The following is a 72089-nucleotide window of genomic DNA, read 5'->3' as shown; positions in this document are numbered from 1 at the left end:
CACAACAGGCCACCCAAGAAGACCACAGCTTCAACAGCTGAAGCAAGTTATTATCGCAGGTTTGTCCAATCACACCCAGGATTTTCACAAAAGTATCCAATCATTTTAGCACTGCAGAGATGAACTGGGCAACTCCAGAAGCATCATATTCAAAGGCAAGCAAGTCCTCAAACTTCAGGCAATGCATCAAACCATGTTAAGTCACCAACATGTCAGGCACATGGGCGCAGAATGAACAAAACACCTTGCCGGAGAATCGGTTTATTGGCCGGCTATTAACAAGGACATTGACATATTGACACAGCCATGCCATACCTAGCAGATGCACAAACCACAGCAGAGCAGACAACCATTGTTACCACATGAAATCCTCCCTGTCCCATGGTCAAAAACAGTCACTGATTTATTCCACTGAGGCGGTTAAGATTATATCTTGGTAACTGACCATTTTACCAAATTCCCTTTCATTCCCTGATCAAGGACATGACCAGCTTCACGGTTGCTGACACACTCACCGTGATTTTCAGCATGTTTGGTATGTCTGAAGCCATTGTCTCAGACAATTGTCCTCAATATACAGGACAACCTTTGCAGGACATGTGCACAAAATGGGGTGTGAATCACATCACATCTTCCCCGCACTACCCTCAGTTTAACAGGTTAGCAGAATGGACCATCCAGACAGTCAAAGTAGAGTACAAAGCAACCGAGCAAGATTCCCGAATCGTCATGCTCAATCTTCATGCCACACCACAGGGAGATGGTCTACCCTCACCCACCAATTTGATGTTTGGGAGGCAAGTCTGTATTACTCTCCCGTCCCATCTACCCTCGGTCCAGATGGAAGCTCGCGGGCCTGAATTTTTCAGCCGTTGGACGCGCACGATCAGCGGGGCGGAAGCAGGTGCGAAATGCGCTTCCGCCCATGATCGGCCCCCCCCAAACTCAATTGCGGCCCCCAATTAACAGCCTGCCAGCGTGAAACATGCGCTGAGGAAGCCTCAGAGTTGATGGCGGGTTGGGGGTGTTGGGGGAGGGCGGGGGGGGGGGGGGGGGGGGTGAGGGAGGGCGGGGGTGTGGGTGGGCAGGGGGGGTGGGTGCAGAAAGAGGATGGGCACTGACAAAAGTGCGGGTGGGTGCTTCTAGCAAACTCCCTGAAGACAGACAGTTACTGCTGAGCTGCCTCAGGGAGCTGGACAGGTTAAATAACAAGAATAAGATGCATCACAATGTGTCAATGCAACACATTCAAGCACCTGACAGCAGAACGCTAAAAACATCAGTCCCCCAGATGTCTTCTTTCATTATATTTCGCCCAGACATTTTGTCCCTCCCTGGATTGAGGTTTCAGCGAAAATGTAAAGTCTGCCTGGCTGATTGCCTGTCTGCCAACCATAAAAGTGGACGGGCCACATAAAATCGATCTCAATTTGATTCCTTAGTAGGCTAATTGCCCGTTTAATTGTCGGCGCTGAGGCTTCCAATTGCCGCGTGTGCCCGCCGAGTGAAATATCATGCATGTGCGCGATGATGTCAGGACACGCACCGACATCTTCCCACGTGATTTCATGTGCTCTCGGGTCAAACACGCGTCCGCACAACCAGCATAAAGTCCTGGCCTATGTAACTGTTAGGACCCAGGCTTGATCATGGCCTGTTGCAGAGCTGTATTTGGTTGTTGCTGGTAATAAACTTCAGTAATTGTGTTCAACCAGAACCCTTGTCCATTTCAATATCTTACTTAGCATAGGTAGCATAGAGACAGTTCCCTTGAGGTCTGTATCAAGACCCTCAACATCAATGGTGGCAGCAGACCATAAGAGACCATGACATTAGGGGTTAGAGTGAAGTACAGTTGCAAAATGCTACTGAGAAAAGTGGAGAGGTAAAGAGTCTTACGCACCCTTGCTGCTCTCATGGATTCATTGAACTTCTTTTGACATTGCCGTCATGTTCTGGGTGTGATGCTGGTAGCAGCAATCATGTCCACACCTAGACCACTTCTGCGTTTGAGATGTTATTGTGAGAGGTGGGGAAGAGGACCTCCCTCCATTCCTTCACCTTCTCAATAAAAATCTCCATGGAGGCATCTGAAAATTGAGAGGTAGCTTTTGAACCATCTCTTTCCCTTTCTCTCCATCTCTCTCTCTTTCTCTCTGCCAGGTACTTCAGTTTATGGAAATGTTTGCTCCCTGATCAGTCAAATATAGCAGTAACTGCAAGCAGGTGCATTAAGGGGTGCATCCCTGCTTTAAATACTGTTCAGGAAGTGTACCTGGAAGTGCCACATAGTGCATTGCCTGATTTACTCCAGGATCGGAAGGGTAGCCAACTTAAATGAGGTCCTGGAGTTCAACTGGCCTGAGCCTCACACTGACAAGCCAACATGAGATTGGTACTTACCCTGTCAGCCCCATGAATCCTTGCCACTTGCCCCGAGTTAAATTCAGGGCTAAAATTTCACTGGACTGTCACTAGATATAATTTGAAAGTAATTTCATCAGTGGAATGAGTGGATTTTAAAATTTGATTCCCTCTAAGGAAACCTTTCTTAGCCCCATTTTCAGACTCAAATGGAGAACTCTAAATGATGGCGCTATCTGTTTCCGGGAGCTGAAAATTATTTATGGGAGGCCCTACGACTTGCAATGTCAGTGAAGTTCTCCATGATTTACTCAATGAATACATTTCAGAATTCAGTGATAAATATGCAGACTGTCAATAACAATTAACGTTAACTGCACTAAATTAGTATTGACCAAGATAATATGATCACACTATTCTGTGATCATTGCACTAATTGGCGTACATCAGCCTTGAGAACAGGATATTATATTTAACTGGGAGGAATTTGCTTTTCATGTGGCCCTTATTTTTAAACTCAGTAATATAAGAACACATTTTTTTGTGGGAAAAAACCTTAAAATATAAGCAGCAACTGGAGACATGGAGAATGCCCTGGATAAAGGACAAAGAAGATGAGTTCCAAAGTTCTGCTTTAATTTATCCATTTACACTGTTAGTCTATAACAGCTATATTATTGCAATGCCTGTACCCTTGATGGGCCAAATGATCTTTCCCATATCATCATAATACTGTATGATTCAATGACCTCAAGGGGCATACTACAGCAGTGCTTACTGGAGTTAAAAAGAAGGCTGAGAAACATAAATCCAACTTCTGTGACAAGATTAAAATGTATAAATTGCATGAAAGAGAATATCTATGGCCTTTTACTAAATTGTTAAATCCAGGATCTTTTAAAATCCCACATGGCCCATTATAAACAAACCTTACCCAAATATTGATAGTGCCAAAAAAAAAGGTCAACAGGGGTTGGGGAGGGGGTGGACAGTGGGAGTTGGAGATGAGATTTCCTTTGTGCTCTGTGTGTGGTGCAGTCATAAGCATATTCACAAATAACTCTGGACTTTTTGTCACGGCTCTCTCTGTATCCCATCATGATGCCTGTGAGAGATTAGAGGAAACATTGGAAAAACAATATAAAAGGCAGCTTCTGCCTTTTCTGTAGGGTTCCCAATGATGTTACATTGAAGTTATGTCAGGAAACCTGGACAGTGCATGTGCCAAATCGAGGTGAACAGAGACAGTTTTTGTCTTTGACTGCGCAGGCCTACAATAATCAAACCTGCTTTTTGGAAACATCAACTTGTAGCCAAGACATTTGGAAGGGTGTCAGTTTATAAATTCAAGGAAAAAGGTACGCTGACCAATCCTTTCTAATGTAGGTGAAACCTACATGAGATGTAACTGATCACCAGAGAGTGTGGGTTATCACTGCCTGCATTTCCAGCAGTTTGACACTGTGCAACATCATTAAAAAAAAGAAAGACTTGCATTTATATAGTGCCTTTCACAACCATTGGACATCTCAATGCACTTTACACCAATGAAATACTTTTGAAATTTAGCCACTGTTGTAATGTAGGATAATATTGTAATGTCGGATAATTTTAATTATTCGCTCCCTTTCGGCTGTCCTGGCTTCAAATTTGCTTAGTCCTTTGCTGAATATTTCTTAAAAATGAGGTTGATTCTTTCAATAAATGAGAAACTGCTCAAAATATAGTCGATCAGTGATTTCTCCAGGCATTACCTGTCCTTGTTGCAGATTGTGATTCATACTGAGCCTCATTTTCATAAAGACCTTCAATTCTGGGGTTGATTATTTTAGACCTACTTCAATCAGGGAAAAAAATTCTTGGTACACTGTGTGTAGCAAAACAGTAAATGTATTCTTTGTTAATATATCTGTGCCTGCATTAGACATAGCACACAAAGGAAATTGTCCTTCAGGTGAATGTTGTCAAGCACTATCAAGAGTTTGGGATTTGTATTTATTTGTATTTAAATACATACTGCAAACTAAACATTGAACATCTATTCGGTACAACAATTATCTCCCATTTATACTACTTGTGTAGAGAAACAGATTGTCATATTTTTCACGGTTCAGTGGTCTCTCATTTGCATAATTTATTCCCGTGTTGAGACAGGGACTAATTTTTATTCTACTCAGTCCATAGAATTGCCTCAGTTAATATTCTGCAAATAGTATGTTCTAATAATCTGTCACAAACCTAGTTTAAATTTCTATCTGCCTAACTCATTGGCACTGTAAATATAAATATATTTAAAAATTAACAGTTCTCGAAGGAACTGGAGCAGGGAGTGTAGGTGGTAGTTTGCTTCAACGCTACGTGTCAACACTAATAAGTTATTTTTATTTGATCTCCCATGAGATTGCTGACATAACACATTTTAAACATAATTTTGAGATATTAGGCAAAATATTAAAAGTAACTTTGATGTTATTCCATCATTCCTTGTATTTGGTTTGCTCTCTGTGTCAATGTTTGATTTTTATTTCCCCTTCCATCTTCCTCCTAATACTTGGCTCGTTTTTCCTAAGTTTTCTTTTCTACTTAAGTTAATCATCCATATTTTGTGATTCTTTCCATTGCTTTAAAATATTCAATGCGAGGAATTACAGTTATCAGTGTATTTTAAAAAAATAGTGCTTTTTTCAATTAGTTACTTAAGATTAAACACTTCAAGATTTCCTTAAAGCAAGCAATTTATTCAATGAAAAACACAGGCAGCAAAATCTGGGACATGTATGGGGGGCCGGGAATGAGAGGACAAAAGACAGCAAAATCTGGAGCAGGACTGAGAGCTGAAGTAAGGCTTGAGATTGAAGGTAGAAGAGCATCTGCTCTAGTACAAAAAGTACTAGTTAAATACAAGTTCTTGGTTTCTTAATTTGCAATACTTCAGTAAACGATCACCCGTGCTTTCAGGAATCAAAACTATGAAAGCTAGAGGAAATAAATCCCAAAAGAGCCCATTTTAAGTGGATGAAAGAGAGATGAGATGAAAATTTGGCATGGCACTTGTTAGCATTCATTTACATTCACTTTAGGGCTTCAGTGAGGCTCTTGCATGCTCTGTGTAAGGTCTTCAAACTTAAACTAAATGTTAATGCTTCACAATTCAGCATCTCATAAATTGATAACTGAGACCCATTTGGTTGATTCAGTAAAGAATGTTCCTGGAATGTGAAGGTATGTCTGTGCACCATCCTGGAATCAGCCCAACAGAGATTGCACAACGCTGAATATAGACTTTATGCCAGTCTGCAAGTGTGTTGTCTCGTGCTAAATGCCCTTATCCAATAGTTTGCCATTAAGGTGTTGGGAAGGACACAAAGTACACTGATTGGCTCAAATAACACATTCATCAAAAGGCAGCGAAACATAAAAACATTTTCACAGACATCAATCATATTCTGACAAAACGTCCTTGCAACAGCCCTTTCGGTTCTCCACCCATCACACTACATACCCTAGAAATAAAATTTTATAACATCAATACATCAAAGTTACAAGTTCAAAGAGAAAAAAGACATAAACTTAATCTTACCTTATTTCCATTTCTCCAACAATTTCACGGGCACAGGCCTTGCCTTTAAGCTGCATCATCCTTGTCTTCCATTCTATTTCATTTTAAGGTATATTTCCAATTGCCCCAATAGTGCTGTTGGATGGCAAGGGACAGACAGAAGAAGCGCTCTCACACAACTGTCTCATGGTGATTATTATCATGGGTGTGAAGATGGAGCAGAAACCTACTGGAGATAGGCTAGGCCCTAGGTTCCAACCCCTCTGTTCTGGTACTGCTGGACTTCAACCCCAAAAAAGAATGTAAGCTTTAGGCTCAAAAATGATCCAGGTCTTCGATACCTGTTGCACACTCAGTATTGCTTAATACTAAATTTGCATTTATGTAACATCTTTCATACATGAAGGATGTTACAAAGTGTTTCACAGCCAATAGATTATCTTATCATGTGTAGCTGGTGTTGTTAGGTAGGCAAGTGCGGCAACATATTTGCACACAGCGTGGTCACACCAATATTAAATGTATGAACGCCAGGTAACCTGTCTTAGGTGGTGTTAATTAAGAAAGGAATATTGTCTTGGACCCTATATCACTGAGTAATAGTCTTGACAGGGGTGGATTTTATAGGGAGGGGTGGGGAGGAGTTTAGGTCAGCTCGCACACTGTTCTGCAGCATGCATCCTTATTTTTCAAGCAGGTTCCCCTTCTGAAAGTCAGCTTGATTGATAGGCTTGGTTTTTGGTCAGGATCAAAGCCCTGCACCAAAGGATGCCTGAAAATGACCCAATTTTGTTCAACCATTAGCCAGGGGTTAGAATTTCCCATCCGATTGTATGTAAGTGGAGATGGACCAGCATAAAAATGGCTATGACATCGCATGGCTGGAAGACCCACCTTAGTTTCTGCCCTCCCCCATTTTCCTGAGGTCTGGGGGAGGATGTGGGCCTTGGAATTAAATTCATTATGGGCTCATTAAAAACCCATCTCCAGGAACTTTTCCAATTTTCAGAGAGGGGGGCCAGACTTTCGCAGCTGTCTGGAATCAGACCCAAATTTTTGGTTTGATTATTATACCAATAAATCTGCATGCACCTGTTCCAAGCAGGAAATTTGGCATACAAAGCGAATATAAAAAAGCGAACCGCAAGTTTATTTGGTGAACAGAAGATAAAAGCTTAGAGTTTTCTGGCCACGCCTGCCACTGGGATCTTCCAGTCCTGACAAAGGTCAATGGACTTTTGGTTACTGATACCACCCTGCGGCGGGTCCCACCCTGAGAGGGCTGGAAAATCCCAGCCTTAATTTTTTACCTAGAATTTCTATGGGTCAATGATGTATCGCCCAATGATGCCCAAGTTGGCCTATTTAAATGACATCAAATGTCCTGAAATTCCCTTCCCTTTCTTTGGTTACATGTCATGGACATGAGGTACATGTGAATTAACAGGTGATCTGTAGTCGAACACACCACAGGGCAGAGCAAATGACAGATATAACCAAACCGGATTCCAGAGATCTCTCAACAACCCACCCAGACGTTTGTCACATTGTGAGCCTACCAATCTCACTGAAACTTTGCCATTCTCACCACTGAGGATCTCACCTTGGAATTCTCTACAAAAGTCGCTCCCACTTGGAAAGCTTCAACAATGACCCATCTCGTGGGGTTTCAATCTCGCCTTCCAAGATTCTTTTCCCCAGGATCTCCAAATGCTAAATGCAAACTTCACCTTCCCAACACGATCTCAGATCTTCTCCCATGCCAAGCAGAACGCCACTGCTACAAAGGGGTAACTGTGCCCTGCGGAGTCGCCAACCTTCCACTGTCTCCTCAGATCTCCAGGGCTTCTCTCGTGCCCACTTCAATTAAAGTTTGCCACCTGCAGCTCTTTCTTTAATTTGGAGCCTATTCCCTTGCCCACTTCTTTTAACTTAATTTAACAGGATCTATTTCTGTCCCCTGTCTTTAATCCCTTACCTGGGGCTTCTTTTTGGAACCTCTCCATGTCCTCCTCCTGATTTGGGACTTCTCCCTATCCCCCTCCGGCGTCCCACTCCCTGGGACACCTACTTGATAATGGCACTCCATGTCAGGTCACCTGACCTGCATTACTGAGCTGTCCTTTTCCTTCTCTTCTGCGCAGGCGTGCAGGGCTGATGCTCAGCCTGAAGAGGGTAAAAGAACTGTGCATGTGCGGCCAGCTCCCGACCAACGCCTGCGTGGAAGACTCGAGGTTCATCAGGAACTGGAGTTCCCGACCTCTGAACAGTAAACTTAGATTTCGTCACGTCCTGTACCCAGGTCTGCTAGGGTTGAAAATGGTCCTCGATGGGAGTACAAAACAGGCGATAATGGACCGGTACTTGCCTTGCCCAATTTTTTTACTATTGACTTCAATTTTTTGCTGATCAAGTTCAGCTCCACCATCTGATCAATTAATATTGGTTATCAACAACATCCCCCCCAAGCCTGCAGAATGAGTTTATTTTTTGCGGAGAGTAATCTGTTTCATACATGATAGACTTCCTTTCCAGGGCTTAATGAATGGCAATATCCAGTGTCTGGATTTCAAATCTAGCGAGTCTTCTCTCCTGGCCTCCATTATCAAGGAATATTTCATCATTAGCCCCTGGCCTGCTCCTCTCCATCCAAATGAGGGGATTAAATGCCTACTCAATTCATTTAACTGCTGCTCAGCGGTTTAATCAATTTTGATGCTTTATTCAACAGCAGGTAGGAGATTTCACAATTTGCACATGCTGCTAAAATTGGTGGAGATAACTGCCAGATGATAATTCTTCCTAAAAGGCCACTGTAACTCATAGTTAGCTCGCAGATTGCGTACTGTCTGCAGTTTTTATCGGACCAAAAATACTGGAAGTCGCCATAAGCTTGTATTTAGATCTGCATTGCTCTTCTTACTAATAATAATAGGAAATGCTGGAAAAACACAGTAGATCCATCGGTGTCTGAGAAGAGAGGAGACAAGTTTCTGTTTTCGGATTAACAGAAAAATTAAATGTAATAGGCTAGAAATTCAGTTTAACTTCAGTTGTGGGCAAGATTCTAGAAACAATTATTTGGGATAGAATTAGTAGTCACATGGGAAAATATGGGTTGATAAGAAAGAGCCAGCATGGATTTCTAAAAGGGAAATCATGATTCACTAACTTGCTGGAGTTTTTTTGCAGAGGTAACAGAAAAGGTCGATGAGGATAATGCTGTTGATGTGGTGTACATGGACTTTGAAAAGTCATTTGACTCAGTGCCACACAACCGACTGTGAGAAAAGTTATTGCTCATGGAATAAAAGAGACAGTAGTAACGTGGATACAAAACTGGCTGAAAAATAGGTAGCAGAGAGTAATGGTCAATTGATATTTTTCAGGCTGGAGAGGTTTGTAGTGGAGATCCCCAGGGTCAGTATTGGGATCCTTGCTTTTCCTGATATATATTAATGATCTAGATCTTGGTGTGAAGGGGGCAGTTTCAAAGTTTGTGGATGATACGAAGCTTGGGAGTGTTGTGAACTGTGAGGAGGAAGATGTGGAACTTCGAGGGGATGTAGACAAGATGTTGGAGTGGGCAGATAGGGGCAGATGAAGTTCAAAGTGGAGAACTGTGAGGTGATGCATTTTGGTTGGAAGAACATGGACAGTCAATATAAAATAAGGGGTGAAATGTTGAAGGGGGTGTAGGAGCAGAAAGACCTGTGTGTATATGTGCATAGATCATTGAAGGTGGCAGGACAGGTGGAGAGAGCAGTTGATAAAGCATATAGTATCCTGGACTTTATTAATAGGGGCATAGAGTACAAGAGCAGGGAGATTATACTGAATTTATGTAAGACACTTGTTAGATCTCAGCTGGAATATTGAATACAGTCCTGGGCACCATCATATAGGAAGGCCGTGAACACATTGGAAAAAGTGGAGAAGAGGTTTACAAGAATGGTTCCAGAGATGAGAAACTTCAACTATAAGGATAGATTGGAGAGGTTGGGACTATTCTCCCTGGAGAGAAGAAGGCTGAGAGGAGATTTGATGGAGACATTCAAAATCATGAAGGGGCTGGACGGAGTAGATAGGGAGAAGCTGTTTCCACTTGTAAAAGGATCAAGAATGAGAGGGCACAGATTTAAAGTGATTTGCAAAAGAAGCAAATGTGACATGAGAAAAAATATTTTCACACAACGGGTGGTTCAGGTCTGGAATGCACTGCCTGGAAGTGTGGTGGAGGCAGGTTCAATCCAGGCATTCAGGAGGGAATTAGATGATTATTTGAATGGAAACAATGTGCAAGGTTACGGGGGAAAGGCAGGTCAATGGCACTAGGTCATAATGCTCATTTGGAGAGCTGGAGCAGAAATGATGGGCTGAATGGCCTCCTGCTGTGCTGTTAAGATTCTGTGAATTCTAGTGGCACAGTGGCATGGTAAGAGGTGTAGCAGGTCTGCCCACTCCATGCCCTCATTCCAAACCCAGGAAACTGGATTATTTACATATTGGAATAAGACACCAACTCCAGGATCTATGCTACTGGGGTGCACACCCTTCAAAACTGGTGGGATATTGGGGCAGCTCATTGCTGCCCTGTTGAAAAGTTGATCTGGCCAACTTTACTGGATGCCAGAAGCTGATGAAAATATTCTCCCTCACTGATAAGCCTGTTTCCTCATGGCTGTTGATACTGCTCCAATTAACTTCCGTTAAAAATGGCATTAGGGGGTTTACTGATGGCCAGTATCACAGGTATTCTGGTCTCCTGCAGGCAGCACAGTTTACCTTCATTGGTGTTTTTTTAAAATTCTTTTCACTGGACGTGCGCATTGCTGTCTAGGCCAGCTTTTTTTATTGCCCATCCCTAATTGCCCTTGAGAAGGTGGTGGTGAGCCACCTTCTTGAACTGCTGCATTCAGTTTAGTGTAGGTACACCCACAGTGCTGTCAGAGAGGGAGTGCCAGAATTTTGACCCAGTGGCAGTGAAGGAATGGCGATGTTTTTCCAAGTGAGGATGATATGTGGTTTGGAGGGGGACTTATAGATGGTAGTTCTCCCTTGTGTCTGTTTCCCTTGTCCTCCTAGGTGGTAGAGGTTGCAGGTTTGGAAAGTGTTGTGGAAAGTGAAATTTGTAGGGGATTCAGGGATCCCAATAGACACACACCCTAAGGTATTGTTGACATAGGAGGAGCAGGTGGGAGAGATACGTACAGTTGTTTGCCCCAACACCCCATCAGAAGTAGCAGATATAGTGAAGGAGAGACAGAAACCCAGTGGTCAGGATTTCACCCCAATATCTAGCCATGCTGGTCTCTGGAAGACTGATAATATCACCTGTAAAAGGTATAGAAGTTTTGCGCTAATAGCATGTCTGAGTCATCAGCCAACAGAATTTCTGTGTACGTTTTGTGAAATGGAAATAGTTCAGCAAGATTCTACTGTATCCCAAACTGGTTTACAGGCAATCAGTCATAAAGCTAATCATGTTTAAATAGGTCACCCTAGACCGAAGAGTTAATTACAGCATATAAAAATTCTCATTCTGAATCTGCTTGACTATTCTCCCAATAAAATATGAAATTGGTACAGTTCAACAATATTTGGATGAAAACTTCTGACCTATAGTAATTTACATCTTTCAAATAGCACTTGTCTAAGTGATTTTTGCATGAATTTTTTTTAAATAAAAGCAGGAGAACTCCATAAACTGTAGACAGGAGGATAACTGACATTAAGCAGCAGGGTATTATAAAATCAGTGTTTGAATGAGTAAGGAACAATTTAGATCAATTTAGATGTGAGAAAAGGCATTGGACTGTGAAGTGATTAAAAAGAAATCTGTTCCAGCAAATGGTCACATATAATTATGAAACATATTTGTTATATTCCAAATTATATAAAAGTAAAACAAAGTTAATTTTGCTACTTTATGTTTTAAATTGAAATATGAACATATGAGAAATAAATGTCAGGATGTATGGTAAATTTTATTGGAATAAAAGTTGATTTGCTCACCACTCTATTAGTATAAACAAAATTTAAGTCACCAAACGTAAAGGGTAAAAACAATTTAAAACAAAATGGAAAATGCTGGCTCGAAGACAGACCATCTGGATCTATAAAAATAAAAATATGTGTTATTTAGTGTTTTATGTTGTAACTGAGAGCCAAGCGATAAGCAAGTCCCCTCATAGGAACAAGCAAAACAATGAGAGAAGGAAAATAATCAGGAAAAATTCGTACATAGGTGTAATTATTTTGAGGGAGGTGATGGCGTCGTGGTATTCTCATGTGGTACAAAATTAGTCATACTGGAGCTGGATGTTTCCCTGACAATCCTCCAGACAGTGCATCAAAATGTTCAAGAGATGTCTGTGAAGGACTACAAAGTGAATATATGCTGGTTTTGACCACTGTGATAATCAGGGTGACAACAGAGTTAACCTACACTGCCAAATGCGCTCAGCCAAGCTGCATTGTGGGATGTAATATTATCATGTCATAGTGATCTAAGTGAAAGCAGACAAGCAACTAAGATGATATTTTATATGCCCTGAGTACTGAGCCGATGTCTTCTTGCTGCACATTCTGGGTATGTGATAAAACTGATGAAGAGCTAGCTAATGTATCTGATGTATTGGTATGTCACTGGGTACTTCAGTTAATGTAATGCAATGCTAAAGTGTCGCTTTGGAAGATCCTGTCACAGGAAATTATTGTCTGGTTTTGGGCTGTCTTCTGGCAAGTGAGAATGAAAATCAAATGGAGGGTTCTTAAAATCTTAGTAAAGGCGTTAGCACATGCAGTTAATGTCCACTGAGACTAAGCAGAACATGATTCATTTAACTTGCAACACTGATTTAATGCCAGTGCTGGCATCTTGGAGTTCCACATTCTAGCCACAGCTAGAAGGTGCTTTAAGCAGTAGAAGAAATATCCTCCAACCCCAACCCCAACAATGCATTTAAAGCGATTTACATTCAGATTAGTTGCTGGTTGGTTTCTTCTGGTAACAATTCTTCAAGTGTTTGGTGCTTTTCTACAGTTGCTTCAAGTTTCAAAAGTCTACAGGGGGTGGCAGGTGCTCAGCATTTTTTTAGGGACTTCTGCACAAACCACTTGCTCCCAGACATTGGTGCACTTGTAGGCTTTCCTCTCGGACTTGTAGAATGACTAGTGGAGAATGTACAGAAGCCATGCAGAGCAGGACAAGCTACTGGAAGATGGGAGAGGAGGAAGAGGAGAAGGAGGAAGAAAAAGGTTCTCAGCTGGACTTCATGTTTGCGCAGGGAGCAATCCTCCTATCTGAATCTCAGCGAAGAACATTGATTGAGACATCTGCGCTTCAGTATGTCCTCACTGAAATGTACCACCTTCTGCAGTCCATCAGTACCACCTCACATTTATCTGTGTTGAACTTGATTTGCCAATCATTTGCCCACTCTGCAAAAGTATTAATGTCCTCCCATAATTTGGTGCAGTCCTCCTCAATATTGACTACACCCCCCTATTTGTTGTCATTTGCAAATTTAGAAATTGTGTTTTTGATTCCCAAGTCCAAATCGTTAATGTATATTGTGAACAGTAGTAGTCCCAGCACCAATCCTGTGGAATACCATTTGCCACATTCTGCCACTCTGAATAATGCACTGCTGGTAACTGCAACCCCAATTCCCTATTCATCAACACTACCACACTCCTTATCACTAACCATCACATTGTCCTCTCTGCCACAATGCAAAGATAAAAGCTACCACACTATAAACCTTCCAAACCAAGTTTATAAATTAAACCATGCCATATTGCATGTAATGTAAACTGATCATTCTCAGACATTCCCTTAGTCTCCAGTTATCTTGTGCCTTTGCACATCCTAGTGCTCCTGTACAGTGCTAACCCAGTCGCTGTGGAAGGCTGCTGACTTTCCATGGAGGAGACGGCAAATGGCTTTGGAGGACAACTTTGAACAGCTCTGGGTTTAGAAAACACAGCTTTAGACTGCACCATCTCAGCATGGGCTGCAGCAGTCTGGCTTGGCTGTCTGAGAGGCAATAGTGGAGTAGCAATGGTAGAAGGGTGAATGCTATCATCCTGAGAGAGTAAAACAGGCTTGTGCTCCATGGAGCCACTGCCACTCCCCTAACAATCCAAGTTACCATTGGAGGACAGATTGCTGGATGCCTGCAGGTACTTTGAACCAGGATTGGCTAAAGAGAAAAAGGGAGGCTTATGGCAGATACCAAGGGCTCAAAACAGCTGAAGCCCTAGAAGAGTATAGTATGTGTAGGGGGGAACTTAAAAAGGTAATTAGAAGAACAAAAAGGGAGCATGAAAAAACATTGGCAGATAAATAAAGGAAAATCCAAAGATATTTTACAAGTACATTAAGAGTAAGAGGATAACTAGGGAAAGAGTAGGGCCCACCAAGGACCATAGTGGCAATTTGTGTGTGGAGCCGGAAAACATAGGTAGGGTTCTAAACAAATACTTTGTGTCAGTTTTCACAAGTGAGAGGGACGGTGTGGATATGGAAATCAGGCAGAAGGATTGTGATATTATTAAAGAAATTAGCACAGAAAGGGAGGAGGTTCTAAGTGGCCTGGCAGGCTTATAAGTAGATAAATCTCCAGGCCTGGATGAAATGTACCCCAGGCTGTTGAGTGAGACAAGGGAGAAGATAGCAGGGGCACTGGCAATAATTTTCAATACCTCTCTGGTCCCAGGAGAGATGCCAGAGGACTAGAGGACAGCCAAAGTGGTACTATTATTCAAGAAGGGAGGAAGGGATAAACCAGGGAACTGCAGGTCAGTCAATCTAACCTCAGTGGTGGGAAAACTATTGGAAGCAATTTTGAGGGACAGAATTAATCTACACTTGGAGAGGCAGGGATTAATCAAAGACAGTCAGCATGGTTTTGTTAAGGAGAGGCCATGTCTGACCAACTTGATTGAATTTTTCGAAGAGGTGACCAGGTTTAAATGAGGGTAATGCATTTGACCTAGTATACTTGGACTTCAGCAAGGATTTTGATAAGGTCCTGCATGGGAGACTGATAATGAAGTTAAGAGCCCATGGGATCCAAGGCAATTTGACAAATTGGATCCAGAATTGGCTGAGTGGCAGGAAGGAGAGGTTGGTGGTCGAGGGGTGTTTCTGTGAGGATGCCTGTGTGCAGTAGGGTTCCACAGGGATCAGTGTTGGGTCCCTTGCTGTCTGTGGTATATATAAACGATTTAGACTTGAATGTAGGAGGGTTGATCAATAAGTTTGCGGATGACACGAAAATTGGTGGGGTGATAAATAATGAGGGGGTCATAGGTTTAAGGTAAGGGGCAGGAGGTTTAGAGGGGATGTGAGGAAGATTTTTTTCAACCAGAGGGTGGTGGGAATCTGGAACTCACTGCCTGAAAGGGTGGTAGAGGCAGAAACCCTCATAACATTTAAGAAATAGTTGGATGTGCACTTGTGGTGCCATGGCATACAAGGCTATGGGCCTAGTGCTGGAAAATGGGATTAGAATAGTTAGGCACTTGTTTGACCGTTGCAGACTCGATGGACTGAAGGGCCTTTTACTGTGCTGTAGACCTCTATGACTATATGACTGTATAACACTGATGGCAGCAGCCCAAGCCTTCATGAGGTCAGTCTGAGCTGACCTTGGCTGACGTCTGCAGCACTCTGGCTTTTGGTGGAAGCTGGCTTGTTCTGCAATGGAAGCTGAAACATGGCCACGCACAGCATCATGGTTGGGGCCACAAGTGTGCTGATAGAGTTGGCCACCATGTCCATGCTGGAAAAGATGAGCTCCATGTTCTGTGCAAAGCCCTGTGCCAAGTTGGTGCCAGACTTCTTTTTCCTTGACGTTGAATGTAACCTTTCTTTCACCAATGAAGCCAATGCAGGTATTTTGTTGTCCACGTCCACCAGCTTTCTTCTGTATTTTGCTCTATGAAAGGAGTCCTTCGCAGCAAAACTCTAATGACACCTCCACCCTCTGGTGAGCTGGCATCTGCACTATCTTTGTTCCCTGCCCTGGCTGCAGCCCACTACTGATGTCTCTCCATGCACAGATATCCAACTCAGATCCAACTTCACTCTTTTCCAGGTCAGACTCACTTGCAGAATGATTCCCAGCACATGCTCCAGCCACAAAGCACACCCCCCCCAACCCCCACCCCCACCACCCTCCCGACACTTTAATAGGTGCAGGCTGGCTTAAGAAGTTCAGGATCGTTTTAAGAAGTGCTAGCAAGTTTTTGATCTTGGGCTATCTGCTGATACATGCAGCTAATCAACACCATATGTATCACTGGCTGCACATAACAATCATGTAAATAAGCAGGTAGCAGGGAGATACTGTGCAGACTGCATGACATCCTGCAGGCATAGGCTAATCGAACATTGCAATCCCCACACGTGTGTATGGGGGCTATCCACTTGAGCCCTCTGTGGTTTTTTAAAAAAATGCTCTTAAGGGAGCCTATGATCATTTATGTAGAGGGAATTGATCCCCTCTCAAATTGCTTACCTTCCCCAAATGCAGCCATTCCTCGAGCTTCAGTGGAACTCAGCAGCCTCTGGGTTGACAAAAGCTAATTTTGTTTGTCTGAAGAGAGGTGTGATTGGAACAACCTCTGTTGGAAATCCCCTAAATTTGACCACCATTTGGGGACATAGGTGGAAGAGATACCTGATGCTCCTCAATGCTGGAAATTGGGCTGGAACAAAATTGGGTCAAAAGCCTCCTGGAATCTGGCTCCACCCCAAATTCTGGTTTCTCCCAGCAACCAATTCACCCATGTACCACTGCAGTTTCGACCATAATGTTGTGCTTTGTGCTCATCAATATATTTTCTATTATTATGACCATATGAGGTAGGGTGAAATGACCCCCTTATTCTATCATCCCAAGTCTGACCTGCTTCTCTGCATAACTCTGGTGGTTTTCTCCAACCGTTTCAGCCTCTCTGGACAGCCTTGTAGCTTTTGGGGATATTACGCTCCAGCCTGCCTCGGCTGCCTCTACTTCCCTACACACAATATATGTATTCTTATCTCCCTTTCTTGCTGTTTTCTTTGGAAAGCTTCATCTCTCTCTCCCTTTCCTTCCTCTCCCTTTCCTCTCTCTCCCTTCCTTCTGTTTCTTTTCACTTGTCTTTCTTCTCTCTCTCTTTCATCTCTCTTCCCACTTTATTTCTTTCTTCTCTCTTTCCCTGGATTCGAATTCTAGCTCGCACCATCTCTGTTCTAACTGTGATTTCGCTAAAGCTTTTTCTCTTTTTTGATTTTCTCAGGTTCACACTCCAATTCTCTGCCCACTAATTTTAAAATTTCAGGTTTCCTGGCTTTTGCATGAAACTCTAACTGCAACTCTTTATAGCGTTTTTGGACCCCTCGAGGGACAGAGCCTTTAAATTATCAAAAGTAATGTTCTAGCAAGGTGCTGGCTTCAAATATGGAAATGTTTGGATTGTAAACCCAAGAAAACCTGTATAGCAGTTTATTATTTTATTGCTTCTTGGGAGTAATTTATTTTCCCTGCTCCAATTCCCTCTGAGGTTTGTGGGATCAATCCCAGACTCCAACCCTCAAGTTTGTTACAACCATGTGTGGAAGGATGAAAATATTCCCCTATTCGACCACTTCAGGTTTGACTGTAACAGGGATTTTTGTGAATTGAGAGAGGATGTGCTTTCCAATGCTGCAGGAGTCCCACTATTTACACTTTCAGCTTGTAAAGAATTAGTCAGACAGTTTTTCTTAGGTTAAACAAAGAACAAGATAAGTTTATTGAAACAATTTCCCGAATTAAAAAAAACTCGATAACTTGCAGCCACCATTCACATGGCACACACACTCGCCTGGGTTCATACACACTCACACTCACACACATGCAGACACACACTCACACTCACTCACTCACACTCACACACACACACAGACACACACACACTTGCTTGGGTCCAAACACACTCACACAGACATGCACACACACTCACACACACACACACTCACACACACACAGACACACACTTGCTTGGGTCCACACACACTCACACACACACACACACACACACACACACTCACACGCACATACACACACTCACACACACACACTAGTATGGATGGCAGAATAAAAGGATACCTTAAGGATGTTTTAAAGTTTTGAAGAAGATAGAAGAAAGGAGTATACAGTTAGCTGTTCTTCGGCTGGTCTTGATGTGGTGCAGCCATTTTGTTTTGCTGTCTTCCTGGGGTTTGTTGTATTGAGCAGAAAAGATCTTCGTTTGCATTAAACCTCTCTTCTAAGGATGGTTACTTTGAAAATCCAGGCACAATACTTCTGAGAGAGAGAGAGAGAGAGAGAGAAAACAGCTTTTGCAGCCTTTTTCAGCACAGCATCCTGATCTGTCTCCTGCTTGGTAACACAGTCCCTTAAAGTACCCTGCTGGCTGTGTATTCCAGAGAAATTCAATTAGCCCATGTCTGCTGCAGTCATTATTTTACAACAAACAATTGCATTTTGATCTCTCAACTCAGAAACATGTTGAAAGTTTCAGGCAGTACAAAGCCAACAGGAGATGGAGTCTTTGATTCCCAGCGGGGGTTGAGTATCTTTTCTTTTCATCCCACTTGGTGGAATGCAAGCTGTATGTTACAGCCATCTGGCAGTCTCTGTTGTCTTTTAGAAGGCTTCAGCTTTGTTGGAACAATCCAACCAGAAAACAAACTAAGGATTTGTATTGTTTTTTAAAAAAACTCATCCTCATAACACTATATATACATATGAACATGCTATGGCTGATAAATACCATAGCCCTCTCTCTATATTAGGTTCAATTGCCTGAGACCTTCATGATTTTTGACAAGTCATGAGCAACTCAAATACTTATAAAGGATGAATACCATGTAGTTCCAGTGGGAAATGTTTCATGCCAGGTGTGGGAATTCAGAAGACTAGCCCTTTTCTGCAAGCCACATTCAACTTATTCTCCATACGATTATCAACTATGCATAATACGCAGTCATAATTATTCCATATGTTCAAAGCATTTTCCTTCTTCATAAATTTGATTATACATGAACTGATAAGAATTCCCCAATCACTAGTAAACAAATAATTATAAACAGTTTGTAGCCAACTAATTGTTTTATCCCCACCTATTAGCCAAACCTAATGTCTGATTAATGACTTCAATGTGCTTCTCTATACTTCATTCTTTTTCATGACTGTATCAGGCCCCTTTAGAAGGAAGGGCTCTCATTTAAGATAGTTTTTTCAAATGAAGCTGTATAGCACTGTTCAGTCAGCTCATTGATCCATTTTAATTTAGATCAAATCACAATTTTGAAGACTTACATATTAATGAAGGCATAGAATCATTATGCAATGATGAAGAATAGAGAGAAATGATAATAGAACAGCATTGCTCAACTTAACCCAAATGAATTACCTATTCCCTTGAGAGATCCAAAGGAGTCCATCAATTCCTGTCTTGAAAAGCACTGGATAGCAAGTTGGACATGGTGAAGCCAATGCATGTTGCCATCTTTGATTAAGATTGTAAGCTTTGTGGTAGCAGCTATGATGAAGAACTACCTTTATACTGTTACCTTATCAGTAATTTGTTGAGTCTCAAACAGAGAAATGACTGTGAATGCTGACTATGCCATTCCTTTGTCTATTATTTTAACGGAGATTGCAAAGATAAGTACAGATGAGGGAGTCTCTTTGCCTATACTAGCTCATTCTTCTACTGATATCTACAATTCCTCCATCACAGCATCTCATTAACTCTTGAATGTTACAGGAGCTGTTTGCCTTCACTACTTGATCTGAAAGTTCATTTGGGTTAACTATTTGAAATAAGGAGTAGGTAACGGTGTTTGTGCTTGTTAAAGTTGGTAAGGAAGAAGGAGGGTACAATGAATTTGCAGCCAAGTGATGTACTCTCTTCTTAAAATCCTGCTGCAGCCTTTAAATCCTTGCAGCAGCTCTGGAAATGCTGCCCAAAACACTGAGCTCCTAATCATTGGAATTCGCTATGCCTGGATGATGGAGTCCAAATCCAAAAGTTTTGATGGGGTCTGGTGTGTGTAACTTCAGTGGCATAATGTTCGTTCTTGCCAACTTCAGCTGATGCTGGGCCTTTTTCGTGAACTTGATATGCATGTCTTCTAGTTTTCCAGTGTCCAAGTCAAGCTGCATGCTCACTGTTACAGCAATTATACCACTCAACATTTTAAAGATCAGGGAGAAGAATTTCCATGGTGTTTCTCCATCTCTCATTCCAACTTCAGTGGAAGGCTGGTCAAACTTTCCAGAAAAGTGACATAATCGGCTGAAAACAATTTATTCTGCCATTTCCCCGGAGTTGATGCAAATCTTATGGCAAGAAATGAGAAGAACCCCTGCGGAACCACACTCAGAGGGGTCTCAGAGTTGAGGGGCCCAAAGCCTTGGAGCTGAAGCAGAACAGAATTACTTATTTTTGAACTTTCCCTCTGCTTCTGGGCCGAGATTTCTGTGCCCGTTGGCGTTGGGAGTGTTCAGTGGCATGAATGGACAACATGGCAAGAAGGCCAAAAATTGGTTTCACAATGTTGTGAAACCAGTTTGCCATCATCTGCTCTGGCCGCCGATTGCGAGCAGCATTCCCCACCATTGGACATTGGGAACCTTATTGAAATACATTAGCATATCACTATAAGGCCAGTCGGCCGGAATCATCCCACACTCCCCCACCCACCAACCTCCCCCACCGGCCCCCCCCCCCCCCCCCCCCCCCCAAACCACACCCCCCCCCCCCCCCCCCCCCCCCCACCCCCACCCCGCCCCCCAACTTGTTGGATCGTCCGCCCGCTTCAGCAGGAAAACATGCCGGTGCAATACATGTCTTGACAACTGTGACATGCAGAAATCGGGACTTACTGCCAGGGCCTTGCTCACATTGCGGACATCTGAGGAGCAGAAGATGCTGGAGTCCGACAGCAACAGGACCCTGGAGGAACGTCCATGGCATGCTGGGTGGATCCTCGTGGACATGGCTCCGCTGCAAAGCAGCTCATGGAAGCTGGAAAGTCACCGTTGATGCTCACAACGGATGATGATCAAGGCAGTGGGAGAGGAAGGTCTAGGATCGACTTGAAGCGGAAGAGGTGTCGGCGGTACGGTTGGGAGGGGGGCAATTAAGATGTTGAGGGAGTGAGGTTGGGGGAATGAAGGTGTTGGGGGTGAGGTTGGGAGGGGTGAATGAAGGTGTTGGGGGGGGTGAACTTGGGAGGGGGAAATGAAGGTGTCGGGGGTATGAGGTTAGGAGGGGAATGAAGGTGTCGGGGTTTGTCAGGGGGTGAGGTTGGGAGGTGGACAGAGTATGAGGGAGGAAGGGGTAAAGGGGGAGGAGATGGCAACTCGGGAGGTAGGTGTACAGGGGATGGAAAATGTAAGGGAGGGAGTTTGGAGGAGGGAAGGACTGAGAAGAAGGGAGGGGGTCCGGGGGAGGAAGGAGTGCAGAGAGAGGAGGGATTAAGGCTGGAGGAAGAAGTGAGACTGGAGGAGGAGGTAAGTCTGGAGGAAGGAGTTGGGTGGGGGGAAGGATGAACGATGGAGGAAGAGGTAAGGGTGACTGAGGAATGGGGAGGGACTAAGCGGCAGGGTGGTGAGGGGGGTGCGAAATCTGCAATGGAGGGTTTGATGGGTTCTAACGGCCTCCTGGGGAGCAAACTGAGGGTGGGCATGGTATGAGATAATAGTGAGAATGACCGAGGGCAGAGTGAGGTCGGGTGGGAGGGTGAGGGCTCAACGGTAGCGGTAGAAGGGACGACGAGGGTAGTTGTTGGGGAGTCGGAGTCAGACACGGACCCTGGGGGTGGGAAGGAGGAGGTCAGGAAGGTGAATGTGGATGGGGCGATTTTTGGGAAGGAAGGGAACGTGCATGTCCACTTGGACATCCCTGAAGGAAAAGGGTTGTGGCTGGTAGGTCACAGAGGGGAGGTAGAAGATGATGCCGGGAGGGGGGGTTTTAACAGAGATCGGGGAAAGGACAGGGATGACTGGGGGAAGGTAAAAAACAGGGGAGCTGATGAAAATCTGAGTCCGGACCATGTTGTCCAAATCGAAAATGAAATGAGAGTCGTGGTGGGTGAGATCAGGCGCTGCATGGGAGTGTGATCAGTGGGTGGGCGGAGATGGAGGTCAGCTCAGATGGACAACTGAAAGTGAACCCCAGCAGGCAGCATTGAAAATGTTCAGGACATTGTGTGAGTGAGATTGTGTGTGAGATACGGGAAGGATCCGTGTGTGTGGGAGAGTGCTTGCACGAGGCTCCGAAAGGCCCTGTCCCACACACACTTCTCCCTCACTCATTGGCCAACTGCTCCTCTACGGAGACAGAGGACAAGGTTGAGGGGCTCACAGGCAAAGGGGACTCGGAGGGGGAGGACAGCCTCTGAGATTCCTGATTGGATGACCCAGGGTGATCCTCCTCCCTTAAGGTGCCCAAGGACCCCGGCCTGTCTCCTTAAGGGGAAGGAGCACCTGGAGGGACATTGAGTTGCCACTGCAGGAACTCAGACATGGCTCCCAGGATGGAGCACATATCTCCATGTTTTGCTGGGCCAGGGTCTCCATTGCATCTGCCATTCTCCCCATGGAGACCTCCCTATGCGCACATGTGGGCACCACTTCATCAGAGAGCAGGTAGATGCACTTCTCCAACTCACATGCCACTCTGCTGAGGGCTTCCAACAGCTTTGCGTGATGTTCCCACACCTTCTGCTGACTCTCCAGGTTGAGTTGGAAGGCCAAACCTAGAGGCTTTTCATCTGAGACAGACCTCACAGATGCCTGATCCCCAGCAGTCCTCCGAGTGCCAGGGAACTCGCATGAACCTGCCTCCTGCTGCTGCAGACATATCTGTGCGGTGACCACCAGATTGTGAACCCGAGCCTGATCTAGATTTAAGTTCCACTGAGGTGTGTGTCTCTGTGCTGGTGCAGGGTGTGGGTAAGCGCTGTGATGGGTCTTCCAGGCTGCTTGTTTCCAGCTCTTCAATGGAGGAGATGTCCTCTCTGCTGGAGGTGAGGACATGGATGGAGCTGAGGGACTGGCTGGTTGAGGGTGTCGGCCACTTGGCAGCGCTCCCTGTGAACTGAAGTAGAGATAACTAATGCATGGCAGCAGAGTCAATAGCAGGAGAAAGAGCACTCACATTTGCGTTGAGAGAGGGATGATGATGCAGTGCAGGATCCTCACGAGGGTGTTCGCTGCTGACCTCACCATCATCAGTGGCATTGTCCATGTCCTCACCAGTCAGCGTGATGGCACACTCCTCGAAGTGAACGAGGAGCCTAACATGGGCTACTTCACTCCCCGGTGTGGGACCTCTCCTTGCTGATGTGAGCAGGCTTCTCCTGCATGGAAACAGATGGAGAGAGTGTGAGCAGGGCACATGGCACTGAGGGGAATGTCTGTGCGGTGAGCGGAGCCATGGACAGGATGAGGACACGAGCTCAAGGGGGTATGAGCCTGATGGAGATGTGAGGGTGTGTGTGAGAGTTAGTGATGTTTTTCCTTGAGGTGTGAGATCCCTGTGGATGCATGATGGGATTGTGAGTGTGTGAGTGGAGAGTGAGGAGGAGAGTGAATTACCTTGGTGGAACATTGGAGATCATTCATCCTGTAGTGGCACTGGGTGGCTGTCCTCTTTTGCAGGGCGTTGGTGCTGATCACTGCTGCCACTGCCTCCCAAGCTGGATCCTGTGGCCAGAATGGGGGTAGGGGACATCATAGCGAGCCTCCACTGTGTCCCAAAGGCGCTCGAAGGACACTTCTTTGAACCTGGGGCTGCAGTCTTTTTGCCTTTTGTGGCCATCCTATTTTCTTTGCAGCTGTTGTGGGCTGGAAGCACAGAGGTGCGCGCGTGGCTGGACTTTAAATATGGCACCTGGTGTGATGAAGCAGCGAGGTGATGGCATGGCGGGCAAAGGAGAGCCCACCCATCATCGAAACAGCGTGTTTCCCGGGAATGCATAATTAATGTGGTAACTTTGGGACGATATGGCATGGAAAGCCGCCATTGCGAGTACACGCCCGCTACCACACTTAGTGCAAATCTGGGACGATTCTGCCCATGGTGTTGCCAGGAACTAATTGTGGTTGTGAGGTTGGGTGGACCTGATGCAGCTAGGCTTCGATCTATACTAATCTGAATAGCGTTTCTGGGTATCTGAGAATGGCTTGGTGATGAACCTTGCTCAGATTTGCTTGTCCTTCCTTTAAGGAGTTACCTTAGGCTGAATTTTACGTGCCCCCGGTGGGCGTGTTTCCTGTCCGGTGGTTGGGGGGTGGTGGGGGGGGCACATAAAATGAGTCGGGTGCCCATCCCACCATCTTCCTGTCTCCCGAGCTCATCCCCATAATATGGGGGGACGAAGCAGAAGCTGAACTCAGCAGCCTGCCTGCCATATTTAAATCACCAATTTACGGTCAATTAAGCTTGTTATCAAGCCTATCGACCCTGATAATATGCTGTCCATGCCATTATACGTTTGGCATGGGCAGCAGGGTGGAAAGCGGTAAGCCCAATTTTTAACCTGAAATGGTTAAAGGATAGGAAAGAGAGGGGTTGTCGCTCTTTGGGGGCTGCCCTTTGCTGATCGTGGGACGCCCGTCCTTAGACTGAACACCCACTTCCTTCCTATCAGCTCCCTCCCTTAAACCCTCCCCCTCATGGCCCCCTCTCCCGAACACTCCCAGGTCAAGGCCCTGGAATTACCTGCTCTAGGGTTCCTAGGCCTTGGTGTCCGCTCCTCACCTGCAGTCCCAGCAACTGCCACTGATGCCTTCCCGGTGCTGCCAGGACCGATCGGATTGGCCAGCAGCTCCAGGAGGAGGAAGTCCCACTCGGCCCTCATTATTGAGGTCGGTGTGGAGCGTGTCAGCTCCATGCTGACGTGGTTTCTGGAGTTGGGGTCGGGGGAGGGGTAGGGTGGGCATGCTGTCTGCCTTCCTGTATTATTCCATCCCCTTGCCTCTGTCTGGCATTGCCCCATGCAGCATGGCGGTGATTACAAACCATAGCACCCAACAGAATTGGGGGACCAAAGGAATAATACCTATAACACACCCTTTTTATAACGCAGCACATTGGTGTTCCATTGTCCTGCATAACTGCATCACGCTGAGTTCAGTGTTGAATGCTCACCTGTAAATGGCCTCTTAAATACTTGTACTCTTCTAATCCAGTTCAGATTTTGAAGCAAGCGAGTTGAAAAGGGGAGCAAAGAAAGATTTACCTGGAACAAAAAAATAAGATGCTGGACTAGAATGCAGAAATTCTGTGGGTGAGTCATGCTAACCAGAACACGTCAAATAAACAAGTGTCTCTGCCAGTACTGACAGAGACACAGCAGAAATGTAGCCAAAAAAACAGCATGTCATCTCAGCTTGCTGGAGAGGATTTCATTTTTGGCTTGAAAAGAATGTTGTCAGGATCGTGCTGCAGACTTGGCAGAAGTCTTCCAGTAGAGAATTTACTACACTAACATACAAAGCACTAGGGATCCATGTACAGACAAACAGACTGCAGCTAAGTGGACTGTCTCAGTTGGAATGAGTTCAGCACTTCTGTTATTTAGCTGTCAACTGTGGGTTTACTTGATTTATATATTTTCAACATTCTGTTTAGAATGTTGGCAATGAGCGTTAGAGATTGCCTGCAGTGACAATCAATCTTGTGTATTACCTGTTCTCATATAGTTGTGTGTTAACCAACTATAATTTGCTTCTTTAATTAATTTCAATTAATCACATTCACGAATAGGGCAGTTTCTAAATATGCATTAAGCCAATTGTTGTCTCGTGCATTTCATGCAGCAGGGATCCTCTGATTCTGGTGGCCCATGTATACAATTGTCAGCATCGAAAATTGGTGTTTTGGTAAGATATCATTATTTTGTTTTAGATATGTAAAACACAAAGAATTTGAAAGCCATAACTAAAATGCATTCTGACTTTTGGGTGTTTTTTAAAATATTCTTTGTGTTGGATAGAAATAGAACCGATCATTTTCTTGTACAGCTACTTCTAAACAGCATGTTTGGCAGGTTACTATAGCATTTGGTAGGGTATTCCAATTTATTCCAATTACTAAAGGCAATTCATTGCTCAGAAGCTGAGTGTTGGAATTTGCAAAGTAAAAGCACTTGGAATATGTTTGATTTAAAACAAATGATTCTGTTTGAAAATATTTTAAATTCAAGTGGCATTTCTAGTTGTTAGAAAAACATAGTGCTATTCAGTACCAGTTGATTGTTCATTGTTCTCTATAAAAGAATGGTTTGACTATGGGCTCATGATCTTACTCACGTGCCAGTCATGCTGAGCCTTGCCAGGACAAATAGTTACAGGCTTTGCAAGCGGCATGATGGGCGAAACAATGTGTCAAATTTGCATTTTCTGAATTAACCAATTTCAATCAATCCATACTTCAGATAAGTGCAGGGACAGCTGCTGTGATAGATTACACCCTTTAAAACTGATTGTAGTACTCTGAAATCTTCTGGTGTATGGTTTCTTCATGAAAATATCCTTTAGCTGAGTACTATGAAATGAATTTTTTGTTTTACTGCAAATTTTAATATCAAGTGCTCCCAGATTAGATGAAGTACCAGTTACACTCAGTCTAGTGTTCCCTCTGAACTGCTTTAACAATGTACCTAAACCCTGAACCTCTGATTACTCCATTTCCTTCATTATGTCAGCATGACATTTCCATTCCTCCTACCATCATAATGATTCCTGTCACCCATTCACTATTGCATTATGCATGGTAGCATTCATGACCACTGGGAATTTAGTTGACATTGCCAACCTCATTTAACTCAGAACATTAACAGTAAGAAGTGTTTTTTTTTGGTTTGGACTGTGAATCAAAATTTCTTTATTTAAAACCTTGAGGCCAAAGTAGAATTCTGATTGCATGTGCACAAGTTTCCAGACCACTAAGAACCCTACATGATTCAGCCATAATTGAACTCTCACCACTAAATGTGGACTTCTCAACCACTTTACAGATAAAGGAGTCAGCCACAACCCTTCTGTTTCCTTCAGTAACAGGGATGAAATACGCAAATGTATAATTTGAAACTCATGTGTGCTGCCACTGACATTCTAATATGTCTCATTTGGTGGTTCTCTTTCCTCTGATTTAGAACCCCTGTGTGTTCACTCCATGGGCAGGATTTTCAGCTCGACGTGCAGGTGCATGCCCGACAAACACAAGCATGAAATAGCATGTGATGATGTCGGGTGAGCGTCCTGATGTCATCGCGCACTCATGCGATATTTCTTGAGGGGACATGTTTCCCTTATTTTTGAAATCTTTATTTTTAATGTTAAAAATCTTCAGCTCCCTGAGGCAGCCCTGTGCCTTCAGGGAATTTTAGGTGCACACCTCAGTGCTCGTGCTCCCCTCACCCCCACCCAGGCAGCACTGAGGTTATCAGCGCATGTTTCACGCTGGTTGGCCATTAGTTGGCCAGCCAGTGTGAAATTGCGGACAGGGTCCAATCATGGCTGGTGGGCCGTTTGTGCGCCACTCCCAGGCCCACCAGCCATGCCCGCCCAACGAGATAAAAATTCTGGCCGATGACGTGTACATGCATTCTAAATAGTATTGAGAGAGTACTGAATTGTCAAGACGCCTTATCTTTCAGGTGAGTTTTAAACTCAGGTTCTATCTGATTGGTTGAGCAGATAATAGACAACCAATGGAAATATCCAAGAGCATGAAGTTCGCCTGGTCTATTGATCTACAGTCTACTGTCAACCAACATGAGCAAGACAGATTATTAAGTTGTTCCTTTCATTTGCTATTTGTGGGACACTGCTATATGTAAAATGGCTGCCATATCTGGTGACCTAGCACCATGGCTACCTAAGATATCTCATATGTTAAATACTTTGTAACATTCTGGGGATGTGACAGACAATAAGAAAGAAAGTGAATTTGTGTAGCGACTTTCCTGTCCTTGGATATCCAATGTGTTTTACAGCCAATGAATTATTTTTAATTGTAGTCAATGTCTTGTAGGCAATATCTTGTGTGTGCTGCGAGATCCACAAACAGTAATGAGATAAATTACAAGTTATTATATTCCTGTACTGTTGGTCGAAGAATAGATGCTAGATAGGACACTGGGAATAGTGTATTTGTATTTTCTATGTCCATCTAAGCAGAAAAATATGCATTAGTTTAATATCTCAACCTATTGACAACACTACCTTCCCTGAAATCTATATTAAAGTATCAGCCTAGATTATGTGCTTAAGTTTTGGAGATGTTCTTGTGCCCACAATCTGCCAGTTGCCAAGATAAACAACTGCTAACAAATTTGACATGGATGCAAGCTCTTTCTTTCTGTACTTATGACCATTCACCTGGCATGTACATTCCTGCTAAGAAATTAATGGTGGGATAGGAATATGGCATTGTGTATATATAAAAAGATTGGTTTCTTCAATCTCTGAATGGCTAGATTTTTTGTAAACACGAATGGGCCTCCAAAGACGTTAGGTGGCACTTAATGGAGGGGACAGGGGTCTCGTCTTTTTTTTATTCATTCACGGGATGTGGACTTCGCTGGCTGGGCCAGCATTTATTGCCCATCCCTAGTTGCCCTTGGGAAGGTGGTTGTGAGGTGCCTTCTTGAACCACTGCATCCATGTGGTGTAGGTACACTCACAGTGCTGTTAGGGAGGGAGTTCCAGGATTTTGACCCAGTGACAGTGAAGGAACAGCAATATATTTCCAAGCCAGGATGGTAAGTGATTTGGTGGGGAACCTCCAGGCGGTGGTGTTCCCATCTATTTGCTGACACTGTTCTTCTAGGTGGTAGTGGTCGTGGGTTTGGAAGGTGCTGTCTAAGGAGCCTTGGTAAATCCCTGCAGTGCATCTTGTAGATGTTACACACTGCTGCTACTGTGCGTTGGTGGTGGAGGGAGTGAATGTTTGTATATGTTGTGCCAATCAAGCGGGCTGCATTATCCTGGATGGTGTCCAGCTTCTTCAGGGTTGTGGGAGCTGCACTCATCCAGGCAAGTGGGGAGTATTCCATCACACTTCTAACTTGTGCCTTGTAGATGGTTGACAGGCTTTGGGGAGTCAGGAGATGAGTTACTCGTTGCACGATTCCGAGTCTCTGACTGGTCTTGTAACCACAGTATTTATATGGTTAGTCCAGTTCAGTTTCTGGTCAATGGTAACCCCCAGGATGTTGATAGTGGGGGATTCAGTGATGGTAATGCCATTGAACATCAAGGGGCGATGGTTAGATTCTCTCTTAGAACCATAGAACCCATAGAATGTTGGAGATGGTCATTGCCTGACACTTGTGTGTGCTGTGAATGTTACTTGTCACTTGTCAGCCCAAGCCTGGATATTATCCAGGTCTTGCTGCATTTGGAAGTGGACTGCTTCAGTATCTGAGGAGTCGCGAATGATGCTGAACATTGTGCAATCATCAGCAAACATCCCCACTTCTGACCTCATGAAAGAAGGCGGGTCATTGATGAAGCAGCTGAAGATGGTTGATCCGAGGACACTACCCTGAGAAACTCCTGCAGTGATGTCCTAGAACTGAGATGACTGACCTCCAACAGCCACAACCGTCTTCCTTTGTGCTAGGTATGACTCCAATCAGTGGAGAGTTTTCCCCCTGATTCCCATTGACTCCAGTTTTGCCAAGAGTCCTTGATTCTACACTCAGTCAAATGCTGCTTTGATGTCAAGGGCAGTCACCCTCAACTCACCTCAGGAGTTCAGCTCTTTTGTCCATGTTTGAACCATGGCTGTAATGAGGTCAGGAGCTGAGTGGCCCTGGCAGAACCCAAACTGGGCGTCAGTGAGCAGGTTATTACTCAGCAAGTGCAGCTTGACAGCACTGTTGATGATCCCTATCATTACTTTATTGATGATCGAGAATAGACTAATGGGGCAGTAATTGTCCGGGTTGGATTTGTCCTGATTTTTGTGTACAGGACATACTTGGGCAAATTTTCCACATAGCTCGGTAGATGTCAGTGTTGTAGCTTAGTGGAACAGCTTGGCTAGGGGCGCAGCAAGTTCTGGAGCACAAGTCTTCAGTACTGTTGCTGGGATATTGTCAAGTCCAATAGCCTTTGCAGCATCCAGAGCCTTCAGCTGTTTCTTCATATAACGTGGAGTGAATCGAATTGGCTGAAGACTGGCATCTGTGATGCTGGGGACCTCTGGAGGAGGCTGAGATGGATCATCCACTCAGCACTTCTGGCTGAAGATTGTTGCAAATGCTTCAGCCTTATCTTTTGCACTGATGTGCTAGGCTCCTCCATCATTGAGGATAGGGATAGTTGTAGAGCCTCAACCTCCAGTGAGTTGTTTAATTGTCCAGCACTGGATATGGCAAGACTGCAGAGCTTAGACCTGATCCTTTGGTTGTGGGATTGCTTAGCTCTGCCTATCACTCGCTGCTTGTGCTGTTTGTCATGCAAGTAGTTACAGCTTCACCAGGTTGATACCTCATTTTTATATATGCCTGGTGCTGCTCCTGGCATGCCCTCCCGCACTCTTCATTGAACCAGGGTTAATCCCCCTAGCTTGATGGTAATGGCAGAGTGGGGGATAAGCCGGGCCCTGAGGTTACAGATTGTGTTTGGGTACAATTCTGCTGCTGCTAATGGCCCACAGCACCTTATGGATGCCCAGTCTTGAGTTGCTAGATCTGTTTGAAATCTATCCCATTTATCGCGGTGGTAGTGCCATACTACACGATGGAGGGCATCCTCAATGTGAAGGTGGGACTTCGTCTCCACAATGATTGTGCAGTGTCATTAAAGCCATACTGCCATGGACAGATGCAGCTGCAGCAGGCAGGTTGGTGAGGATGAGGTCAAGTATGTTTTTCCCTCTTGTTGGTTCCCTCCCAACCAGCCGCAGGCCCAGTCTAGCAGCCGTGTCATTTAAGACTCGGCCAGTTTGGTCAGTAGTGGTGCTACCAAGCCACTCTTGGTGATGGACATTGAAGTCCCCCACCCAGAATACATTCTGTGCTTCCTCCAAGTGATGTTCAACATGAAGGATCATTCATTCAGCTGAGGGAGGGCGGTACCTGGTAAGCAGCAGGAGGTTTCCTTGTCCATGTTTGCCCTGATGCTATGAGACTTCATGGGGTCTGGCGTCGATGTTGAGGACTCCCAAGGCAACTCCCTCCTGACTGTATACCACAGTGCTGCCACCTCTGCTGGGTCTGTCCTGAGGGTGGGACAGGACATACCCAGGGATGGTGATGGTGGAGTCTGGTACGTTATCCTTAAGGTATGATTCCGTGAGGATGACCATGTCAGGCTGTTGCTTGCCTAGTCTGTGAGACAGCTCTGCCAATTTTAGCACCAGCACCCAGATGTTAGTAAGGAGGACTTTGCACAGTCAACAGAATTGAGATTGCCATTGTTGTTTCCAATGCCTAGTTTGATGCCAGGATGTCCATCTGGTTTCATTCCTTTTTTGTGACTTTGTAGCAGCTTGTTACAACTGAATGGCTTGCTAGGCCATTTCAGAGGGCATTTAAGAGTCAACCGCATTGCTGTGGGCCTGGAATCACATGTAGGCCAGACCAGGTAAGGACAACAGATTTCCTTCCCTAAAGGACATTAGTGAACCAGAGGGGTTTCTTTTTTTTTTCCCAGCCCACTGGCTGGAGGGCCGCGAGAGCCCTCTGTTGCCAATTTTAGGGAAGGCCAACTGTATTAAGTCCCACCCAGACAATTAACTTGACAGCAGTGAGCTTGCCTCAGAATCAAGGACTCCAGAGGTGGATGTCCTGCCTGCCCAGAGCTGCTGGCCAATCGGAGGCAAAATGTGGTCAATATGATGTGTGTCTCTGCTTGTCACCCACCCTTTTCCCTTTCACTTTTTTTATTGTCCCTGTCTTGTTGGGTTTTGGTTCACTCTTTCTGTCTCCTGTGTCTCTCTTTGCCTTTCATTCACATTGGTCTGGTGTAAGTAACCTATTTTTATTTTTCTTGGACTGTGGCTTTAAAATTGGACTGTGGCCTTAAAAACTATTGTGGCTGCAGTTTGAAAGACATGTTCACTGGAATAGGATGAGGGATATCTACAATGTTGTTATCCTGGAATAAAGTGTGCCATAAAAGAACAGGATGGTGCCAGAAAGGTGACCTGTACTAAGAGGAACTGCCTGACGACAGCAATTTTATTGGCTCTTGATCAGGTGACCAAGGTTTTTGTGTGGTAACAGTGCAGGGAGAACAGCTCCTAACCTGTAAAGAAGGATGGCATAAAACCTCTCTCTCCTGTGTTTGTAAGATTCCAGTAATTCTGCCATAATGGCTAGCTGCTATTCCTCACTTCTCTGTAACCTGCTTTCTCTGAAAACCCCTGTCAAGGGGGAAAGGGGAAAAATCACCAGTCGAGATATTGAAAATCAAGATTTTCAACCAGTGAGCCACAGACTGAAAGTGTTGGGAGACCATCTCATGTCATCAACAGCAAACTGTGAGGAATTTGGAAGACATCAATCAAAATTAAGACACCTAATCCTGTGCTATTGGATTGTTTTATCTCACCCTTAAAATTCATGCTTTGTGTCTCTTACATGTGTGTGTGTGTGTGTGTGTATAGGGGTTTAAGAAGGGGGTAGAGTTTAAGTTATGGAGTTAGAAACTAGTAGTTCACATTTCTTTCTTTTGCCACTGGTTAAAGACAATTTGTTCAATAAACAGTTATTTACTTATTAAGTTTACAAACCTGGTGCTTGTATTCTGTTAACCTAAATTAAACAGTTAGATAGAATTGGGGCTGTTCGGTGGTCTGATAAAACTCCCCACATTTGTCTCGGCTCAGGCCTTGATGTCACAGCGCACTACCCCCAGTGAGTCGTGACACTTGATTTAACCTCCCACGATGGGTGGAATAGGATCAAGGGCGTAGCCCAACCCAACCCCATACATGCCTTTTCCTATTTTGATGTCAGGTTCAAAGTTGTGTAAGTGATCTATGTCGAGAAGTGAGGCACTTCCATAGTGCCACTGGGAACCAGATTTGAATTTATTATTCTGTACACAATTTTCAAAGGGCTTGGGAAGCATTGCAGTTAAGTGGCTGAAAGCTAATTCCTGGAAATTGTGCCTGTTTGTTCCTTTTCTCATGAACAAATTAACCTTGACTTTGAAGTGACTTGATGGCTCTGTGGATACATATAGCCAATTTTGATACTGAGCCACACGAAGGAGGAAATTTTAAGTTTGATTTCTGCCCCACAATGTTATTTTATCTTCACCAGACCGGTAGTTGGAATGTTATGGTTGGGTTCAGCAACCCAACTAAGGAATAGAAAAGTCAGCTGGGGGACTAACTCCTGCCTGCTACAAAGCGACAAAGGGAAGTGTGCATGTGTGAGCCTCAGAGAAGATCAGTGTTGGACTTGGGGAGTCCCATTATGATGAACAGCCACTTTACCATAATAATTAAGAGCTGCTGTCATCTGAAATCAGAGGTGCTGCTACCTATAGTAGGTATTTGAAGCAGGGAACTTAAAACATAATTCAGAAAAATTTGAGAAGACATGATGATTCCCTTACTCTCCCCCTCCCTCAGATTGTACCAAGAACAGAATTGTACCTCAGGAAGAGATAGAACCTTTAAGAAAAAATGGCAAGAAAAGAGCAGAAAATTACAAAGTACAATAAAAAAGAAACTTCCCATTGTTAGCTAAAGAGGGATCAAAGCTGCCAATTCCGGTGACAATCTTTAGAGGATTTAAAGGCTATTTCAGATTTCACAGTGCAAAACTCCCATTTCCTGTCAGATTAATTATTAGAAAAAATGTAGTGCCCCAGTGACATTTGATGATAACATACTTACTTCCTCCATTGAAAAAATGATCATGCCTTTCCAATGTAAACTTGTAAAATCTCTTTATGTAGGAAAAATGAAGTCATTGATAAACAGCACTTTAACAGAGGGCCAATATATCTCTTCAGACATAGAGGGTGTATTTTAAGCCATTTCAGTTCTTTTGTATATCAAGCTGTTAATTGGAATAGCCTTTTCAGTTATTACATATTGCTGCTTTATATTAGGGTCAGCCCAACTGAGAGATTCCTAAGCAAAACCGACTGTGCATTCATCAAATGTACTTTATTGGAATGTTGTTGCTCCAGGCAGTTAAGCTGTCGATAAGTTAACATCATCCATAGCAAGTAGCATGCATGATTTTAGTGCTTCAACCAATTTTTAGTTTGCCACATTGTAATAGTGTGGGCTTATTTAAGAATGTCTGAGAAGAAGAATTAAATTTATTCTACTGAGTTAAAAGATCAAGGTGACTTTTTATTGTGTAACATCAAGCCCGATCTACTATAATTTGAGCCTCAGGACGTGGAACATGTCTTCCATGGTAGCTGCCTGTTTGCACATCTGCTTTACAAGTACACTAAGCTTTATAGTCTGAGACTGGAAATTTTCCTGCAGGATTTTCAACAGCTTAGTCACATGTTCCAACACTGGCTATTAAAATGCTCCAATGTTGAGTGACATGTACAAACATATGATTCACACACTTAATTAGACAGTACTCAAAAAAAGCTTTCCTTTGCTTATTTGGCTTCCCATAACCAAACACTATCATTAAATGTTCTGTGGCTGCAGCAAATAAGCAATCTGTTTTAACTTAATGTTATTAACATTTTCCTTATGTGTATTCAATAACACCCTATAACTTAGAAAAATCTGTTGAATGGCTTACCCTAAACTATTTTAGTATAGAATTGAAAGTTGCTGAATGAGCAAAACCGAATTTAAGCATTGTCTATACTTTTATTCCCTTCACCACTCCCTCTGATTTATTTGAGATTATCCCAAGTCAGTACATGTACTGGGAAATATTAAATTACCTGACTGACACACATACCAAGTTTGTCATTTGACAGGGTTTCAACAGGAGATGCGCATCAGTATTTTCCTTTAATGCAGATGTAAACCCCACATCTTCCTGTCCCAGACATTTAGGGTACAACAATGAAAGTTTTCCAAAATGAAAGCTGTTTTTCTTGTAACATTTATATTCACCAGTTTCTACGATTTGGTCACAAAAAGTGTTATTGTATTATGGGCACAGATGGATAGGCTAGCGTAGTGCTCAGGGTAATGACTGCTACATTTTAACATTAGGGAGGCAGAATTGGACAGGGCTTGAGAATACGTGCAGGAATGGTAATGTGGGATTATCCCGCATTCACTGCTTCTGATACAGGCTGTATACAAACTTTGTGTTGCCTGCTAATTTAACTGATAGCAGTGTACAGCCAGCACTAAACACACTGTTGAGTGGCTGCCCACCTGAGCAGGGGTTGCAAACTTGTGAGAGGCTAGCATGTGGTAAAGCCTCTGAAAACTATCCTGCTCTTCTTAAAGGAGATGTACATTGTGGGTGGAGCAGAAGCTGGAGGTTGTTCTAAAAGGCACTCAATAATAGCGTGGTGTGGCAGGAAATAGCTGAAAGACTTTCCAAAGCTGCACTGGAGGCCTCGGCACATGAGGTGGAAAGGAGGAGAAATAGCATCTATCTATAAGGAACTCTGCAGGAGGCCCTCCAGGCAAACATTGCAAAGTCAGGGACACCAGAGAACTGTGGCAGTCAATGCCATGCATCTGGCCTCATGGGTCTGGGGGCAGGGCCGCCAAGAGAAAAACAACTTCACACGAGTGTTCAAGGTTAGCGAATGCATCTTCAAATACCAGATCCTACCAATTTCATCATTAAACTCACATGTTGCACAATGCACTTCACTCCCATTATTCATCTGCCAACAATCTCTGTCAACACCATCCCCAATTTACATCAGATCGTAGAGGCACATCGTAGATGCTATTTTGGAGACAAAATATCCCTCATTACACTGAAAATCTTAATGCTTTGTAGCTGAATTTTGTGGCCTGGGATTTCTTTTCCAGACTTTCTAACCCTCTAATCTATAAATTTGTTGCAGACTTGATATTTTCAGCAAGGACAAAAAGCATTGATTTTCTGATAGAGTGTGAACCCTGCTGCCAGTGGTGGGTTGGGAATGATATTGTCCCGAGGTCATGAGCACTGAACCAGCCTTGATTTCTGGACCAGTTCACTTCATTATCAATGGCAGATGTCCATGTCACCAGGTGTGCATCTCAGGTGCCGACAAGCCAAGGAAAATCCAGTGGAATGTGTCTGCTTCATGGGACTGTGCTGGGCCTCCTCGAAAGATGCTGTTGTGACCTCTACAAGGGGGCTGGACCTTGATGAATGCCAAGGCCCAGGCTGGACCTCCAGGTGGGTTTTACTTTTGTCAATCGGCAAGATTCCTAGACTGCGAAATCACCTGGCCAATTTTTAGTTGCTTCTCTTTTTTATGATGGTCATTGCCTTTGTCCTTCTAGCATTTATTTTCAATCCATATTCCAAATCAACTTCTCAAATATTTCTTTTCTCTGTATCCAAAATCAGTACTATCATTGGCACACCTCAAATTGTTTATCAATTTTACATTGATCTTAAATCCAACTCCTAACTCATCCTGACTGCTTCACATAAACAAATTCAGAGTATATGTTGAAACAAATAAAAAGGAGAAAGGTTGGAGGATGAAGGCAGAAATACCTTGCTTTGACAAAGAGGAAAGAAAAAGACTTGCATCTATTTAACACCTCTTTTGACCTCAGGATGCCCCCAGGCACTTTACAGTCAATTAAGTACTTTTTAAAATGTAGTCACTGTTATAATCTAGGGAATGCAGCAACCGATTTTGCACACAGCAAGGTCCCACAAATAGCCATGAAATAATGACCAGATAATTTGTTTCAGTTCAGGGAAAATATTGCCCAGGACAGCAGGAATACTCCTGTACTCTTCTTCTCATGTTTCACATGAGAAAACACATTCCTGGTGATATAACCGTCTCATCCAAAAGACAGAACCTCCTACAGTGCAGTACTTGGACTATATGGTCAAGTCTCTGGAGCGAATCTTGAACCCATCATATCCTCACTCAGAGGCAAGAATGCTACTACTGAGCCAAGCGTGACACCCAAAGGAGCATTCAGTTTGAGAATGAAATGTAAACAAGCAATAGAAATGAAGTGAGCAGTGTATCTACATTTCATAGATTGTGAGAAAGTATTTGACAGACCAAAGTTTGAAAGGTTGATAAGTATATGCTGCCGATAGATGAAATTGATGGCATGGCACGCAAGCTTTTGGGAATCTTTACTGGAAACAATAATATATATTAAAAGTTGTTTATGAACTCAGAAATGGACAATGATCAGAAGAGGAGTGAGACAAGGTATGTTATATATTACCCAATCTTTTTCAACATGTACTCTAGATTCATTGTGAGATACACCCCTGCACAGAGAATACTAACTAATCAAGGGGACAGGGTATCAGCCTTCGAGAAGTTATGGAGATAATGGGAAAGAACTCTTCAAAACACAGAAGAATCAGCAGCCAGGCAGCAGCCCCAGTACATATAAAAACAGCAGCAATTGCATATTCATTTCATGAAAACTATTCCTGCTTCATTAAATGTTTCCATCTTCTGATGAGCTGGAAGGCATTTAACTTTGCAGGGCTTGACGTTCCCAGGACATTTGACACCCAGGAAAAGCAAAAACTCTTCCATTTTTAGCTGTTGCTGTAGTATGTGGTCATGGGGCACATCTTTCTGTTGTTACTGTGAGTTTTGGTTGATTTTCTTTTATGTTTCCTATGGGTACCCAGAAATGAAAAGACTTCAGGGAAATCCATAGTGTTTCTCCTAGTTTCCCACTGTAACTTGAGGGGACAATTTTAACCAAGCCACTTGTTGGGAGGCTGATTCATTGGGCACTTTGCTGATTTCACATCCCATCTGATTTTACTCTTCAGTGAGTCAATGGGGAGTAATATTGGACAGGGTGTGAAATGAGCATTTCAGCTGATCCCATGGATTTCCCTCTGGACGAGTTAAGATACAATGACCTCCATCGTGCCAATGCCTGAAAATAGACATTGACATTCTTTCTCAAGAAATTCCACCAGAATCCTGCTGGAAACTTGTGATGTTTTCTAAGTAGGGATTACAACCTCTCCCCTTTATGATTCTGAAAAGAGAAAGCAGTCTTGTGAGATCAAACTCCCCCGCCAGAAAACAACAAAAGGCCAATAAGTCAAACATCAATTCTTTTGTTGTTTTTATTTAGATGGCCAGTATCTTTCCAATGTAAAAATATGGGGCAGAATTGCCCCAGATTTGCACTAAGTGCGGTAGTGGGTGGGAAAAAGGATGCCTTACCCACTGGCCGCAATGGCGGCTTATCATGCCATGTAGCTCTGTTCCTGGTATGTCCTGCCTCATTAATAATTCATTTCCAGGAAACACGCTGGGTCGCTGGAGGGTTGGCCTCTGATTCTCCAGCCCCGCCTCACCTCAGGCCTTCAGTAACCTGGGTGCCCATATTCAAAGGCGGCCCCTGCACAGAGCTGGCACTCTTCAAGAGATAGGAAACTGCTGCAAACTGATGGCTACCAAAGGGAGGAAACATGCTGTCCCCAAATTTAGCGACGCTGCCCTCGAGCGCCTACTGGATGCAGTAGAGGCCCACTGCCATGTCCTCTACCCCGGCTCCGGGTAAAGATTAGCAAGCAAGATCACCAATCCAGCATGGGAGGTGGTGGCTGTGGTTGTCAGTGCCAAAGCCCTGCAAAATAGGGCAGCCATCCGGTGCAGGAAGAGGATGAATGGTCTCATCCATTCTGCCTCGCTAAATCACTCTAAAGCAGTGGGGCCATTAACAGTGAAAGGAGCAGCAGGGCCTTAAACAGTGAGAGAGTGTGAGAAGAGTGAGAGACCATTAAAGGGCGGGGAGAGCAACTGATTGGTGAGTAGGATTGGTGAGTATTTCTAGTCTTTAAAGTAAAATTAAGGCCTTTGGTTTGCGTTTAGGTCCCTAGATTTTTTAAAACTTTTTTCTCTTTTCTTAAAAATAGTTTGTTAAGTATAAGATTGATACTGGTGTGTAAAAAAAAGTACAATAAAATGTAAAGAGCGGGGGATTCTTCAAGTGTAAAGAGCAGGGATACAAGAGTAATTAATTAAGTAATTAAATAAAATACGATAGTGATGGCAGGATGGGTGATGTGTTGCAGCTGCAGCATATGGGACTGCTGGACACCAAAGTGATCCAGAGTGAACATATCTGTAGTAAGTGTTTGCAGATCGGGTCTGAGTTAAGGAGCTGGAGTCCAAGCTGCAGACATTGTACCACATCAGGGAGGGGGAAAGTTACCTGGACACTTTGCTCTAGAGGGCAGTTACACCCATCAGATTAGGTAATTCAGATTTGGTCTATGATCAGCGACAGGAGGGTGTAACTGTAGGTGAAGCAGGTTTGGTGACCCTCTGGATAACATTCGAGGATCCTCAGCCCCTGCAATGGTCCAACAGTTATGAGGTTTGTGCAAACTGTGTAGATGAGAACAGGGAGTGCAGGGAGGATGAGCAAACTGATTACGACATTGTGGTACAGGGAGCCATTCAAGTTAGGGGAAGAAATAGGAACCTAGTAGTGGCAGGGGACAATATAATTACGGGGATAGATGCTGTTCTCTGCAGCCGTGAGTGTGAGTCCCGAAGGCTCTGTTGCCTGCCCAGTGCCAGGGTTAAGGACATCTCAGGGACGGAGAGGAAGTTGGAGTGGGAGAGGAGGGATCCAGTTGTTGTCATCCACATTGGTACCAACAACTTTAATAGGACGAGTAAGGAGGCTCTGCTGAAAGCATTTGAACACTTGAGAGCTAAATTAAAAAGCAGGATCTCCAAGGTAATAATCTCAGGATTATTACGTGAGCCACGGGCAAACTGGCATAGAATAAATAAAGTCAAGGAGTTAAATGTATGGCTCAAAGATTGGTGTGGGAGGAATGGGTTTCAGTTCATAGGTCACTGGCACCAGTACTGGGGTAGAAGGAAGCTTTTCTGGTGGGAAGGTCTTCATTTGAACCGTGCTGGGACCAGTGTCCTGGTGAATTGAATAACTAGGGCTGTAGAGAGGGCTTTAAACTAAATAGGTGGGGGGCACGGTTCTGGAGAGGGGATACGTAGGCTAACAAAGCAAAAGGATAAGGCAGCCTTGCAGGGCAACTATTTAGGTTGTCATGAATCACTGGTGCATTGTGCATTGTAACATCAAGCCCCACTGTTCCCCGAGCCACGATATATGTGAAAAGTTTGACCAAACCAACAGAATTCCCCAATTCTACCGAACTGTTTAATTTAACAGAATTTGAGCACCAGGTTTGTAAATTTAATAAGTAAATAACTGAATAAATTATTGAACAAACTGTTGTTGATCAGTGGCAAAAGAAAGACATATGAGCTGCAAACTTCTAACCCTATAGCTTAAACTCTACCCCTTTCTTAAAACCCTACAAACACACACACACACACACACAAACACAAGACACATAAAACACATAAAACATGGATTTTAAGGGTGGGTTAAAACAGGCCATTAGCACCAATCCAGCGTACAGGAGTCGAAGGGTTGATTTTGATCAATGTCTTCCAAAGTCCTTTCAGTCTTTAGTTCACTGGGTGCACACTTGCCTTTCAATGCCTCTAACAGTGATTTTCTCCTTTGCCTCTTGACAGGGGTTTTCAGGGAGAACAGGTTTTGAGATATGAGGAGAAAAAGCCAGCTAACTTATTGTAGAATTACTGGAATCTTCCGTACACAATAGAAACAAGTTTTAGGTCTTGTTCCTTTCAGGCTATTCAGCTGCACTGCTTCTTGCACAAAACCTGGTCACCTGGTCAGGACCCAATTAAATTTTTGTTGCCAGGCAGCTCCCTGGGTCCAGGACTCCTTTCTGGCACCATCCTATCTTTCATGGCACACTCTGTGCCAGGACGGAACATTGTATATATCAATCATCCTATTCCAGTGTACATGTCTTTCAAACTGCAGCCATTGTAATTTTAATCCACAATCCAACAGAAAATAAAAAGATATGCGACTGGATTTTCTTCGTCCACCCGCTGCTGCGATCATTGGACCGCAAGTCATTGGACTTCTGGCTAGGGCGCCGCCTCGCTCGTGGAGGGTCCTGTCCGTGATGGGGCTGTAAAATTCCAGCCTTGTTCTTTACAACAGTCTAACAGAAATAAAAAGATATGTTCCTTACAAGGTATTGATACCCAGAGTGTGACAAGAAGGGACAAAGCATCAGTTTTCACGATTGAAGACACTAATACCATTCCAAAAATACTAAATATTCAAAGGGCAAAAGGGGTGGAGGAAATAAATATAATAACTATCACTAGAGAAAAATTACTAAGGAAACTAATGGGGCTAAAGTCCAATAAGTCCCCTGCACCTGATGATATTGAAGGATATTAAAAGAAGTAGCTACACAAATAATGGATGCACTGAATCCTTCGATTCTGGAAAAGTCCCAGAAGATTGGAAAACTGCCAATGGAAAGCCCTTAATTCACAAAGGGAAGGAGGCAAAAAACAGGGAACTATAGGTCTGTTAGCTTAACATCCGTCATTGGGAAAATGTTAGAGTCTATTATAAAGGATGTAATAGCAGAGCATTTAGAATTACATAATCTAATCAAGCAGAGTCAGCATGGCTTCCTGAAGGGGAAATCATGCCTGACAAATTTATTAGAATTTTTTTAGGTGGTAACAGGCAGGATAGATAAAGGGGAACCAGTAGATGTAATATAACTTGATTTCCAAAAGGCATTTAATAAGGTACTGCACATAAAACTACTTAATAAGATAAAAGCCCATGTTGTTGGAGATGGTATATAAGCATGGATAGAGGATTGGCTAACTAAAAGAAGACAGAGTGTTGGGATAAAGGGGGCATTTTCAGGATGGCAACCTGTAACTAGTGGAGTGCTACAGGGATCAGTGCTGGGGCCACAATTATTTACAATATATATTCCCTTAGATGAGGGAAGTGAATATACTATTGCCAAGTTTGCAGATGGCACAAAAATAGGTGGGAAGGCAAGTGGTGAGGATGACACAAAGTCTACAGAGGGATATAGACAGGTTAAATGAGTGGACAAAAACTTGGCAGATGGAATATAATGCTGGAAAATGTGAGGTTATGCATTTTGGAAGGAAGAAATAGAGGAGCTGAATATTATGTAAATAGAAAAAGACTGTAGAAAGCTATAGCACCGAGGGATTTGGGAGTCCTTCTGCATGAATCCCAAAAAGCTAACATATAAGTTCAACAGGTAACAGGGAAGGCAAATGGAATGTTGGCCTTTATTTCAAAGGGAATGGAGTATATAAAAATAAGGAAGTCTTACTAAAACTGTACAAGGCACTAGTTAGACCACATCTAGAATACTATGAACTGTTTTGGTTCCCTTATCTAAGGAAAGATAAACTGGCAATGGAGGCAGTCCAGGGAAGGTTCACTAAGTTGATTATGGGTATGGAGGGATTTTCTTATGGGGAAAGGTTGAGTAGGCTGGGCCTGTACTCCTTGGAGTTTAGAAGAATGAGAGGCAACATTACTGAAACATATAAAATTCTTAGGGGGTTTGACATGATAGATGCTGACAGGTTGTTTCCCCTTGTGGGAGAGTCTAGGGTCAGAGGGCATAATCTCAGAGTAAGGGGTCACCCATTTAGAACAGAGATGAGGAGGAATTTCTTCTCTCAGAGGGTTGTTAATCTGTGGAATTCTTTACCGCAGAGACCTTAGAGGTTTTGTCGTTAAATATATTTAAGGCTGAGACAGACAGATTTTTAATCAGTCCTTGATGGGTTATGGGGAAAAGGCAGGAAAGTGGAGTTGAGGATTATCAGGTCAGCCATGATCCCATTGAATGGCGGAGCAGACTTGATGGGCTGAATGGCCTACTTGTGCTCTTACGTCTTATGGTTTTATGGTCTTCTTATCACTCTCAACTCACACACACAAACCCATCACACATCCACAAGGATCTCTCACTTCTCACACACACCCTGACATCTCTATCAGGCTCATATCTTCTGGAGTTCACATCCTCATGCTGTCCATGGCTCTGCTCACCACACAAACATTCCACGCAGTGTCATGCGTCCTGCTCAAACTCTCTCCGTCTCTTTTCACACAGGAGAAACTTGCTCACAACAGCAGGGAGAGGTTATAGGCCGCGGGTGGAGTGGCCCACATTAGACCCCTCACTCACTTTGAGGAGCGTGCCATCACGTTGACTGGTGAGGATGTGGACTATATCTGCGGTGACGGTGTGGTTGCTGCCGAACACCCACATGAGGATCCAGCACCACATCATCCCTCTCTCAACCCAACTGTGAGTGCTCCCTCAGCCAGCCAGTCCCTCAGCTCCATCCAGGTCCTCGGCTCCAGCCAGGGCACCTCCTCCATTGAATAGCTGGAAATGAGCAGCCTGGGAGACCCATCACAGCACTTACCCACACCCTGCACCAGTGCAGAGACACACACCTTGGTAGGACCTAGATCTAGAGCAGGCTTGGGTTCACAATCTGGTCGTCACCGCACTGACATGTGTCTGCAGCAGGAGGAGGCAGGTTCAGCTGAGCTCTCCAGCACTTGGAAGGCTGCTGGGGAAGTGGCATCTGGCAGGACCGTGTCAGATGATGAGCCACTGGATTTGGCCTTCCAGCTCATGGTGGAGAGTCAGCAGAAGGTGTGGGAACATGCAGAACTGTTGGAAGCCCTCATCAGAATGGCATGTGAATCGGAGGAGTGCATTTGCCTGGTCTCTGATGAAATATTGCCCACATGTGAGCGTATGGAGGTCTCCATGAGGAGGATGGGTGGACACCATGGAGATCCTGGTCCAGCAGAATGTGGAGACCTGCACGCCATCGCAGTAGCCATGGATGAGTTTCTGCAATGCAAGAGGGAAATTGGGCACCTCAACGTCCCTGCAGATGCTCCTTCCCCTCAAGGGATCAGGCAGGGCCCTCAGGCATCCAAAGGAGGGGGAGCAGCAGCTGGACACCCCTAGGTCTTCCACTCAGGAACCTCAGAGGCTGTGCTCTCCCTCCAAGCCCCCTTTGCCTGCATGCCCCTCAACCTTGTCCTCTGTCACCGCAGAGGGAGCAGCTGACCCACAGGAGGACAACCAAAGCAAACCAGGGCCCTTAAGGCCTCGTTTCTCCAGAGGACACACACCAAAGTCATCAGAGGCAACAGGGCCAGCCCTTGCACAGGCTGTCTCCACCCATGCTGCGGATGTCAGGGCAGCACCTAGAAGAAGTGGTAGGCCCAGAAAAGTTAAGAATTTCTGATTACAAGTGGTTGCATAGGTGAACACACCTTGTCACTTTATAATTGGAAAATATATTCACTTTCACTGATAAGTGTGTAATGGTGTCTTTCAGCTGCATTTATAGACTTCACGGTTCCTCCTCCTGCATCCCCCACCCCCACTCCCCACCACTAACAGTTTAGCTGTACGCAGCTAGACCATGTGTGATTCTGGAGGGAGATGTGTGTATGTGTGTGTGTGTGTGACAGGGCCTGTAGGAATCTAGTGCAGCACTCTTCCACGCACGCAGACCCTTCCTCCATCACACTCATCTCACTGTCCTGAGCATTTTGACTGCTGCCTGCTGGCGTTTGCTTTCAGTTGTCCATCTGAGCTGACCTGCATCTCCACCCACCCACTGATCACACTCCCATGCAGTACCTGTGCCCAGACAGCACGAGGCTCTGCTCACTTTCGATTTCAGAAGCAAGGTTATTGTGAAGTTTGTTTTCAGTTCCGCCAACCCCTTTCCCCAGTTGCCCATGTCCTTTCCCCATCACTGTCGATCCCCCCGGCATCACTTTCCACCTCCCCACTGTCGCTTATCAACCAGAACCCTTTCCAGGATGTTAGCGTGAATGTGCATGTTCCTTATAATCCCAGCCCCATCCACATTGACCACCCCAACCTCCGCCTTCCCATCCCTAGGGTCCGTGTCTGCCTCCGAGTCCCCACCACCTACCCTCACGGTCCCTCCTCCCGCTACCATTGCACCCTCACCCTCCAACCCTACTGCTCCCTCTCATACACACCATTCCCTCATACCATGTCCACCGTCAGTTCACTCCCCAGGCGTCAGCCATTGACTCCACAGGCCCCTCCCTCGGCCATTCACCTGGACATCACCCCCCTGTTATTCCGTCCTCCACCCTTACTCCCTCTTCGACCCTTACTCCCTCCTTGACCATTACTCACTCCTCCCCCAGGCTCTTTCTCCCCTTTGGACTCCCTCCTCCCCCTGGACTGCTTCCTCTCCCTGGAATCTTTCCCCTCTCTGGACTCCTTCCTCCACCCAGACTCCTGCCTCCCCCGGACTCCATCCCCCCTCCAGGCTCCTTCTTCCCCCTGACTCCTTCCTCCCCCGGAAACTTTCCACCCTCCAGACTCTTTCCTTCCCCTGGACTCCTGCCTACCTCCAAACTCCTTCCTTCCCCCAAAGTCCTGTCCCCTCCGAACTCCTTCCCCTCTCCAAACTCTTTCCCCCCGGCCTCCAAACTTCCCTTACACCTTCCTCCCTACTTACACCTACTTCCCCAGTTACCGCATTTTCCCCAGTTAACCCCCTCCTTACTCCCTCCCCCCAACACCTTTGTTCCCCGCCTTCCAACCTCACCTCCCGGGCACCATCATTTCCCTCCACACATTCTTAACCCCTCCCCGCGACACTATTGACTCCCCCCCTCCTAACCTTACCAAGCCGGTACACACTCCTTTCCCAGTCAAACATAGACCTTCCTTGCCCAGCAGCCCCAATACACCTTCTGGCTGGATCTTCCTATCTGCGCCCCCCCCACCGCCCCCCCCACCCCCAGGCTGATCATCCATAGCAGCCCATGGCCTAACCCTGACGCCCTGACACAGACCCCAGAGGTCAAAGCAGACATTCCACCTTCCGTGAGCTGCTTCACAGTGGAGCCACATCCATGACAATCCACTCAGCATGCGATGCACGTGTTCCTCCTCGGTCCAGTAGTTAGAGGGCCCCGGCATCTTCTACTCCTGGGATGTCCGTGACGTGAGCAAGGCCCGAACATTAAATCCCAACTTCTGCAATCAAGATGTGTTCTGGGCTGGCAGGTTTCCCCATTGACATGGGTGGTAAATTTGACGTGGTGGGGGGGCGATGATTCTGGTGAACAGGGATTATAACTAGATGCAGAAGTATTAAAAAGACATTCCAGATGTGCGGCAGATAGAGAGGTAGCCGCCCATGGGTGGAGCGGATGATCGCAAGCTGGTTTCACGACGGTGGGAAACTGATTTTTGGCCTCTTCGCCATATTTTACGCCCACACCTGGACATAAATGCTGTCCGATGCCAACGGGAATGGAAAATTCTGACCACGGCCCGTGAAATTGGGCTCTGCAGCGCCACTGGTGCTGGTGTTATGGAAGCCCTGTGGTGAAACAGTGGGGAGCGGTGGGCTTCTGTACACCTCCTCCTGCGCAGCCCACACTGCTAGGCCCTGACTGACAGGAAGCATGCCTGCTGTGCGTGTGACAGATGCAGGCAGAGTGCGCAGTCAGCCTCTAGTGCAGACCTGGCCTACAAATCTGCCATTCTGGATCGTGGCGGTCCACTTAATCCACTCTCATAATCACTCCCCGCCGAAGGGAGGGACACCCTGCTAGCACGACTTAACCATCCAGCTTCTAGGTGAGATGCTTTCGCTTTGCCTGTGTTGATGCAACATTTGTGGAAGAACTGAACTGTGTCCTTGGAGGAATTTTGCTAAGTTTTTGGATTGCAAAGGGCTGCATCCGGCCAAGGGAGTGAGAGGAATTTTCTGTCCTGTCAGGGGGGAAAAGGCCGCTTCTGTTGTAGGGGCCTAAGCTCCAGTCCCTCTTGGGCTTCAGCAGGATAAGGAAATAGAGTTCAAACCGCAGAGAGGGGAGAATTTTTAGCTTGGCAGGCTGGCCAGTGCCCCGATGCCATCGCGCTTTCGCACGATATTTCGGTCGACGGGCGCAGGCTGGAGTCGGCAGCCTGCCCGCCGACAGTTAAAAGGCCTATTAAGGCCACGAACGAGGTCATTGAAACGAATTTCTCACTGCCTGCCCGGCCTTACTGTTGGCGGACAGACAGGAAGGTCAAGCAGGATACCTCGTCCACAGACGGAACGAGGTTTCCGAGAGCAAATAAAAATAAAATCAAATTTTTTAAATTTCATTTGTAACGTCCTTACTCATGTGACAGATTCACACAAGTGGGGACATGATTTATAACGTTTTAAAAATCCTTATTTCTCAGTTTTAAAACTCTTCATTTCCCTGAGGCAGCTCTGTGCATGTGTGAAGTTCCCCGTTCGCCCTCCTCCACCTTCCCCCACACAGACAGCACTGAGCGCTGCTGCTCGCGTTTCACGACGGGCAGGCTTTAATTGGCCCACCAGCGTGAAGTTGTGGTCCGGCCCCGATTACGGGCGGCGGCCGGCTTTCTGACAGCCCCCTCCAGCCCCCGCCGAGCCCTCCAGACAAGGGCAAAATTCCACCCATAGAGAGGATCTGGAGGAGGTGGAGGGCTGTCACTAGAAGGCTCTACCCACCTGGGGTCTGGAATTATAACCACGTCATTTTTTTCCCAAGTCAAGTCACAAATAATTTTTTTTAAGTGAAAATCAATAACATGTCCTCTGATTCTTTTTGCTCGGGCACCTGAAGGGAGGAGGAGCGGCAGCTGGACACTCCTGGATCATCCACAGAGGAATCTCAGAGGCTGTCCTCTGTGCCTGTGGCCCCCTCAACCTTAACCTCTGTCACCGCAGAGGGAGCAGCGTGATTCTAGGGGCACAAGTGTGTGTTTGGCAGGGCCTTTCGGAGCCTCATGCAAGCACTCTCACACAAACGGGGATCCTTCACATTTCACACTCACCTCAATGTCCTGAGCATTTTCAATGCTGCCTGGGGTTTGCTTTCAGTTGTCCATCTGAGCTGACCTGCATCTCCACCCACCCACTGCTCACACTCCCACACAGCTCTGCAAATCTGACAGGGATTAAAATGCAAACATGGAAGTTGAAGAAGCTTTTATTTTGTTCCATTTGTTGACCGAGCGATAATAATGTTGGACTGCAAACCTACTCCTGTTGCTAGATGAACTTTGCCTACTTTCCGAACACAAATTTTCTCCCATTAGTGACAGGATAACCGAATGTAAATTTGACAGTAGTCTAAATGTTGTAATAAGGAACTTGTGACAGTCATTCATGATGAAAGATTTCAATGACAATGGGTGGGATCGTCCCAGGTTTGCACTAAGTGAGGTAGCGGGTGCGTAAAACAACATTTTAACCCCCAGCTGCAATGATGGGTTTTCAAGCTGTATTGTCCCAAACCTGCTGCATTATTTATGCATTCCCGGGAAAAACACCATTTCCATGGTGGGCTGGGTCTCATTCGTCATGGTGGGCGCCACATTTAAAGTCCAGCCGCGCGTGCACATCTCAGTGCTCCCAGCCCACAACTACTGCAGGGAAGATGTCCATGAAAGGCAAAAAGACTGCAGCCCCCCATTTTTAATGGTGTGTCACTGGAACGCCATTTGGATGCCATGGAGGCTCACTGTGATGTCCTTCGCCCCTTCTCTGGCTGCAGGATGGGCAACGGCATCACCAATCCAGCATGGCAGGTGTTGGCAGCGGTGGTCAGCTCCAATCTGATGGTCACCACACGGACACCTGTCCGCAGCAGGAGGAGGCAGATTCAGCCGAGCTCCCCGGCACTCGGAGGACTGCCGGGGAAGAGGCATCTGTGAGGTCCGAGGCAGATGATGAACCTCTGGAATAGGCAGTCCAACTCATCCTGGAGAGTCAGCAGAAGGTGTGGGAGCATCGTGCAGAGCTGTTGGAAGCCCTCAACAGAGTGGCATGCGAGTCGGAGGAGTGCGTCTGCCTGCTCCCTGATGCAGTGGTGCCCACATGTGCGCATATTGGAAGTCTCCATGCGGAGGATGGTAGGCGCCATAGAGACCCTGGTCCAGCAGAATGTGGAGATGTGCACAGACCTGCACTCCATCGCGGGAGCCTTGGGTGAGTTCCTGCATTGGCAACACGAGATGGAAAAGGGGCACCTCGATGTCCCTCCAGGTGCTCCTTCCCCTCAAGGAGTCAGGCTGGGGCCCTTGGGCACCTGAAGGGAGGAGGAGCGGCAGCTGGACACTCCTGGGTCATCCACAGAGGAATCTCAGAGGCTGTCCTCTGTGCCTGTGGCCCCCTCAACCTTAACCTCTGTCACTGCAGAGGGAGCAGAGTGATTCTAGGGGCACAAGTGTGTGTTTGGCAGGGCCTTTCGGAGCCTCATGCAAGCACTCTCACACAAACGGGGATCCTTCACATTTCACACTCACCTCAATGTCCTGAGCATTTTTAATGCTGCCTGGGGTTTGCTTCCAGTTGTCCATCTGAGCTGACCTGCATCTCCACCCACCCACTGATCACACTCCCATGCAGCATCTGATCTCACCCACCACGACTCTCGTTTCATTTTCAATTTGGACAGCATGGTTTGGATTCACATTTTGTCAGCTCTCATGATTTTCCATCTCCCCCAATGATCCATTTCTTTTCCCCCATTATGTTTGACCCCACCTGGTATCACCTTCCTCCTCCCCTCCATGACCTACCAGCCACAACCCTCTTCCTTCGGTGAGGTCCAGGTGAAGCCAGACATTACCTCCCTTCCTGACAATCCCACCACCATCCACATTCAACTCCCCGACCTCCTCCTTCCCACCCCCCCAGGGTCTGTATCTGCCTTCAGGTCCCAACCAACCATACTTGCTGTTCCTTCTATCGCTACCGTTGAACCCCCACCCTCCCACCCTACTGGCTCACTCTGTCATCGGTCTTTCTCACTCTTCCTCCATACCATGTCCACTCTCAATTCATTGCCCAGGAGGCAAACATGGACCTATCTGACTCCTCCCATGCATGTTCACCTGCACATCCCCGCACTCTGCACCCCTTCCCCCCTCTGCACCCCTGCCCTCCCCGGAACCCCTTCTTCCTGGAACCCCAATCCCCCCAAAACTCCCTCCCTCCAGATCCTCCTACCACCCCTCCCCCCACTGGACACCCCACCGCTTGGTCCCTCCCCCTTCCTGACTCTTTCTTCCACCCTTACTTCCTGCCCCACCCTAGTCCCTCCCCACCGACTCTTTCCTCCAGCATTATCTCTTCCTCCAGCCTCACTTTTTCTTCCAGCCTTACTCCTACCCCATTCCTGACTCCTTCCTCCACTCTTACTTCTTCATCCGGTCTTACTCCCTCCCCTCTCTGACCCCTTCTTCCCCCGGATACCCTCCCCTCTCCGCACCCCTTCATCCCCCTGGACACCCCACCCTCTACACACCCTTACCTGCCCCTGAACACCCTGCCCTCTCTGCGCTCCTTCCCCTCTCCACACTCCTTCCTTTACATCTTCCACCACCCCCCTTAATTCTACCTCCCCAGTTGCCACCCTCTCCCCCATTACCCCCTCCTCCCCCTATTCTCCATCAATCCCCCCAAACTCTCCCCCCCATCTTCATTCCACCCCTCCCAACCTCACCCTCCCCGACACCTTCACTCCCCCCTCCCAACCTCACCCTCCTCGATACCTTTTCCTCTCCCAGTAGATCCTAGGCCTTCCTTTCCCACCCCCTTGACCATCATCCATTGTGAGCATCAACGGTGACTTTCCAACTTCCATGAGCTGCTTCGCAGCAGAGCCATGTCCACCCAGCATGCCATGGGCATTCCTCTAGGGTGCTGTTGCTGTCGGGCTCCAGCATCTTCTGCTCCTCGGATGTCTGCGATGTGAGCAAGGCCCTGGTGAGAGGTCCTGACTTCTGCACATCACTCTTGTCAAGACGTGTTCTACGCCAGCATGCTTTCCTGCCAACGTGGGGGTACAACGCGGTGGGGGGTGAGGTACATTCCGGTGGGCAGGCCGAATAATGACATACTGATGTATTTCAATGAGGTTCCCGATGTCTGAGGGCAGGGAACCCCACCGGCGGGCTGAGTGGATGAACGCAAACTGATTTCACGCTGGCGTGAAACTGACCTCGCCATATTGTCCGCTCACATCACTGAACATGCCCGAAGCCGGGCGCAGGAAATCACGGCCAATATTACAACTAATAAAGTTTCTGAATGCATTCAGAACTATGCATTTGGAAAAGAGTAACGTCTCTCCAGGTATAAGCACAGGTAAAAATTTGCATTTATTTTGTGAAAAAAGTGACGTTAAAGTTTACTTTTCAGGTTGGCTTTTTAGGTGGCAAACAAAATGTCTGTTATCACAGAACCATCAACCACCTTCGTTCCACATCCTTTACAGACAGAGTTCTCTTTGTGACCAATTTTTATAACTTATGTAACAAAATGAGATGACTTTGGGTGATGACATAATCGGTATATAACTTGTGAGAGCAATACAGGCATTATTCACCAAGCAATTACCTAGATGACCTCAACATTTCAGCATTCAATGCAGTTGCTACATGTAATACCTGTAACAGTGTTGACGTTTTGCTTTAGTGTTCTGATGACCTTCTTCCCTGTCCCTCCCACTGTCCCTCTCTTCTATCCCATTCCCCTGTTGCCCCTCTCCCCTGTTCCCCTTCTACCCTGTTCCTACTCCCTGTCCCTCTTCTGTGTTCCTCTTCCCCCTGTCCCTCCCTCTGTCCCTTTCTTCCTGTCCCTGTCTCACTCTCTTCCTTTCTTCACTCCCTGTCCCTCTCTCCCTGTCCCTCACTCCTCTGTCCCCCTTTCCCTGTCCCCGTCCCCCAACCATCCTTCTCTCCCTGTCACCATCCCCCTCTCACCCGTCTTTCTCTCCCTGTCCCTCTATCTATCTGTCCACCTCTCCCTGTCCCTCTCTCCTGTGTGCCTCTCTCCCATGACCCTCTCTCCCTTGTCCCTCTCTCCCTTGTCCCTCTCTCTCTGTCCCTCTCCCTCTGTCCCTCTCTCCCATGACCCTCTCTCCCTTGTCCCTCTCTCCCTTGTCCCTTTCTCTCTGTCCCTCTCTCTCTGTCCCTCTCTCCCTGACCCTCTCTCCTATTCAGGAACCAGGCAGTGGAAAGCTTGGTTTGGGCTGGGGTGGTGGTGGGAGAATGGAAGAGTTGGGTCGAGGGCAACCACGTGTTTTGTCTACTTTGGGGTGCGCAATGCACGCTGACAGGAACTGGGTCAAGATCCTTTATTTAACCCACGAGCTGGAGTTGCGTCCTCCACCTCAAGTGTTTCCACTGATGTCAACAACCGCCCTCTCCTCACACGAGGTAAGTGAGAAAGGAAGGAACGAGGAACCTGGCGCTTAAGACTATCCCTGATTGACAAACTGCTCAGCTAGTCGCTGCTGCAGACCTAAAAACAGAAGCTGCTGGAAAGACTCAGCAAGCCTAGCAGCATGTGTCGAGAGAGAAAAACAGAGATAACATTTAGTGTCTGTATGACTCTTCTTCAGAGATGCTGCGAATCTGACAGTTCCGTTTCTAAAGCACCCAATCAATGACGGCAATGGGTGGGATCAGGCAGGGGGAGAACAAAACCTTTGCCAGATTACATATATTGTGGTTCATGCTGAAATGTTGAGGGGCTGGATTGTGCTGGGATTAAAAAAGATACCGTTTGCTTTTAGACTAAGGAAAGCCACCGAGTCAACTTTGTCCAAGTCAAATCAAATCACCATTCAAAAAAAACTTGACTTAAGCCAGACTCGAGTTCAAGTCAGTGACTAGAGTGAATATCTCTGCTTGGGTCTTTAGGGAATATTTTTCCTACCTCCACCATAGCCAGGATGAATATCCGAGGTAAAAGCAAAAAACTGCGGATGTTGGAAATCCAAAACAAAAGTAAAAATAAAAATACCTGGAAAAACTCAGCTGGTCTGGCAGCATCTGTGGAGATGAACACAGTTAATGTTTCGAGTCCGTATGACTCTTCAACAGAACTAAGTAAAAATAGAAAAGAGGTGAAATATAAGCTGGTTTAAGGGGGGGTGGAGGTAGGGCTGGATAGAGGGCCTATTTCGATCCCTTCCCTTCCCCCCACCCCACCCCCACTAGGGCTATCTGTACCTTGCTTGTCCTCATTTCTACCCTTAATTAGCACATTCCTTAGATAATATCACCACCTTCAACACCCCTTTGTCCTTTTGTCTGTGACATCTTTTGGTTATCTCCTCCTATCACTGGCCCTCTATCCAGCTCTATGCACCCCCCCCCCTTTAAACCAGCTTATATTCACCTCTTTTCTGTTTTTACTTAGTTCTGTTGAAGAGTCATATGGACTCGAAACGTTAACTGTGTTCCTCTCCGCAGATGCTGCCAGACCTGCTGAGTTTTTCCAGGTATTTTTATTTTATTTTTTGTTTTTTTTGAATATCCGAGGTGCCTGCATTTCAACAAGGAAATGGTGACTGACCTGTCCCACCTCCTGCAACCAAACTTGTAGCCTCACAGCTGGCAAGGACAGGGTTGCCAGCGGCCTCAATTTCCATGCCAGTGGATCCTTTTAAGCTCCGCTTCCTACAACCTGGACTGCAGCTGTACAGAAGGGTCAGGGTGAGGATCAAGGTTCCTGTTGACTGAAATTTCTACATCAGTGGATCCTTCCAGGCAGAAGCAGGTGACAGCAGCAACATCTCACAGCTCACCATCCATCAAGGCATCAGAAAGGTGACAGAGGCCTTCTGAAGGAGAGGGGTTAATCACCTTCTCACTTACTAGAGAGAAGCAGGAGAGACCATATGAATTTGCCAAGCTGATGGGATCCCGAAAAGTTCAGGCTGCAATCGACTGCGCCCATGTATCTCTGTGGGCCCCACTTGTTAATGGGGAGATTTTCCTTAACTGCAATGGCTATCAATCTTGTCAGTGTCTACTTGTTATGTGATCATACCCAGATCCCCTCAGTGAATGCCCATCATCATGGCAGCAGCCATCACACATTCATCTTTGGCCACCATGAAGACCCAGATTCTGGCTGTTGCGTGACAAGGGATATCTGCTCTACACCTAGCTAATGACTCCATTCTATCACTTGACAACACAAGACAGCATAACTACAACTAGAGCCTTACAGCAGCTAGGAACATTGTGGAGCAAACCATTGGCATGCTGAAGGAATGGTTCTGCTGCCTGAACTGCTCCAGGGAACCTCTTGTATTCACCGGATCATCTGTCCAGGTACATGGTGGTTTGCTGCATCCTCCAAAAGCTAAATATCATGAGGGCATGGTCCTTGATGCCAGGCATTCAGAGGCCACCTGGGGAGAAGGAGGCAGGGAGGAGGGATCCTGTGCCCCTTTGTTTTGGGTGGCCTGTCCATGAATGGACGCTGAGCCAGTTCCACTAAGATGTCACCCCCACATCGCAATTCTCCACCATTTTCTATTTGCCATCCATCTGCTATTACCATCACAATGTCCTCTTGGCTGAAGTCCTGAAATAAAAGTCGCCAACAAAAAAATAATCTATAATAACTTTATCTGCCAACACTTCCAACAATATACACAAAACTGAATTATTCACCCCTCTACACTCCCTGAGTGCCTGTGTTATGGGTGCCTTTGCCTAGCCTAGTGCTCCTATACAATGACTGTAGCACAGCTGATGGGTGGCTGCTGACTTTCAGTTGAGGGGTCGCAAATAGCTTTACAGGCCAGTCTCAAGCATCCCTGGGCCTTGTGGATCTGACTTCAGACCGTACCCCCTCAGCATGCACAACAGAGGTCTGGCTGGCTTGCTGAAGGCTAATAGCAAGGACACTAGAAGACTTTTAGTGCTGGGTGGACAAACGTTCTGTTATCTTGAGAGAACAGCAGGTTCATGCACCACAAAGACACTGTAATTTCCAAAGGGTGGCCCCTCAGCAATCCTAATAAACCACCGGAGCACAGATTGTTGGATTCCTTTGAGAGCCTGCAAGCCCCTTTGAGCACTGAGACCTGCAGCTATGATGGCAGCAGCCTGAGCTTGCATCACAGCAAGGATGGATCTCATGACCTCTGGAAGCCTGCGCTGCCACTGCAGCACTGAGATGTTGGGCAGCTTCTATCTGTGCTGCAATGGAAGCTGAGACATTGGCCATCATGGATAGGTCTGTCATAGAGGTGGCCACCATTTCCGTGATGGCTGCAGCCCGCTTGTGAAGCCCTTGTTCCTCTACTTCGCTCTAAAGTTTGCCAATATCTGAGCTGGCGACTGTGATTGTCAGATCATCTGACAGTGCTTCTTCATCAGAGATCAGGTGTAGTTGTCACCCTACCCCCTGAGGCTGCAGTGGCTGGCTGGGTGCCAGATCTTGGTGTCGGAAAGCAGAATGTGAAAGGACAGGGTTGGAGTGAGGAAGGCATGTGGGGTGGAAAGCAAGAGTGCCATGGTCATACCATCTGCAGCTTGCACTTTATGCTAGCTGGCAGGATGAGTGTGAGGTGAGATTTGAGATGGGGCATAAGGTAAGTATAAAGCATCATCCCCAATGTTCCTGGTTTCATTGGATGCGATGGCCTCTGTCAGAGTCAGTCTGGTGAGAGCAACATCACCTCCAGAGATCTCAGGTGATGCAGGCATACCTGTCTCTCTCTTGCAGGACAAGGTGGCCCATTTCAAGAGGGAGCAGAACAGAACCGAGGGAATGTGTTTTGCAATGTTTTTTGGTGATGTGTCTGCCATAGCTGGAGATACGTTGAAGCAGTGAGAACTGAATGTGAGGCTGGCAGCATTGGTAGTTGAATGAAGGTGAGGCGGAGTATCTGAATGTGCCCTGACTGTTAGGGATGAATGATTAGTGAGAGATGGGGCTGCAGGAGAGTGAGCGATGTGAGAGTGCTGGATAGCAGGTGTCATGTGAAGTTGCATTCATCTATGTTGACCGCGTGTGAGGTCTTTGAACTTCCTTTGGTGCTGCTACCAAGTCATCGGGGAGAGCCTCCAGGAATTAATCTCCATGGGCACACTTCTCAGAGCTTGCCTTGTGGAGCTATTGGTGCATCCTTCGTTCTGCCAACCTCCCACACTAATGCCTCCTACACCACATCAGAAAACCTGGGAGCCCCCCCACCCCCCCTTGACCTTTGCTCAATTTTCTATGCTACTGCTTTTTTCAAAATGTTGCACAGTCTGCAGCAACTTCTGTACAATGAATACAGCTTCCCTTTGAAAGGGTGAGGCTGCTTTAAGGCACACAGGATGACTGAAATGTGTGCTAGCCAGGCAGGCTGCTGTGCCCCCTTTTGAGAGTACGTTTCAGTCAGCAGCATGGACCTGACTGGCCTGGCACTCTGAAATCATGGGCAGAGTTTCCTGCCTGTTGGGTGGGCCGTGTGGGAGCAGACGCGGGCAGACATGGTCCTGATCACCGCCTGCGATCGGGTCTGCGCTGGCATTTTATGTGAACAGGCTAATTAAGGCCCGCTCAGCGGGCACCGTGGCTCCCGAGGACAGTGGGAGTGGGCAGGCGGTGGTGGGACTGCAATGACCACCGGGTCCATTGGCAGTCTGGCGGCCTGTTTGAAAAACCTGCTGCAGCCTCTCAAAGGCTGAGAATCATGTCCAGTGGAAAGACTCTCCAGAGCGCTGCTGGTGAGCAGGTCAGGCAGGAGGGTAGGGCAGGGGGGCCAATGTGCCCCTCGTTTCCCTGACGATTGCCTTGCTGCCCTCCTCAAGGAGGTGGCACCATGGTGGGAGGTCCTCGTACCCCAGGACGAGAGGAGGAGGCTCCCCACAGATGACCAAACGTGCCTGGGAGGAGGTGGTGGAGGTGGTGAGCTCCCACAATGTGGTGTGGCGCACCTGGATCCAATGTCACAAGTGCTTCAATGATCTGTTGCTCTTGGGAAGGGTGAGTACCATGTTGGCATTGGTTACTTAACCCAGCAGGTTGGCTTTCCCCCCTGGTGCCCCCTGGTGCCACCACAAGTCTGAGTGTAGTAACTGTGTTGAATCATTGACGGTATGTGTCCTTCACTGGGTGGGCCAGCAGATATTGCCCATGCTGAGGTCACCCTGAGAGGGTGGTGAAGAGATGGGTTCTAACCCCGCAGCATGTGGTACACTGAGACCCACGTGACTGTTTTGGGGGCAACCTGGAGGAGCTGCACCTAGGCCCAGTGCTGGAACTCCAGGACATGTCCAAGTCAGGGTGATGACATGCTGGGAGGGGAGCTTCGAGGTGGCGTTGGCACCGATCGATCTGCTGCCGTCTGCACTCCACGTGCTTGTGCCTTCTTGCTATGGAAGGTTAGACTGTGTGGTGGCTAATGTGATGTAGGCAGCATTTGCCCAAGTTGGGGGGTTGGGGAGAGGATAAGAGGCCGAGCATCTTTGTGTGATGTTTGGCAGCAGCAGGGTGAGGAGACACTGGAGCCCTGCAATGTCCCACTCTGGTTGGGGTGGGCCGTCCGCGAAGAGATTCCAGGTACAAGTAACACTAATCGATGCTCTTCCCTCCTTTTCAGGAGAAGAATGCTCATAATGCCGCCGAGCAGGTGAGGACTAGCGGAGGGCTATTCTCAGCCGCTTCAAGCAGGAGGCCCTAGATCTGGAGAGGCGCCATGCCTCCAGTATCAACCTGTGTTGGTGAGGCTGGGGTGCCACGGGCAGGTATGTTTGCCCAGCAGTGAGGTCACCATTGTTCTCCCAACAGCCATGGCAGTGCTGAATGTTCAGTGATTGAAGTTTGCAACATGGCTTGAACATTGCTTATGGAAGGATAAGCGCATAATGATCTGGGGGACAGGGATGCACATTGACGTGGTCTCCACGTTAACTGATCCAATGGCCCTGTTCTTCCTTTCAGCATCAGTGGAGCAGGGCTGGGAGGAGGAGCAGCAGAGGCTCCCTCTCATACCTGAGGGCCCTGAAGTCACACCAGCGTCACACCATCTCTGTCAGGCAGGCACCAGCGCAGATACTAGCAACTCAGTAGGAGTTAGAACATTGCCTGAGGCACAGCCTCTGGAGGAGCTGGCAGAGACAGAGAGTGCCCATGGTGCCAGCAGTCGGAGGACTACAGGGTACCAGGCACATGCTCAGTCAGTGGCTGATGATGTGCCTCTGGAGCCATCCGCGACGCAGCAAACGCAGGAAATGCAGCCGGGTGTGTGGGAGCATCTGGGGGAGGGATATGAGGCTAAGCTTGGCTTGGTGTCCGTAGTGGAGGAGTCTACGTGGACCATCGCTGATGCAATGAGCCTCATGGCTGAGCACCATGGAGAGACTGGTGACTCTCATGGACAGGCTCCTCCAGGAGACCAATCAGGGCTTCCTGGGGATGCACTCAGACCAGCAAGCCCTCACATCGACATTGACCTCAGCTGGTCAGTGCCAGTGTGGGAGATGGTCTGGGTGCTAAGTATCCCATCCATCCACGGTGAACAGGGAGGGCTGAAGTGACCTCACGTTGGCACAGCAGCTGCCTGTCATCTCTGTGGGCTCCTCTCAGGGCATTGCAGATGAGGGCAGCAGCTCCTCCATCCCTCTGCCGGTGACCGTTGCATCCTGTGAGGTTGCAACGACTGGGGAGATGCCAGCTGTGGAACTGGCAGCTCCCTCCCAGGCGGGGCCAGCACAGGCTCCACGGGCCAGAGGACAGCTGCCAAGGTCATCAAGGCCAATAGGACAGCAGAGTGATCAGGCTGTCTCAGATGCCTCTCCCAGCAATGGGGCAGCACCAAGTCATAGCACCCGAGAAAGTAAACATAAGGCACCTTAGGGACACCACGGGCTTATCACTGGTGCTTTTGAGTTGGCCCTCAACGAGGTCATTATGAGTTGGTTTGATGTTTAACACCTTTGTCATTTTGTTTTCTTAAGTTCCGTTTGTTATAATATTAAATTCAGACATGTCACTCTTTTCTTCTGCAGGTGGATGTTTACCAATAATGTTATGGGTGATTTGTGGAACATTCAGCTTTATTAACAAGGCCCTTAGTTAATGTTGCTATCCAGACAGATTTTGCACTCAAGAATCAAGTATAAAGCCTGCAGCCCAGGCTTGTCCTGAAGGTCCATATGTGGTGTGCTAGTTGAAGGTTCTTTGGATTAAAGCCTCCCGGGTGTCCCTGCCTCCCTGGAGTATTCCCAGGACAGCATCTACCCCCTCAGCATTTCCCTGTGCGTGCTCATCCTCGGACTCACTGCTGGACTCATCGTGTGCAGCTACAGCCACAGCGTCTACATCTTCATCGTTCACTACATCCCCCCATTTCCAGTGCAAGATTGTGGAGAGCGCAGCGTGCTACCACTATCATCGAGACATGATCTGGGGGGTACTGGAGTGCGCCCCCTGAACGGTCCAGGCATCAGAAGCGATGTTTGAGAAGACCAATGGCTCTCTCCACCACAGCCCTTGTGGAGGCGTGGCTCCTATTGTACCACTGCTCAGCTTCTGTTCTTGGATGGCGGAGAGGTGTCATTAGCCACCTTCTGAGAGGATAGCCCTTGTCACCCAGCAGCCATCCATCCAGCCGGGATGGAGCACTGAAGAGCCTCGGCACCTGGGAGTGTCTGAGGATGTAGGTGTCGTGGGAGCTGCCTGGGTACCTTGCACAGACTTGTAGAATCAGCATCCTGTGGTCACACACTATCTGCCCGTTCATGGAGTGGCGTCCTTTCCTGTTGATGAAGGCACCGGGCTCACCTGCTGGTGCCTTGATGGCCACATGTGTACAGCCTATAGCACCCTGGACACGGGGGAAGCCAGCAATGGCCGCGAAGCCTCTGGCTCACTGTGTCTGGCTTGCCTGGTCCCAGTGGAAGTGGATAAAGGTGAGTGCACACCTGCTTGACACAAGTGTGGACAGCTGATTGGGAGACACCGCAAAGATCACCCATCGAGCCCTGGAAGGAGCCTGAGGCATAGAAGTTGAGGGCAACTGTGACCTTCAGAGCCACACAGTTAGCGGAGATCTCAGGCCCAATCATCTGACAGATATAGTTGATTGTCCCCCATGAGAGATGAAGCCTCCTTCGGCACTGCACCTCAGACATACTGAGGTAGCTGCTTCGCTGCCTGTATACCCTGGCAGCGGGATAGTGGCGTTTTCTGCAGCCCCTTCCGCCTTGCATTCCTGTTGGCCCTGCGCCCCTTGTACCTGTGCCTGGCCTCCCAAAGGTGGCTCCCCTGGAGGCTGAATGTGTACTCCTGGCCTCCTCCCCCTCATAGCCCTCCCTTCCTCCTCAGAGGAGGTGCCTCCAGTGGAGAGTTCAGCTCCCATTCCCAGACTAAGGGAAGTTTTTCTGAAACCTGCAGGCCCCAAAAATATTCCTCACTGCAGAGTGTTGACCTGAAGGTTGTGAGTCCAGACCAAGCAGCTGGTTTGCATTTTGAAGTATTGCAGATCACACGGGCAAGTATCAGTTACTTTGAAAAATCAATATTTGACAGAGCACACGCGCGACCCCAGTGACCCCTCTTATCCCGCCTGTGGGTGAGGTTTATACAAATGTGTCCTACCCGCCTGCCTGTTGCGCCCGTGCGCCGACCCGAAGATTGCACAGGAACCGAAAAATCACTTCGATTGGTGCCTCAAGGGTCTTAAGTGACCCGTTAATTAGTGGTGGCTGCGCATCGGATATCATTGCGCGCCTGCCCAACGAAATATCGCGATGGCGCGCGGTGACATCAGGACACTCACCTGACATCACCGCACATCATTTTACATTTCAGCGTGTGGGTCTCACCCCTGCACACCAATGGGAAAATTCTGCCCCGTGTGTGTGTTACCTACCTCAATGGGACTGAGCATGATGTGATCATGCATCAGGATCCTGTATCCAAAAATAGGCCTTAACAAAATTTTCATTCCATGGATTCTTTGTAAGATCACAAAATAATTACAGATAAGGAAGGATATTTGGTCAATATCAATTCATCCATCCAGCCATATCTTAATGTTCCCCTATTGTAATGTCCAATTGTTTCTTAAATATTTCTTGGGCTTTTGCTGTCACCACTGTATCTGGAAGTTTATTCTGTACATTGATGAGTCTTACGTGAAAAACAATTTCCTGAGATCAGTTCCAAAATTACCTTGTACAGTTTACGTCTATAATCTTGATAATAGGCACCCCACAATGGGCATGACAGGGGTAGGGATGGGGTTAAACCATAAAATGTGACCTAACCCAATGCGCATGTCCCCATTGCCAAATTTACAGCTGTGGGTTTTGAGGCAGTTGAATGTCCCACTAGTGGACACTTAATTAACATATTTAAATTGAGCTCGCACAGTGTAATTGGGAACCCAATTTAAAGTTCACCATTGCTGCCCGAGTTTCCCAGGGGTTGGGAAACCCCGCAGTAAAAGGGAGGTGGGAGTTGTTAGCTCCAAAAGGTATTTGCTTTTCTCAGAACTCCTTGCAGACCAGGAGGAACTGGAGTGCTGCATTTGTCCCTGAAGGAAACCTTTGGCCTGGCCTCTGCCAATTACACCTCTCATTCTCCAGCTCTTATGGCTAATCTTCTTTCCATATCTCCATAGCAATGTCCTTCCCTTTCCACATCCACCCTTCACTCCTCCCAATTTCTGAGGATTGGCCCTAAGCTTTCAGATACTGTGGCTCTTCTCTGCACTGGCCTTAGTATTTGAATACCTCTCTTGTTTCTTGGTGACAAAAATTTGATGTAGTATTCAAGTTGGACAAGAGCACAATTGCAATTTAATATTTTTAATGCATTTACAAATATTCCTCTGAGATACATTCTATATGTAGCTAATATTGACCTTGTAGATCATCAAGCTAGGCATAGTTCACTTCTAGGTGATCGGTCCACGCCTTCCACCAGCTTCACACACTGGAGTTAAAATTCCCCCTATGACCCACTCATGTAGTTGGTCTAGTTAACTGTTAATATTGAACTCCTGACCCCAACTAAGTCTGCCATATAGTAACTTGCTTTAAGTGAGGGACGTAAAATAACACACAACTTCACTTTTTCCAGGATACACAAGAAGAACTATTTGGGGAAAAGTACCAATTAACTTCATTTTCTGAGGCATGGCTAGAGATCCTTTGCAAGAAATATAGCAAAAGACTGCTGGCCTCTGAAATTCCAGTGCAGCCTCTTCACAAAGGAGATAAATAGGCAGCTTGACATAGAAAGGGTTACCAGTTTCGCTTAATTTTCAAACATCCAAAGAACATCTGGTCAGCAAAAGATTTAATAGCCTCAAGAAGTCTGCCAAGGTAAGGCTTAGACAACTATGTCAAATAGATGGAGAAATTGTGGAAGCTGTTAAAAGTTTTCCTCTTGCCCTGATGGAGGTTGTATATTGCACCACCAGAGAAAAGCCCTTTCACACACATCTATGTATCACATTGGGACATAGTAATCAACTGGGACCATTGTCACATTACCATTTGGAAAGCTGACACCCACAAATCAAGCTTAATTAATCTACATGAAAGCTATTCACTTACAGACAGTCCTTGACTTTAAGATTTTGAGTTAGAACGAATGGTGCTTCTGACATTAAACAAATTGACACTCTGTTTTGACTTTCCCATGTCGGTTTCAATTCTATGATGCCATGCCAGTGTGAACAAGTTCAAACGCTTATATGTGCGCATCGACATTTTGCACCACCCACCTCCCTGACTCAGGATACTCAGTTGCTGTTCCAACACCATTTTTACTTGGGGAATCTTTGTGTTCCCAAACTTTTGCTTAAAATTTAGTGTTTCTTTGCCGTAATCAGGGCAAAAGAGTGTAAATCTGGTGCAAGTGATGTTTCTTCTCCTAAGAAATGTAGGACAATTACTATGAGTACAAAAATGGAAATAATTAAGAGGTATGAATAAGGTGAGATGCACCAGAATATTACGCTCGGCATGTGGGCACGCGCCCGACATGCCTGAGTGTAAAATGACATGCGATGATGTCGGGCGAGCATCCCAATGTTATCACGCAGTCTCACTGACAATTAAAAAGCCTATTAAGACCACTAAGAAGCTAATTAAATTCAAATTTACGTTGCCTGTCCAACTTAACGATTGACGGGCAGAAGAAAAGGCCAAGGGGCCTTTACATTTTTTAGGAAACCTCATCCACGAGCAGGATGAGGTTTCCTAAAGCAAATAAACATCAAATAAAATGTGACAGATTCTGGCACGCGCCCACCGACTGAAATATCGTGTGAGCGCGCGATGACTTTGGAACACACGCCCGACATTATCGAGTGTCATTTTACGATCATTCAGGTCGGGCACATGCCTTCACACTGAGCTAAAAATTCTGGCCTATACGTGTTTTTAGCTTATATGACTTTTTATGTCAATATGATTTCTATTTATAACATAAGTACATTAATGTGGCTATATTACTTGTCTATAATTGATTGAGTACAAACTTCTCAGTTATTTTGGTGAAAATAGGGTATTGGGCCTTGGTTCAGGAATCAATCCTCCATTTATAACATTGTTCTTTAGGGAAAATTGGATCTGAGTCAACGATGTTTTGATTTAAATCTCAATTTTCAGGAACCAACTGTGTCATAAGTCCAAAGACTGCCTGTATACACAAGCTACGAAGCAATGTAGTCACTTGTCTGTCACTCATCCATGTGGTTTTCAAACTTACACTATCTCAATGTTCCATTTTTGCTTGCAGGGCAAAATAGACCACAACAGAAGCAAACCGACTTGTGAACTACTATATATTTATTTTAGCCCTTTCTTGTGTAACACAAAGCCATACAGACCAGGAAGCTCAGATCGGATCCACATCTGGAGCAGCTGGGCATCCACGAAATGGAAAAAGTAATGAAGCAGGATTCCACGCCTAATTGCTACCCTGATCCCTACTGGAAACCACGGTTGAGAATTTCCGAATCAGCCATTGTAACTCTTGGCAGAAGATTTGTAGAAACTTTATTTACAACTCTATCTGAGGAAATTCCCAATGCAAATGCATGCGAAAGTTGAGTGAGAGCAAGGCCAGGATTTGCATGTCTCTCCTGTGCTCAAATTGCCTGCCAACATTCATAATCTGAACAGCCAATGGACTAAGCTTCTGGAGGGATGCGAGCTGAATTCTTCTGGAACAGAAGTCAGCACAATCAAGAAAAGAACAGAGACAAGTAGGAGAAAGAAAGCCTAAAAAAAAAATGTTATTTTTCTTATTCATGTTGGTACTTGTTAACTTCAAATCTTTGTATATTATTATATGGATGATTATACAGTTAAGTCCACTTTCTACCCATCTCCTGCTGAAATTAAGTCTTCCTGTAAATAAATAAAGAATTGTATTCTAAATCACATAATTAGTAACCAAAGAGTTAAAAACAAAAAACTGCGGCTGTTGGAAATCCAAAACAAAAGCAGAATTCTGTTGAAGGGTCATGAGGACTTGAATCGTCAACTCTTTTCTTCTCCGCCGATGCTGCCAGACCTGCTGAGTTTTTCCAGGTAATTCTGCTTTTGTTTTGTAATTAATAACCAATTCCTCCACTAATAGCCAGAAGTGTTTAGCTGATTTATTGCTTGTGTACTATCTGGAGGACAAATCATGTTTTCAATGGCACAAATCCCCAGCATATTACATCACTTATATTGTGCAAATGATTAAAATCCCTTCAAATGTTTCCACTGGAAAAAATGCTTTCACAACCAAGGTAAACCAGCTGAACACATTTGCCCTTGGTGGGGGTGCTTGGCGGGGGTGCTCGGCGGGTGTCCTTGGTGGTGGCAGTCAGGAAGCCGACCGCTGCCCGCGATCGGCTCTGCACCACGATTTCACGCTGGTGGGCCAATTAAGGCCGGCCAAGGGTAGAATGTGAGTGGCAGCGCTCAGCGCCGTCGGTGCAGGTGAGGGGGAGGAGGGCAAGTGGGCCTAGCTCGATCTCCGCGCATGCACACAAAAGAGTGCTTCAATCTCCCTGAGGCACGGAGCTGTCTCAGGGAGATGGAAGGTCTGTTTAAAAAAAAATAGAAGAAATAAGACTGTCATAAAACATGCCCCTTCGTGTGACTCTGTCACATTTTATTTGATGTTTATTTGCTTTAGGAAATCTCATCCCGCTCGTGGATGAGGTTTCCTAAAAAATGTAAAGGCCCCTTGGCCTTTTCTTCTGCCCGTCAATCGTTAAGTTGAACAGGCAGCGTAAATTTGAATTTAATTAGCTTCTTAGTGGCCTTAATAGGCCTTTTAATTGTCAGCGAGACTGCGTGATGACATTGGGATGCTCGCCCGACATCATTGCATGTCATTTTATGCTCAGGCATGTCGGGCGCGTGCCCACACGCCGAGCGTAATATTCTGCCGATGGTTGTTCATTTTAAAAATGAAGCTACCTATTCTAATATAATCTGAAAGTCCTCTACCTTATCTGTGCACTGGTGTTACAGGAGGTAGAGTTTCTGCTAGTTTGTTGCTCGTTCTATCAGCACAATCTGGATGAAATTAATTGAACCAAAGCAAAGATTGTGGAAGTTCAAGCGCAAGCTATGCCGAGCCTAAATCAACTCTCCGTGAGTATTAACACTGGCTTAAAATAATTTCACTCAAAGGTGGCTCAGACTCCAACAGTTGGCCATGCCTGCAGATTGAAACAATCAGGATATTGATGACTCGCCAAGACGACATGAACAAGAAAGAAATCAAAAAGAAATTTGTTTCTCTTCCGTATTCATTTGTTTAAATTATGTTTTTTTTTTAAATGGACAAATGACTGGGCTGTTAAAGTGGCCAACGCTGGCCACATGATGGTGGTTCTGGAAGTTCCTGAACAGTTTAAAAATGGGCAGAGGCTAACACATCACGCCCCTTGCATTGTATAAACATTTCAGGCCAGCCAACACAAAGGTTAGTAGATGAGACGTCTGGCCCAGCCAGCTATGGACAAAGGCAGAAATATTTGTGAATCTTCATCTCCAACGTTGTGCTGATGGTTTTACAGTTGCCTGCTCAAAACACAATGGGCAGAATTTTGCACCCCACGGGCAGGCTTGTGCCCAGCCAGATTGGGCGTAAATTCGTACGAGCAGACGTCGGGTGAGTGTCCTGATGTCGTCCCACATGCGCGTGGTTGCTGAAGCCGCGCCCGGCATCAATTAAAAAGCCACTTAAGGCCATTAAAGATCCACTTGATCTTGATTTTACATTGCCCGGGTGATTTTGCGTCCATCACACGGCCAAAGTGGGCAGGCAGGCAACCCACCTTTTGCAAGATAGAAATGATCAGCAGCACTGCCAGTGTGAGTAGTGAGGAGTTAGTTTGCTGCTGGTTGCTTATTGGAACTTGACAGTTTCACCTCAGTTCTGAGCTTCAGTCATAGCATTGCCAGGCTTAATTTTAGGACACATTGGAGTTTCCAGGGCCCCTGGAGGACTTTGACCGTGTGGACACTTCTAGGTATCAGACAGCCCTCTGTAACCCTGGTGATGGGGATTGTGGTCTCCGCTGGAGGCACCTCCTCTGAGGAGGAAGAGAGGGGCAGAAGGGAGAGGAGGACATTCTGGACGTTTATCAAAAGTAATCTCTTCCCGTTGATGAAGGCACATGGCTGACCCGCTGGCGCCTTGATGGCCACCCGTGTACACCCTGGATGCAGGGGAACCCAGCAATCATTGCAAACCCTCTGGCTCGCTCAAAGTGGCTGGCCTTGTCCATACAGAAATGAATAAATGTCATAACATTCCTGAACAGAGTTTCTGTCACCAGCTTGGCACAATTGTGGACAGCTGATTGCAACACTCCACGAAGATCCCCCACTGACCCCTGGGAAGAGCCAGAGGTATAGAAGCTGAGGACCACTGTGGCCTTCAGAGCCACTGGCATTGGGTTTCCACCCACACAGTTGATCTCAGGCTCAATCATCCGACAAATGAAGGTCATGATCTCCCTGGAGAGGTGGAGTCTCCTTCGGCATTGAACCTCGAACATATTGAGATAGCTGCATCGCTGCCTGTGAACCCTGGCAGCAGGATAGTGGCATCTTCTGCAGCCGCTTTTGCCTTAGACAACCTGCTGGCCCTGCATCCCTTGTGCCTGCGAGCTTCTCCCACAGGTCCCTCCATTGGAAGCTGTATTGGGGGAACAGAGGGGAAAGGAGGCCAGGTAGATTGTGCAAGTCTGTGCACGGTACCCTGGTAGCTCCAATGACGCTTATATCCTTAGACACTCCCAGGTGCCAAGGCTATTCAGTGCTCCACCCTGACTGGATGGGTTGTTGCTGGCTGACGAGGGTTATCCATTGAAAAGGTGGCTTATGACGCCTCTCCACCATCCAAGAACAGAGGCAGAGAAGCATTATAATAGGAGTCATACCTCCACAAGGGCGGTGGTAGAAAGGACCATAGGTCTTCTGAAGGTGTGCTTCCGATGCCGGGCCCAAGCAGGGGGAGCACTCCAATACCACCTGGGTGGGTGTCACTGATAGTGGTGGCACGCTGTGCTCTCCACAATCTGGCACTGGCAAGGGGAGACCCCTGGAGGAAGAGGGTCTTGACGCAGCTCCACAGCCCACAGAGGGTGAATCCAGTAGTGACCCAGAAGAGGACCATTGTGAGGAGAACGCTGAGGGTGTGGAGACAGACTTCTGTATCCTTCAGGGAGGCAGGGACACCAGGGACACCTTGATCCAATGCTCCTTCAGCGGGGCTGTCAAAGATCTGCTTCCACCTCATGCCAGGGCTGCCGCCTCCACCCTGGATGTCTGAAATGACCCTTTTGTTTGAACCCAAAGTTCACTCAGTGCCTGTGCAATAAAGTTTAGAGCCAATCATGTCCATCATTACATACTGGTGTAACTTGCACCAAAAAAAAGCTGAAGCATAATCAGGCCATTACGACAAAAGCAAAATTTATGTAAATTTCACAATCAAAACAAATTAACATTGACATCTCTGATGTTCATTTCCACACCAGTAAACATACAAACAAAATTTTGCAGAACAGAAGATCACCTGTGAACAGTCCCTCTTGTGCTCATGGTGCCTTAAACTTACGTTTACGAGTGCTGCATCTTGGCATACCCACCCTCGCTGGCACTGACATCGGGGACAGCCTGCTGACTGCTATCTTGTTGACCTTGATGGCCTTGGCAGTTGTCCTCTGGCAAGTGGAGCCTGTGTTGGCCCCACCTGGGAGGGAGCGGCCAGTGCCACAGTGGACCTGGCATCTCCCCAGTCATCGCAGTTTCATCTGATGCCATGAGCACTGGCAGAGGGGCAGAGGAGCTGCTGCCATCATCCAGAACATCCTGAGAGGAGCCCACAGAAACAACAGGCACCAATGTGAGGTTGCTCTGGACCTCCCTGCTCACCATTGATGGACAGGCACCTAGCTGGGATACTGGGTGCCTCACCCAGCTCCCACTCCGGCACTGACCACCTGAGGTCACTGCCTGTGTGAGGGCTTGCAGGTCCGAGCACAACCCCAGGAACCCCTGATTTTTGTCCCTGGAGCTGCCTCTCCATGAGAGTCACCACTCTCTCAATGGAGGAGGCAGTGCACTTGGCCACGAGGGTCAATGCATGGACTCCTCCACAACAGAGACCATGGCGTGCATACCATCATGGATCTCCGCCAGATCCTCCTGGTCATCTAGCATCTGCCCCCTAATGGATGACTCCAGAGGCTCATTATCTGCTTTTGACTCAGCATCATCCTGGTCTCCAAGAATCCTCTGGCTGCCGGCGCCCTGGACACTCTCTGCCTCCACCTGTACCTCAAACGAGTGTGAAATGCACTCATCGCTGTGCACCGACCTTCTAGCTAAAGATCTAACACCCACTGAGGTGCTGATATCTGCACTGGTGCCTGGTTCAGAGAGCGGGTTTGATGCGGGTGCAGCTGAAGACCAGTGGTCTTCTGGCATCAGGGATAGCTCTTTGGGGTCCTGTGAATGAGTGCCTGCTGGTGAACCTAATGGAGAACAGCGACCTGTCATTAGTTTAAGTCATCACACTGTCACTGTGCACTCCAGGCACCCTGGTGAGACAATGGAGATCTGCATCATGGTGCCATCGTCTTTCAATGATCAAGGGAGATTCCAGTTTTGAGGCTCCCATCAATTAAGAAGCTATACAAGAATGTTTGCACCATCCAAAATGCTCACCTCTGTGCACTGCACTCTTACCTTCGTCTGGCACCCCTGCCTCTCCATGATTGGCTGAACGAAGTGAGTGGCAGCACTCCAGCTCCAAGGCATCATGATCAAATCTGGTCAATATTAGGAGGTTTGGAGAGAGAAACAGAGTTAACATTTTGAGTCTGTATGACTTCATCAAGAGAATTAGAAATTTGATGGGTTTTATATGACTGAAGAAAGGGTGGAGTTTATTTTTTTGTAAGAACCCCATTTTCCACTGCATTAATAAAACTGCACCAGGTTTCTACTCTTAAATACGCCAATGATTCTTTTTAATGCAAAGAAAAAATAATAATTACGTACTATTGCACTGCCCAATTGCACAGGCTCATGGAAGATTTTACATTTGTGATTATGCAAATTAATTTTACTGTAAACTTGGAGATGCAACCTAACCAATGCTATTTAAATCCAACCTGCACCAAATTTTCCGATTGCCCCAAAGCAGAAACCCCACCCCAAGTGTTCTGCTTGAGTTGGTATTCAGCTTTTTGTAAGGCTGTGTTTATGCAACCATTGCTTTTGGCAGTGGATGCATTTATTTGTAGCAGTAATGGGGAAAGGCAGCTTTCAACTATGTAAGAAATATTTAATCCGGCCTAACTGTCTCAAAGACTTTGACCGTGTAAATTTTTTCAGACACAATTCTTCAGTATGCTTTAATTCTTTGTTTTACTTGAAGATAACTTTCTCCATAGATCAAGTTGCTGTGAATTTATTGCAGTAGCTCAGCACTTACATTCTACTTTAGTGTTCATGCTCTGGGGAAGGTATCACATCACTCTACCCATACACACACTGTAGTTCTGTTCCTCAGGGATGATAGTGACAGGCAAATCGACTTGGACTGTTTACAATATGATTTAAATTAGATTGCTTTACACACTTAGATTTAGAAACTGTCACCAAGTATTTTCTCTCAATCCGTCTTGTAGCTCCCGTGTAAGATCAGCGGATTCTCCATTTATGCAGTTTAAACAAGGCTTGGGCTGAAGTTACAGCGGTGGATTGGAAGACCCCCTGAGGAAACTTCAGACACCTATGCTGTCTATAATCTTTACTATAAGCAAAAAGATAGACAATCAATAGTCCAGCACAGGGATGTTATTCCTGAACATCGAACTATTCTCTTGGCTTATTGACATTCCTAATGCTGGGTTAGGAAATATTAAAAAGATACCATCACTTTTGGAAGTGGTTGGGCTTGTTTAGTGTGAATTCAAATGATCCACTAACTTGAGAATTTAACACTGGGGTGAGTTTTTTAAACTCTACAAGGCTATTCAAGTCTTGCTCTAAATATTTTTATACAGTTTGTCTAAGACTGCTTTCAGTTCTGATCAGGTATAATGCCTGAAGGTTTATAGTAGAGGATGTCCCAATTTAACTCATATCAGCTGAGCCTCAAGCCAGTCAGGCAGATATTAAATCACCAACCCTACGCATGCATAGAGATTTGATTTCTAGCTGAAACCAGCAGGAGATCTACAGCAGGCATTTACAACAGCTTGAAGTCAATCTCCTGATTTGCAGCCTCAGATCTCTCACTTTGAAAGCCCATTGAAGAAAATAACTTCACAACATTTATACTTCATCAGTTCCTAGGATTCACAATAAACACTGGACTAGATTTCACTCAGTACAAGCCGCAGCAAAGATGCATTTGTTCCACATTTTGCATTGCAAACATGTTTTACCTCAAGGTCAATCCTGGAACCTATTCTTCATCCTCTAATTTTCCACAGTGCATTCCTTTCACCATATATTGTTAAGAGTGCAGCTGTGTGAATATGGTACTGACACAGGGAGTTAATTGATTTTTATGGAGGAACACAACCATATTGTGAGAGGTGTTTGGCAATGAACTTAATTTTAATAAGCAAATAAATTTGAATTCAGCATTGAAATTAAAATGAACTTGGCTTTCATCTGCCCTCAATGAACCTTGTCATCCTTTAAAGTGTCTCCCTCCTCCTCGGGAATAGATGGCTGGTGAATGCATCATACAGCATTTGAAGTCATTTCTTTCTCCAACAAAATTCTGGTATGCTGACGCAAAAAGGTCTACCAGAAAATGCAGTTAGATTGTCTTATTAACATTTGACAGTCTGAAATGATTCTTTGCCGGGTGGAATGAAGGAGGCAAAAGATTTCACTCCTGAGTGAAATAGGTAAGACATTGGTACCCGCGTCGACAGACCTCTCAAGATTAAGAGGGAAATTTCTGCCCAAGGCATTAGTTTGGTACAAGTAACACCCACCATTTTACTCAAAACAGCTGCCCAAACTCCTAGTTTGCATGACATGAAATGAATTTAACTCATATTGCTGTCCTTTGATTAATAAATCTTGAATTTGCTTGTGTAGTCCATCAACGATTAAGTGTGATCCAAGATCCAGAAGATTTTACAGGTTGTTCCCAATACTATTTTTCAATCTGAATAGCCACTCACATAGATAATGGCTGAATGAATACACAAAAGCACTTGCGCCAGCAATTTATAAATGCCAAGTGTGCAATGCAACATTTTGCCATTTTTTATTAAGTAACACCTCCTTGCATGAATAATAGACAAACACCAGAAGGTCAACACCAGCTTAATTGTTGACATTTGAGAATTTAAAGTGTAGTCTGACTTTTGCTGTTTTTCTCTACAGTTAAGGCATCCCCATTTTTGCTATCTTCACAAAGTTGTGTCAGTTGTAACAAAAAGCTGTAAGTAGTGTTATTCACCCCAGGTTTTGTGCCCATAATTCCGGCACAATCGGGCGAACCAGCGCAAAAGATCAGAGGATCGTCAGCGTGAGTTACCCCCAAAATAACTTATGTTTGTGTGTCCCACAATCCTTTACACTGGTTCAAGATTCAATTCATCCGAATCAGACAACACACATAAACATAAAGCGGAGGTAGAAATTGTGAGATTTCTCCCATTGAAGAAGGTTGTTGTGCTATGGGGTTCATTTGGTGTCTCA

The 72089-nt window shown here is 46.0% G+C and overlaps 1 long non-coding RNA gene across 1 annotated transcript; it reads left to right on the top strand.

The window, feature by feature from the left end:
• Positions 1–25780: 25780 nt before the first annotated feature.
• On the top strand, positions 25781–64215 carry LOC121277456. Its single transcript, XR_005942883.1, has 3 exons — positions 25781–25863; positions 35974–36293; positions 63631–64215. It is a non-coding gene; the product is annotated as an uncharacterized LOC121277456 (long non-coding RNA).
• Positions 64216–72089: the final 7874 nt, after the last annotated feature.

This window comes from Carcharodon carcharias, chromosome 4, assembly GCF_017639515.1.
Source record: "Carcharodon carcharias isolate sCarCar2 chromosome 4, sCarCar2.pri, whole genome shotgun sequence".
NCBI lineage: Eukaryota > Metazoa > Chordata > Chondrichthyes > Lamniformes > Lamnidae > Carcharodon > Carcharodon carcharias.
The sequence above is the reverse complement of the archived record's forward strand: the minus strand, read 5'-3'. Positions and strand labels throughout refer to the sequence as shown.